The sequence below is a fragment of the Podarcis vaucheri genome, assembly GCF_965113315.1.
Source record: "Podarcis vaucheri genome assembly, chromosome: 10".
NCBI lineage: Eukaryota > Metazoa > Chordata > Lepidosauria > Squamata > Lacertidae > Podarcis > Podarcis vaucheri.
In genome coordinates, this window is record NC_138748.1 from 32,354,006 (window position 1) to 32,426,094 (window position 72,089).

At 43.1% G+C, this 72,089-nt stretch overlaps 1 protein-coding gene across 2 annotated transcripts; it reads right to left on the minus strand.

Annotated features, from left to right (window-relative positions):
* Positions 1-513: 513 nt before the first annotated feature.
* On the minus strand, positions 514-27,474 carry E2F7 (E2F transcription factor 7). 2 transcript variants are annotated; one of them, XM_082240719.1, is made up of 15 exons: positions 27,401-27,474; positions 26,669-26,761; positions 20,431-20,709; positions 17,467-17,635; positions 14,052-14,339; positions 12,897-13,055; positions 12,022-12,159; positions 11,480-11,674; positions 9,924-9,990; positions 8,203-8,677; positions 7,148-7,394; positions 6,113-6,540; positions 3,379-4,918; positions 2,312-2,900; positions 514-1,999 (listed from the first exon to the last, which is right to left on the minus strand). In XM_082240719.1, the coding sequence occupies exons 2-13, from the start codon at positions 26,759-26,761 to the stop codon at positions 4,742-4,744; spliced, it is 2,715 nt and encodes a 904-aa protein (XP_082096845.1). In that variant the 5' UTR covers positions 27,401-27,474; the 3' UTR covers positions 514-1,999; positions 2,312-2,900; positions 3,379-4,741. The 2 variants fall into 2 exon arrangements, with proteins under 2 accessions (XP_082096845.1, XP_082096844.1); XM_082240718.1 differs by having other exon boundaries at positions 2,312-4,918.
* Between the last annotated feature and the right edge of the window lie 44,615 nt (positions 27,475-72,089).

Genomic DNA, 72,089 nt, shown 5'->3' on the forward strand with positions numbered 1-72,089 from the left:
TCGAAAGCATGTCAAAGTGCAAGTAGATAAATAGGTACCGCTCCGGCTGGAAGGTAAATGGTGTTTCCGTGTGCTGCTCTGGTTTTGCCACAAGCGGCTTAGTCATGCTGGCCACATGACCCGGAAGCTGTCTACAGACAAACGCCGGCTCCTTCGGCCTATAGAGTTAGATGAGCACCACAACCCCAGTTGTCTGCGACTGGACTTAACAGTCAGGGGTCCCTTTACCTTTACAATTTAGGCCAATAAAATAGCCTGGGGCTAAATGTCCCTCCTCTACTGCAGCTGCAACCCAAAGTGGATGCCCATGTAAGATGCTTTTAATAAAAAGTGGTTGTGGTGGGGAGAAATGTCAGGAGCCCGTATAATGGACATGTTGAACTGCATCTCATTTGGCTCCATCAGAGGGAAGAGATGCATGGGATTGCTGTGATCAACTGTGTTCAGAGCTGAGGAATTATTAAATACATGGTGGCTGGCGGTTTTGCAAGAAACAAAAAGAAGCAGTCCCTTTTACTTTTGGCTTTATGTTTATTATTTTACAAAGATTAGGAGTTATCTAATTTAAGTATAAAAATATGCCCCCCTCCCCCGTTCAAATAGTGTGTGCTCTTAATAGTTTTGAATGCAGAGTGTAGCAAAGAACCTAAGACAGGCAGAGAGCAATTTCTAACCAGTGAAGACCCACAAGCAATTGGGACGTTAATACGAAGATAAGAAACTAGCAGTGCAATGTTATAAACATGAAGCAGCTTTACATTATCAAAAACAATACAGCTTTTTAAATACAGAAATAGCACCTTTTACAAAAGGAACTGAGATATGTAAACGTGGTATATTATATTATTCAAGTATTAAGTTATACACACACTCTCCCCCCTGCAAATGGGTTAGTGCCATAGTACCAGAGTTAAGGTTTTTCACAAGCCCTGAAATCCTGCACAAGTCAGTGCATGAGCACTTGCATCAGTGCAAATGAATGCTTGCCTCTGCTGAAGCAGTTTTGCCACAGGTTCTGTGAAACAGGAGTCCTAAGACAAAACACCACATTCTGGGTCACCAGACCTGCAAGCTCCTGCTTTCACCACCAAAAGCTGCAGTTTCACACTTGCTTCTGTTTACAACCAGTCTTTTAATAGTAAGAAGGTCGGCCCCAGAAGCAAACCTTGGCCTGTTCACACCACCGCTTTGGCTGCCACCAAATCTGATTCCCCTCTGGCTAGCTATATGCAACAGGTCTCACTTCATACTGGTGCACAGAAAATTTGAATCTAGCCGATTCTCCAGTTCAGGCAACCCGAGTATCTTTAACTTCACTCTCCTCCCCACACCTTGCTTGCAAATACAGCTGACAGAGGTAGCGGCAAGCCTAGCGCAGCTACAGTCTTAAACTTCCAGCCTAGGGATAAAGTGGCAGCAGTTTGCAGATGTTCATGCCCTACAGATAGCTTTTTTGCCCTGGTAGTTCTGTGATGCTGGATGTTCAAACAATCACTTCACCTCTCCCCTCCACTTCCTATGCTGTCACCAACACAGCTAAAATATGCCCAAGAAAGCAAGTACAGTCGTACCTCGGAAGTCGAACGGAATCCGTTCCGGAAGTCCAAAACATTCGGAAACCAAGGCACAGCTTCTGCAACCCAGAAGTTGCAGAACCAATGTTGGACGTTTGGGTTCCAAAGAACGTTCACCAACGGGAACATTCACTTCCAGGTTTGCGGCGCTCGGGAGCCAAAACCTTCAAGTCACATGGTGTTCGACTTCCGAGGTACTACTGTATTGGTTACTGAACGTATAGTTCTATTGATCATGAAAAAACAAGACATACTGTCTTTTAATGTTTTGGAATCAAGAGTTTTTCATCGGCGTTAATTGCTGAGAACCACCCCTTTATTGCCACATGTAATGCATATGGAAGAGGGATTACTAATTAAGAGCAGGCACATCAGCTATCTTTCTGTTAAGAGAAACAGTATCCTTTGAGCAAAAGAGGTACAGACTTGAGTACAGTGGTGCCCCGCAAGACGAATGCCTCGCAAGACGGAAAACCCGCTAGACGAAAGGGTTTTCCGTTTTTGAGCTGCTTCACAAGACGAATTTCCCTATGGGCTTGCTTCGCAAGACGAAAACGTCTTCCGAGTGTTCCGATTTTCCCCCGCTCCCCCCTTTTCTAAGCCGCTAATCCGCTAATAGCCTTTTAGCCGCTAAGCCTTTAATAGCCGCTAATCCGCTAATAGGGTTGCTTCGCAAGACGAAAAAACCGCTAGACGAAGAGACTCGCGGAACGGATTATTACCGTCTTGCAAGGCACCACTGTACACCAGTAAATCAGGCACCTGCCGCAATTATGCTTGGCAACAGTTGTTACTAAACAGATTACACTTCATGTGGGAAAACTTGAATGTGGGGGAATAAAACAATGCACTGGGTAAAAGTCACAAAAACGTGAAAATTCTGTAGTGTAAAAAGTTTTGTTTTAAGGTCCTCTTCCTTCATGTTCTTCAATCTCCTATTGTGATTGAACTAAAGAGATTTAAGAAACATTAAGTTGCACTACACTCCTTGTAAGGCTGTTATTGGTCTATTCTAACATAAAAATACAATATTCCCAAATTACTTTGCAGCTCTAAAATTAATTACTTAATTTTCATAACACATTCATTATTCAAAACTAAATGAACCAAAATATCTTGTCACACAAAACCATTGTTCTTTCTTAAACCTGGTGAAATGAAAGTTCAGAAAACTTTTCTGACCTCAAGAAACGTTCATCATGGCTACAAAGTCATCCCTAGGTTAAAAAAAAAAAAAGCCAGCCACACTATCTGTTTACTTGATTTAAAAATGAAAAATATCATGATGAATTTTCTTTTAAAATCAGCAATGAGTGTCACGTTAGTCTATGAAACTGGTGAAATAAATGCGAAAGTATGCACTGCCCAGTTAATTTGTAAAAAGTTAACCCATTTCCAGCAGCAGACTCTAAACTGACTTGTTTCCTTTCTATAGCGTAAGTAAATGATGAGTGGCCCATAAATTAATGCAACCCTTTCACTGATCACTCCCTAATTTTTCTATTTCCATGCCGGGATACAGATCCTCTATTTCTTTCTGTCATAAATCCAATCTTTCCTCAGCAGCCACCCATGCCATAAATACCGTGCTCAAAGGATTATCTTGATGAAAACTAGACCTGTTATTGTGTAATTCATACAAGTCCACATTATAGGCAAATCTGCCCAACTAACGACAATGTCTTTCAAGCTTTCAGAGCTAGTGGCAGAATTACAGAACATGCTTTGCCATATATTGAACCTTGGCTCAATAAGAAAAACACAATGGTACCTTGGTTGTCGAATGTAATCCGTTCCGGAAGACTGTTCCGACTTCTGAAACGTTAGACAACCGAGGCACAAAGGGCGGTCAGCAAAGCCAATGGAGAAAAAAAGAAAGAAAATGTAGCGGAAGCCATTCGACTTCCAAGGTGCATCAAAAACAGAAGCAATTACTTCTGGGTTTTCGCTGTTCGGCTTCAGAAACATTTGGCTTCCGAGATGCTTGGAAACCGAGGAACCACTGTATATGGGATTGTCACTGCAATCCTTTACACTTACCTGGCAGTAAACCCCATTCTATTCAATGGGGCATATTTCCAAGTAGATAAGTATAGAATTACACTACAGTGGTACCTTGGTTCACAAACAGCTTGGCTCCTGAACAAATTGGCTCCCAAATGCCGCAAACCTGAAAGTAAGTGTTCCGCTTTGCGAACTTTTTTTGGAAGCTGAACGTCCGACGCAGCTTCCGCTTGACTGCCAGAAGCTCCTGCAGCCAATCAGAAGCCGCAGCTTGGTTTTCGAACGGTTTCGTGAGTCGAAGGGACTCCCGGAACGGATTAAGTTCGAGACCCAAGGTACCACTGTATATTTAAACTAGGGATGAATTTCTACCATACACACTTCAGAGACTCCTTATTCTTGAAGCAACCTATTACACCCCCTATCGTGTTGGGGACAGGCCTTTGTGTCAATTGCTAATTAGCTGGTACGTTTTGTGCAGAAAACAAGGACACAGAGAAACTACGAAGTTCACTAATACAAACCCCACTGAAATATTTTAAACTTCACAGTTGTTTTGGTCTTAAAGTATTTCACATGAATACATTCACTCCTACTGTAAGTTATCAGATGTCTCCGCTTTTAACAAGTGCAGGGGAAACTGTACATCAATAACATTCAAGTACTCCACAAAAGTCTGTTTTTCTGAAGTTGCAATACTTCAATGTTGTAGCAAAGAAGCACCGGCTCCTACACTTTTTCTTTTACTCAGAGGTCTCCCTTGGCCTATCCTGCATACTTAAGCAGGATAGCGCGTTTGTAAAAGAGCATCTCCCCTATATAAGTGCTAGCCAGCTTCCCCCAGTTTTGGACTTCGGAACAGACCCTGGTAAACCTGCTCACATAACTGATCACTAATACGATTTCATAAACTTCCCAAAGAGAACCTGATGCTCCCTTGTATCAGCATGCACATAATTCAGATTTTAACGGGTATTAATATTTCCACAGCTGGGGTGATTCACGAGGAAGAACGTCAACAGCGTAGTTGGCAAATGCACAGTGGGCAAGCGTGCCTGTTTTTAAAACCTCTTCTCTCCTTTTTATGTAATAACTGATTATTTCTGTAAAAGAAGTTTAAGGCTCTGCATCCTAAGCTGCCCACACCTCTGCTGTGAGCAGGATTAGTCAGAGCTGTTGCTGGAGATCTCTAATCTTCTTTGAACAGAGCTTGCCGTTCTGCTCTGGTTGCCTTCGCTTTTCCGCCATGCCGCAGGGTCTTCAAGGCTGCCGGGGGTCTTGAAGAACACTTCTTGGGGTGTGGAATGCATGTTCTTAGGAGTCAGCGGGGCTGCAGAAGACTATTTGTAGGGAGAGACAAAAGCAATTCAGTAGCCGTTCTCTTTCAAATCCAATTCATCTAGCTCAGAGGTGGGGGGAACCTGTGGCCCTTTAGATACTGCGAGGTTACAACTCTCATAATCTCTGACCCTTGGCTATTCCGGCTGAGGCTGTAAAGAGTTCAGCATCATTTTGAGGTTCCCTGCCTCTGCAATCACTAAAATGAGTTGCAGGTTGAGGTTGAATGGAGCGAGCAATTTCTAGATGATAGCCATGGTCTTATAACCAGTCTCTTCCCCCATTAAAACTGTTGATTTGTTTTGGTGGGAAAACCATGGGTGTAAGGAAGTTTGTCCCTCAGCCTATTTGAATTTGACCACCACATAGAACAGAAACCATTCAAATCTAGTATGAATGAATGAATGAATGTATGCCACTATGAACGGTTCAGGACAACCCCTGTATTAGCAGCACTTACCCAAATATCTAATTATCCCAGCCTTTAAGAGGCTCCAGTCAAAAAACAAAGCTGGACTCCACTCACAAGAGTTCCAGAGAATGATGGTGTTTAACATTAAAACAAGAGTGCTTAACTTTTAAGCATGCACTCAGTTGTATAGGATTGCATTAATTCGCCCTAGTTGCATGGTTCCTGATTGGGTGACACTCAATATAAGGAATTTCTTTACTGAAATCAACAAGAGAGTTACTGTGGTCTAGGGGTTAGTGTCAGATTAAGACTTGGGAGACCAGAGACCGAATCCACACTCAGCCCTGAAACTCAATGGGTGGCCTCGGGCCAGTCACAGCCTAAGCCACCTTGCAGAGTTGTGGAGATGAAAGAAAGAAGGGGAAAATCTTGAGCAACTTGGAGAAAAAGATGGGATAGAAATACAATAAATACATAAAACCTGCGTAGGTGGTAAGTCCATATATGTGCTGGAGCTTATTATAAAGATGAGTGACTTTGCCGTGTGCAAGTAAGCGGAGGAGAATCCTAAATCCTAGCTTCATTTATAAATAAGCACCTGGCTGATTTCATAAATAGGAACTGCTGTTTACAAAATAATAAAATAAAACGTTTAGCAATTTTATGATCTTCAGCTGCCACAAAAGCGCCAGAGTTTTGAAACATAAGGTGATTTGGTTTAAACAGATGCATTTTACGCGCTCCCAATCTGAGCTTCATTCACACCCTATATTTGCATTCTCACCTGCTGGAATTTCAGGAGGGTGACTGGGTGCCCCATGCAAACCGGAGAGTCTGCTTTAACGGAGCCGCAGGCAGACCCAAGAACAGGGCTCAGGTGTACAGCTGGCTGAATCTGCTGGTGCGGCTCCAGGGTTGGTAGATGTGATGAATTTGGAGTGACGACTGCTGCTGGGGTCCCAATGAAAACAGGTGTTGTAGGTGCCAGGCCAGGCATTCTGAAATTCATGCACGTGACATTTGAGAAGGAGCCGGCAGGAGCGGAAGAAAGTTGGCTTGTGACTGCCGGGGAATAGATGAGAGGGAACGGTGCCAAGGCCGTAGATGGAACCATCATACAGGGAACGTTAAGCGAAGGCAAACGGCTTGAAGACAGGTTGACGGGGCCAGGAGCTTGGTTGGCAGGAAACAGGAAATTAAACCCATTCAGTCCTAAACAGAGGGAAGAACAGAGGCAGACATTTGCAGTTAGATGAGACAGTAACTGGACTGACTCGTGTGTGTGTGTGTGTGTGTGTGTGTGTGTGTGTGTGTGTTGAGAACCTCCAGACCAAAATACTGGGGAAATGAGACATTGAATTCCACCCACTGTATATCCTTTTCTCTTGAGAAAGGGCCAAGGTTTGTTCATGGGCTACAGGTTCTCCAGCTCTGCTGTAGATTACGTTGACAAACTACTGGCCATAGCAGCTGGGGGGGGGATGAGAGTTGGGGGGCACAGCACCTGGGGCACTACCTTGCCCACTACTTTTCTACAGGGCATGAGTGTTAGGCTTGAAAAATAAAAAAATCTGGACAGCTTCTGCTAAGCTTTACGAAGTAGGGATGATCTAGTAGACAGATAGTGTGACTTCTCCATACCATCCCAGACTTGGGGCAAGTTATGCTACAACAAAGGGGATAGGTAACAGTGAAAGGATTTAGATTTGGAAATTCCACCTCCCTACCTAGTAATCGGCCAGCGTTTTGCATGCACCTAGTTTAAAGTATGTTCTGGCTAGATGCTACATCAGTACCTAGTTCCCAAGAGTAGCCTTACCAGCTGCAGGCTGCACATAGAGATACTGTGGCAAGAAGGACTGCTTGCCATTTTCTTGAGAGGCCTGTTCATTTTCCTTTGCATTTTCTTTCGAACACTTATTCCTAAATGGCTTTTCTTGCTCCCAAGTTTCCAAAGATTTAGCAGCTTCTATAGCAGCAGGCACCCCTGCTTCGGACTGAAGTTGGCCAATGGGACTGCAGTTACGATCTGAGGCAGATTCTGCATCTGTTGGCTTGGCGTTCTTCTAAGAAAAACAAAAGCACAGTTCATTTCATTAAAGGAATGCAAAACAAAAGAGGTGCAGCTCTATTATGGGACTAGGACCCCAGCACAAATTATGTCTAGCTTTGAAAGGTTAAAAATAGTTGATCAAGGGATAAATTTATCATAAAATAGCTTTTTTTATTAGGGTCCTCCCCTACCCACCAAACCCAAAAACGAAATGAAGCTTTGATTTCCAATGCAGAACTGGCAGGAGTTAATTCATGCAACTGGCAAAAAAATGACAAAGTAGTAAGAACCAATTATTTGTTTCTGAATGAGATACAGCAAGGACTGCTACAATCTGGAATAGGAAGCTGGGTGGGCAATGACTTAGTGATAGCATTTTGCCCTTGCTCAGTCTGACTGATAACTTGGGAGCGATTTTGCATCCAAATCCACTCATTAAGGAATCCTTCTGCTACAATGTCTGATTTGATTCACTGGAATGACTCATCTAGGCTTATTTTCATGGCATGTGGCACATTGCAGAGGTGATGTTGGACCAGTGCTTCTGAGCAAATGGTGGGGGCCGAATGGCATTTTGACTTCTTCAAACTCTAGGAGACGTTTCGTTTATTTGCTTTCCTTTTCCAATACTAGAGGGATTGCACACAGAATCATGGAGTTGGAAGCGACCCTAAGGAAGAGATTCCTTCAATGCAGGAATACGCAGCTGTCCCATATAGGGACTGAACCTGCAACCTTCGTCTAAGGGTCATTTCAGTACAACCTTCCATTTCTCCTGCTGCAATCAAAACCTGGATATTGGTCCAATGCATTTCTCTTACCTTAGATACCACCAGTGAAATGGGACCATCACTCTGCTCCAGACTCTGCCTTTTTGCCGTCGGTTCCTCTTCAGTGGGAGGAACACGCCATTGGGAACTCCGCTTCTGACCTTTAACTGGAGACTCGGCCCCTTCTGATGGGCAGGGTGAAGCCTGGCCCTTGAGGTCCCAATTTCCCTTTTCTGGAGGACTTCCCCTCGAGAGACTCTCATGAAGACTGCCACACAGCATGTACAGAGAGGGAGATGGCAAGTAAACAAAAGGTTGGTTGGAGAGCACAGTGGTTTTGCCAGCCTCTAACTTGGAAGCCGATAATCCTTGGTCATTTATCCCATTTGGCAGAGACGGCTGTGACGTGTCTGAGCTTGCATTTGAGGAGAGGGGAGGAAAGGTGTTAAGACAATAGTCTGAGTCTCCAGGGAGAACAGAGAACTGGGGAATGATGCCCAGGTTTCCTGCCGCTTCGAGACCTTTGCTATAAAGACAAAAGGAGAGATAAGTTAGTCTAGAACCACAGGACACACTATTCTTGCTCTACTAAGAAAAATCTGATTTATTCTACTGGCTTAGGAAAGAACTAAATCACCAAAAGGTTTGCATGCATGTGTCTATTTATTCCAGTTTAGGATAGGAAAATCCAGTGAACAAGATTAGGCCTGAGGAAGGCTTGTTGCAATTTTCTGACGTGCACTGAAGGCCTTCACACCAGAAGGGCCAGATATAAGTGTTTCAATGAAAAACAAATTAAAATAAACAATCTGCTCTGTCACAAAATGGCAGTGCCGAATAAAAAAACAAAAAACCCTCCTACCGCCATTGCCACCCTTTTTGATGGCTTCACCTAGATTTAGACACTAACTAGAACATTATGTGATAAGTCACCATGTTATTACATGAGCAATTTTCTGTGTAAAAGGGATTTAAAATTTATGCTAAACTTGTAAAAGAATAGGAGAACTGACACTCTATAAAGAGCTGTGTGGCCAAGGTGCTAGCTGATCAGTGTTATTCATGACAACACTCACAATGATGAGTACTCATTTCAGGAATTTTTATTTGCCTTATGAAATGAGCACTGGAGGCCAAACAAGATTCTCAGCAAGCTGTCTCTGCTGTGTTTAAGTTTAAGATGGTGCCATACACATTTTACTCAACTTTAAATTCACATTAAGGACCACATCCTTGGGTTTAATCCATCGCAATATTAGAACACCTGCGTTATTAGGATAAAATGGCCACTGGGTAACACAAGCTTTATTTAAATCCAGCTTCCTCTTTAGATTTGTCATTCAGTCTCTCCATGGTAGCACAGATAATTTTCGGAGGTGCCATTCATTATATTTTAGTGCAACCAAAGCTTCAAATTAGAGAGCTTCAAAATGTCTACCTTTGCTAAAACGTTAGTTATTTACTTCACTTAGTGGGATGCATATTTTCACAACTATCAAGGAAACATCACACCCTTAGTTCACTTTATTCTGTGTGCTGCACCTTGTGCAAAGCCAAAATTTGTTCAAGTCTAATGAGCAATCCAACTGGAGCAGCTGCTGTACCCCATGAAACTCTTCGTGAAACATGCAAAGGCACAAACTGTTACTGAACCGTGGCCTGTTCTCATAACATATGGATGTTGCACAACAGCTAAACTTGGAAGACTGAAGCTCATTTTAATGCAGACCAAAGCTTTTGCAGAGTATCAAGCTTTAAAGTCCACAACATACCTTGCGTCATCTTCCATCTTCTGGCAGCAAACAGATGCTAGATTTATCATTTTGGAGCAGCAGTCATCTGAAGAATGAAGGAAAAGCAGAACGCTGAATTAATTACCAACGGGTGGTTATGTTTGTACCGTATGAGAAACAGCCATGCAAACACCCAATCATGTCTTCTCTTGAGAAACAACTAAAATTCACAGAGAGACATGAACTTAGGAAGACAGGCAACACCGTTGATGAGTACTGTTTCAGGGACCACGTATCTAGGATCTGGTAATTATGCATTTTCTAGGCTCTGTCTCATATGGGGCTGCAATGAAAGTATTGAGAGCATTCTTCGCTACACTCCCAGTTCTTCCTTTGACGTCACAACCTGAAGTTTCAATCACTTGACATCAGATTTCAGATGACTGTCACCCTCAAAGTAATTTGCAGTAGGCTGGACACTGCAGGTCCCTTCTCTAGCCTATATGAAAATACAGGTGTCCACAAATTTTGGCTGGTCATCGTTGACAGCTAAAACATCTGGTTGCCAGGATGCTTCCCCACTCGCTGCTGAGCTTGGGAATGCGTATGACTGTGAGAACGATCATCTTCCCACACACACCATAGCTCTTTAGCACATTCACATTGAGCTCCTCTTCCAAAGTAAGCATGATACATAATCAAAGAATCATAGAATTGTGGAGTTGGAAGGGACCATGAGGGTTATCTCATCCAACCCCCTGCAATGCAGGAATCTTTTGCCCAATGTGGTGTTCAGCCCCATGATCCTGAGGTTAAGAGTCTCATTCTCTACCAACTGAGCTATCCCAGGTCTAGCCCAGCCCTTCTCTTGAGCCCAGAGTTCCCGCAATTGTGCTGCACTTCAGAGATCCTTGAAGAGGCCTTGAAGAACATCACAATATAGATACACATTTCTTTTGAGCTGGGAGGGCCCCCCTGTGTAGGATTGTTCTTGAAGCTGTACCCTCCAAGTGTCTCTGAGGTTCAGTGGAATTGCAGAAACTGTTTCCTCCTTCCTATCCCAGGAATTTATGGACCCCCCAGTGAAAATGGTGGCTTGGAAATCAGATTGATTTTTTAAAAGTATTCTATAGCTCAGCCCCGATACCTCCAACTTACACTCAAGCACAGTTTGTTTGCAGTTGGAGAGAGGCAACTCTACAATTCTATTGTTCCATAGGCCAAGGTAACACAGTGCTTTCTGAGCTGGGCGCCGTGTACCAGGCAGAGATGGGCCAATTGCCATTCTAGTAAAACCTTCAAATCACGTTATAAAGCCTGACAGTGCTGAAGTGTGAAAGTACTATAAACAGGATTGTTCCAGCCAGCTCCATCTTACCAGCAACCATAAAATAATATGTTCTCTTTCCATTTAAAGGGCTTTAATCTGCCTGTGCCAAATTCTAACAAAAGGAGCGCGCTCTAAGTTTAAGCTTGTGGAAAGGGAGCTGCTTTAGCCGAAAAGAGATGCACAGATGCACGGCTGTTAGCTGGGAGCTTGTTAGCAGAGCTGGGGGGGGGGGGGGTTGGAGGAGCACAAGCCCTCCCCAAGTTACCTTGTTTTCCCCTGCGTGGGCTGCTGGGTTCTGAGCTGGCTTTCCTCTTGGCCACTTCGGAAGGCTGAGCAGTGCCAAAAGAAGCATGTCGCGAGAGCCGCTCTTTCCTATTGGAACAGGCTTGGTGGGGGACACGTGCCGCCCCTTTCGCTTTCGTCAAAGCAGCACAGGTCGGAATCTCCATCTTTATGCCACCTAAACAGATGCATTCTTCGTTAAAATCAGCTCGCCAAAGGATGACCCGCAAGCTAAGCTCAACATGAAGAAGCCCGGGAGCATCACTTGGGCAATAACCCAGTTCCATTGACAAAGCAAGACACTTCGCAGGTGAAGTGGAACAGCTATAATCGGAAGATGCCTACTGTGGCCCCTTGAATGGCGCCCTTGCAATGTTAAGGGTTGGGCTTTCTATTCTTCACATTACTCGAGTCTCCTTTACAAAAATACGAGAAACCATTTGAGCCAACCTGAGGCGGTTTGGTGCTGTTAAGGCTGTAAGAAATGCATAAGAAGAGATAATGACATAATATAAAGAATATTACCATTGTCTCCAGTGAACTCCACCGGCCCAATCCATTTGAAGGCTGGCTTGCGACCTCTTTCCTCTGTCACATGCACTTTCTCAATGAGCCCAAGGCTTGTCAGCACATTGGCAATATCGTACAATCGCCGTACCTTTGCTAAAAGAAAACAAGTTTAATTATTGAACAAATGCATTACGTTACATTAAGATGTAACTAACTAGGCTGAAGATCTGCTACCAGAGAACCCAGAAGTAAAATCATGAGGACTGGGTACAAAAAATATAATGTATTTTAGGTATTTGGGGTGGGTGGATGTGGTCTGAACTCTTACTCTTGACTGGTGGATGAATGTCCTAGCAAAATTACTATGCATAAAGATTTATATCTGGAACATGAATATGCCATATTCAATAAGGAAAAAAAACATAAAACTAATTGTTTTATATTATAGTCCTTGAGTTCAAACCCTGGTCCTACATAAATCAATGAATTGATTTTAATCCAGCAGGATTGCAGCCTCTTTAAAATACATTCATAACCCAATCTAGGATAATAAATTTCGTTTCAGAGCTTTGTGTGCTGTTTTCATTTTAGGCAGGACCACAGGGGATCATTTTATCGTTCAGTTTTAAAAATCTGTTTTCAGTGCACAGTGGCCAAGTAATCATTTAATATTCGTGTACAGGCATGCACACACTTTGCATCCTGCACAGGCTAAGGTTTGCACTAGGCTCCTGTATCACCTACATGACATGATGCAGAGCCATCGTGTTCCATATGAAGCCCAACCCCCTAAAAAAATCTGAAAGACCAAGTATGTTCCCTTGTGATGTCAGTATGACTGTTATTCTCTGCAGTGACTAAATGATAATTCATCCCAGAAACAATCTTACTTTTAAACTTGCTGTGATCTGCTGTATCCTGGCTTTCTTCTATCAATATTTTCGCTGCTATGTCGAGAGTAACTATCTTGGTCTTGGAGACGAGGAACAGCATGACAAATTTTTGGCTCATAATCCTCAACGACTTGTCCTTTCTGCTGTTTGCAGACGCTGTATTACAAACACAACCCAAGTCTCAGCATGCTACATCTATCACAGCCAAGAAAGCGTTTTGAAGGCTTCTCAAGTAGAAAAAAAGAAAAACATTTCCTTGTTGGGAAGCAGGTTTTTTTTTAATGAGCAGAAAATAATTGCCTATAGCAGATGGGCAGTTGCACTTTAACTCTCTTAAGGAAAGAAGGAAGGTCATAGCAAAGTATCTTGAAGGAGTGTGTGGAAAGCAGGACATTCTGTGGATTTTATTCTGTGTATAATATAGGAGCAAAGAAGAGTGAAACCAGAAGTTAGAAGCACCAGAAGAAAAAGGATATGTAGGTTGATTTATTTCATCTATTTATAAAAGCATTTACATAGCACCATTTATAACTGGCCTTGGCCTTGTATACCTGAAGGAGCGTCTCCATCTCCATCGTTCTGCCCGGACACTGAGGTCCAGTACTGAGGGCCTTCTGGTGGTTCCCTCACTGTGAGAAGCGAAGTTACAGGGAACCAGGCAGAGGGCCTTCTCGGTAGTGGCACCCACCCTGTAGAATGCCCTCCCACGAGATGTCAAGGAAATAAACAACTATCAGACTTTTAGAAGACACCTGAAGGCATCCCAGTTTAGGGAAGTTTTTAATGTTTGATGTTTTATTGTGTTTTTAATATTCTGTTGGGAGCTGCCCAGAGTGGCTGAGGAGACCCAGCCAGATGGGCGGGGTATGAATATATTATTATTATTATTATTATTATTATTATTATTATTATTATTATTATTATTAACTGCAATATCAGGGCAGCGTTTGGGGCGACAAGAGATGGGAATGACGCAAGAGCTGACCCTGATATAGTTCCACCACTTGGAAGAAAAGAAGTCTTGTCCCCCCAAAAGATACAATCATGTTTCAATGCAGTAATTTACTTCAAAAATAAAAATCGAACACCTGTCACATGTTGATGATGGTAAGGACCTCTCTCTTATTTTGCCAGTAGCCTTTGCTAACTTACCAGACGGACAATCTGTCTCCGAGAAGTCAAGCAACTGCCGGTCTTGGAAATCTAGAAAAGTCTCTTTTTTGTGTTCTCCAAATTTACAGTCAAGGTCTAGCTCTTTATGCTGGAAAGAAGCCATAAGTTCTTCATATTTCTGCAGCTCTCCTATTTCCTGGAGGTTTTTGAGCGTTTGACTCAAGCTGTGACGACCGTGCCAACAGTACTGATTCTTAGCTACTCGGCTAACGAGATCAAGAGACTCCAAGACATTCACTATGTCATAAATTCGTCTACGCTCAACCCCTAGACGTGGAACGAAAAGCAAGACAAAGAGAATAATAGCAAAACATCGCAAAATACACCAAACAAAACAAAACTCCCTTTCCCGGGCACATTACAAGACAAGTCACGCTGGTACAGTATTCTCCTTCCAAAACAAGGAACAAAATTATGGACTCGTGTTCTACTGTTTAGCAACCAGACAAGATATAGACACAACAGCTGTCAAAAGAGCAAAACTTTTCAGTGGCTCGTTAGAGATGTGCTGTAAAGTTACATAACAGGAGAAAACTGGTCTCTTCGGGGCTACTTTCCATATTATACAAGTCATAGAGACTTTCACTTAATTCTAGCTGAAGCATTTGCATCACAGCGATGTCTCATGGTCTGCCTGGCCTGGCCTGGTGTGTGTGTGTGTGTGTGTGTGTGTGTGTGTGTGTTAGGTAACACCAGAGGGTTAATATGGTGTCTCTGGCTTAAAAACAGTTCCCAAGCATATTGTCTCCCCTCAGCCTCAGCAACTTGTTTTTGAGGGAGGCACCCCAGATACCGCTTCTGAGCAGGCCTGCATAGGGCTGTGTGTTCAAAGTAACCTGTCTAGGTCCTTTGGCTCAGAGGTATCCTTTAGGAGGGCTTTTACGGCTTATTCACAATATGGCTAGTAGCCTACATAGCTACTTCTGTTAAAATGATTTATCTTCGTTTGGGTGCCTCAAGGTGGAAGCATTCAGCTTGAGAAGTGCTACATGAATAGTCAATCCCTACATCATCCTTTCATGTCTAGACACTCTCGTTATCATTTGAAAAAGCCAATCCCGGAATGAAAAGCTTTATGTGCGAAGTAACTCATGATTGTCTATACCTAGACATTTAATTTAATTTAAAATATCAATTAGGCAGTTATTAGTTTGTCATGCAGAACAAGAGAGAACAGGTTGCTGACTACCATCCCAGTGTTAAACTAAGCGGCCTTTGCCACTGCTTAAGGGACAAGCAAAAGTACCAGAGTTCCTAATAAGACCGCCTTCTGAGGAATTAGTGTGGCGGTGATAGGAAATCTTCATGTAGTTAGAATCTCTGTCTCTCCCCCACCCCCAATAAAAGAGTAAATAATGTATAGTTACTTAGTCAAAAACAGCATGTGGCTTTGTGGCGCTTGTTACAGCATTAAAATCTACGCAACGATCCTTAAATTTGCATGGCAACATCCATAAATTATCCCCGTTAACAGAAGAAATGCTACTAAACTGTAAACTGCAGTCAAGTCCTCAGAGAGAAAGCAAGTTATTCTGGCGGTAGCCAATGTGGTACCCTCCAGATGTTATGGGCTATAGCATACACCACCCCCAGACAACACAGCCTATGTTCTGGGATGATTGGACTTGTAGTCTGTAAGATCTGATGGGTACTACATTGGCTGCTCTTTAGGGTTATTCAGAGTGGACAGCAGTGCAGCAGTATGCTGATGGGGCAAGAGAAGGCAAAGGTAAAGGGACCCCTGACCATTAGATTGAGTCGTGGCCGAATCTGGGGTTGCGGCGCTCATCTCGCTTTATTGGCCGAGGGAGCCAGTGTACAGCTTCCGGGTCATGTGGCCAGCATGACTAAGCCGCTTCTGGCAAACCAGAGCAGCGCATGGAAACGCCATTTACCTTCCCTCCGGAAGTGCATCTACTTGCACTTTGATGTGCTTTTGAACTGCTAGGTTGTCAGGAGCAGGGACCGAGCAACGGGGAGCTCACCCTGTTGCGGGGATTCGAACTGCCGACTTTTTGATCGGCAAGTCCTAGGCTCTGTCGTTTAACCCACAGCGCCTACTTTGTATTAAAACACAGTTGCCCCCCACCTCCTTCAAGTATTTATTACTACTATTCTAGGATGGACAGGCAGAAGATTTGAAACTGTTGGACTCTGGGTGTAGTTGAGTTGTTGCTGTGATGTAGAGCTCCCTTGAATTACAATGTTAACATCCACTTCCACAAGGCTTGTAATTCACCTGGGAAAGGGCATGGTACCGCAAACTTGTGGTAGAGTCATCCACCCGTTATTCATGCTCCAGGTGAAGATTTACAGCTGGGACCAAGCAGTGTCCCTGCATCATCACTCACAGGCTAAGCCACAGATGACACTATTAATTGGAGTTTAGGGAACTATGAAAATGGTGCTCAAGTGGAAGTGGAGAGGTGCCCCCCCCCCTTTCAGCAGCAGATCTGGGGCAGTGAGCCTATAGTGAAAGTGACTTAATGCCCTGCTCAATATTTCTCGACGCTGTCACATCTCATTACATCTTCCATTAAACTTCCTTTAGCAAAAGGCTACACAAATCTGCCCTAACAACACCATGTCAAAAACTATTTTAAGAAAATATGCTATGCAAATAGAAAGATGAAAAATAACTTTATACATATTTATGTGAAGCTTCCTTCTGTGCCAGATCAGACTATTGAGCTCAATACTGCTTTACTCTTACTGGAACATTTAAAAAGCTGCTTTGCCTTATACATGATATCCCAGTGTTGCCTCTTGTGACTACCAGTGGCTATCCAAGCTCTCCAACAGAGGTCTTCCCTATTATCTGCAACCTGCTCCTTTTAACTCGAAATTACAGGAGTTGAACTGAGCAACTTCTGCCCCCAAAGCAGTTTTCTATTTCAGTCCTGAAACCATTTGCTTAGCAGTTACAATTCTTGGAAGAAATGTGCTCTTCCAAATACTTGTGTGCAGGCCATTTATTAATTAATGTAATTTATAGGCCACAGAATTTTCAGGGCAGCTCACAACAAGAAATGCATAGAATGCTGCAGCCCAAATCTAGTTAAATAAAACATATTTGGGTCCATCTGATTTTGCGCCTCGGGTTTACATCCAATAAGAAACATGGTGCTGTATATATTAAATATCCTGTTTCAGATAATTGATAAGTAGCATCAGGGAATATTTTCAGTTTCAGTCATTGAGTTTTTATGCCAACTGCCCCCCCCCCCGGTACCTTCTCCCATGGAAACACCACTGAAATGCATGGGAAATTTCACGAGAGGATAGTTAATTTAAATGGGGTTTGTAAGGAGAACTGCTTGCCTTAAAGGGGCTACTATCTAGTTCAACCGGAGCATTCATTCCTGCAGTCAGTATTGCTTCCTTGCATACATACCAAGACTAGAAGCCACTTCGTCCAAAGAAATTGTTGTTTTTTCTGCTGATAAAGGATAACTGGGGTAGCGAGCTAAGAACTTTTGGCACAGCAGCCCTAAGCTTTTCTGCTTTCTGCTGGGTCTCTGCTTTTCATATTCATCCACTGTTCCATCATCTACGGTGCCACACTAGAAACAAAAAAAATGGGTTGTAGTTGGCTGGTTTTTTAAATAACACTTTGCTATATGGCACGGCACAAGCAATACATGTTGTATTTTTAATACGTAAGACCTGGCCTTTCAGCTGGAAAATGAAATACATGCATAAGAGCCAGTGTGGTGTAGTGGTTAAGCACGGTGGACTCGTAATCTGGTGAACCGGGTTCGTGTCTCCGCTCCTCCACATGCAGCTGCTGGGTGACCTTGGGCCAGTCACACTTCTTTGAAGTCTCTCAGCCCCACTCACCTCACAGAGTGTTTGTTGTGGGGGAGGAAGGGAAAGGAGAATGTTAGCCGCTTTGAGACTCCTTCGGGTAGTGATAAAGCGGGATATCAAATCCAAACTCTTCTTAAGCAAGTCTAGAAAGTGGAGTTGTAGATGAAGGATAGCCAAGTAACCTCCAGATGTTGCTTGACTACAACTCCCATCTTCCCTGACCATTGGGCCAAGACAGCAGCATGGCGGACAGGTCTTGGACACTGGTAGCTCCTCTGACAAGCAGAACAGTACTGGAAATGTGGTGGTTTGCATGACAACAAGGATAAAACTGGTCTGGTGTTGAACGTAATGAGCAACACTGCATATTAGTTTTGATCGGGAGCCTTTCCACCTATCTCTAGAGGGGTAGAGCATTTAAACTTCACGAAGCACCCCATACCAATTAAAAGCAATTGGCCTAGGGGCATAGGAAGCTGCCTTTTACTGAGCCAAGTAGCTGGTCCATCTAGCTTTTGCCCACACTGACTGGCAGCAGCTCTCCAGTGTTTCAGAAGGGACATTCCCATCCCTACCTGTAGATGCTTCTGTATGCCAAGCAAATGCTCTTCCACTGAGCTGTAGCCCTTCTGCTGCCTGCAGGCTTACAGCTCCAAAGGCACAACACAAGGAAAACTGGATGCAGAAGAAAGAGGGCAATTTTGAGAGAAAGATCTTTAGCAACCCCGAAGGCCAGGTTTCATACCACAAAAGAAAACTTCTGAAGCCTCTTACACTATAGTGAGTTTAATTGGCCTCTGCACCTAAGAGAAATCTTAAAAGATGCTGGAACGGCTCCAGTAAATAACTTTGAGGGCTATTGCAGAGCAACAAGTAGTCCTTAAAAGGAACATTTGTTAAAACAGCCTCAAATGCTGAAAGAAACTGCAGCTTACATTCCCCCACCACCTGAAGTTGTATTTTAAGCAATAATGTATGAAAGCGGTTCTCACTAGATTGGTTCTGGGAGTGACCATTCTCAGGAAGATTTCGGCTGCCTTAGGTAGCACTATATTTTTTGTTGCATGGTGGGGGCAGATTTTGGTCTTTGTATTTTAAAGAATTTGCAGAAAGTGTTCCTAAACAGGAACTGCTGATTTTATCCAAGGGGAGCAAGATTAATATGGCCAGTGAGTACAAGTAATCATGCTTCGAACAGGGAGCAGCCAGCATTATTTGGAGAAGTTCACCAGAGGCACAATACAGCAGCTGGATCGGAGTGTACTTTAAACCACAAATGGGTAGCTTAAGGCTCACTGGACCTCCTTTGCTATTTATTAGAACCCAGCAGCAGCCAGCAGGGTGGGGCCACATTGCTACCCTGACTTCCCAATGCTGCAATTCGCAGGGGCTCACTGAGGGAGATCCAAGGCGCTCAGGGTGGCGTGTGTGCAGCAGCAAGTGTATTGGCTCTGCTACCACCCAGAGCTCCCTGCACCTCGCCCCTCTCATTCTCCGTAAGCAGCAGAAACACACGGCGTGGGCAGGTTGGGGCAGCAGCCAGTGCCCCACCCACACTGCTCCTCTGGCTCCTGCTGCTGGAACCTGAGGATGTACCAAGCAGCATGGTGTAAAAGACACACAGTGAGCCAAGGAATCCCTTTTCAGTACAAAAACCAAGCTCAAACTCATGCTAATGAGCTTTCTTCATTTCGGCAGCCTAATTTCAGAGGGGAAAGTTGTATGGGCTGTCATGTTGATTGTTTTATTATTATGCTGAATGCTGTTATTTATTATTATGCTCCATAAAGTATGTTTAATGTTGCACACCACCCTGGGAGCGTTTGATGAAGGGCGGTATATAAATAAAATAATTTTTTTAAAAAACATTGTTGCTGCTTTTGTAAAACAAGTGGGAGCCAGAAATCACTGCTCTGCTGCAAACTACCTAGAGATTCACCAGTGGATCCCAATCTACTACCTATGCCCCGCCCTTTGAACCAGGGAGGGGTCAACTCGTTGATATGAGGATTTCTGAAAAACAGGAAAAGAGTAGAATTTTTTTCATATATTTTATGTATACAGAATTACATCTTTTAAATTCATGATTCCAGTGACACAACAGCTGGTAGTCATTTATTGTGCAATATATTTGTAACGGCAGTGATATTTTGGGGAGGGGGGAAGGTTTAGAAAATTAAGTATCTTGCTCGTGTCACTTGGAAAGCACAAAGAGTCTGCCTGCTCCCCCATGCATTCTTGTTTCTAAGGAAAGTTCACATTCTCTAAATCTTCCATGCTGGTGGCCCCGTGAAGCAACTGTGCAGAGGAAGTAATATGTGACAGTACAGCTCAAAATGGCAGGTGAAGAGACAGCAAAGGAAGTGGCACTTTGGTTATGTGAGCAGAAATGGCTGCGAAAAGTCAAATCAGAGCAATTTAGGAGAGCTGTCCACAAATCAGATAAACGAAGAAGGTGCCGAGACAGCTACAAATGAAATATTATTTAGTTTAAACAGATAATAAATGACTAATTCAAAACAAATGTGCTGTGGAAAGTCTCTCTTACCTGCAAGGAATCGGGAAAAGCGTCATTAAATTCATTGTTCTCAATTGGCCTGAAGAGCTCCTTCTTCTTTTCTCTGTCCCGCATGTCAGGGCTAGCAGCACTAATAAGCATCTTTAGGTTAGCTGTGGGGGTCCATGGATCTGCCAGGGGCCTATCCGTCAGCTTAACAGGTGTAATTGGACTTCTCTCGGGGGTACAGGTTTTTTGCTTTGACAAATCAATGGGTTCATTTTTCATGGGAGTCTTTGGGGTCATTCTGGGTCGATCAAATATGTTTTCCTATTAGAAAGAAAAGATAGCTTTGGAGATAACTGGAAGGCAGAGAAGCAGCCAATCAATGCTGTGGTCCAATCGTACCAAGAAACAGTGGCCTGCTTAGTTACAAATGGCTCCCATAGAGATCTACAGGGAAAGGTACACAGGCTAAAATTTAGGATGGAGTTGAGAGGGAACCTCATCCCAGACCCTTGTGTCTCAAAGGAAGGAGACAAGTTTATATCCAGTGCATTGCTTTACCTTAGCCATATAGGCAGGGAAATAAAGCAATGCACTTTAGAAGAACTAAAGTTGTACCTCAGTTCTCGAATGCCCCGGAGCTCGTACGTTTCGGCTCCGGAACAATCGAAAACCGGACATGAGTGTTCCAGTTTTTGAACGTTCTTTTAGAAGCCGAACATCCAATGGGGCTTCCATGGCTTCTGATTGGCTGAATGAGCTTCCTGCAGCCAATCAGAAGCTGCATTTTGGAAGTCCAATGTTTCGGAGGTGGAACGGAGTTCCAAAACGGATTCCATTCGACTTCCGAGGTACGACTATATTTTACTTCCTACATGCCCACTCAACTGCTTCAGTCTGGGGAACTGGCACCATTACAGCTGCCACATATTATTATTCCACAACTGAAAGAAAGTGATATTTTAATACCTGCATATTAGAACTCCCTGCCTACTGACAGCAGACAAGAACCTCTGCTGGCTCTTTTCGGGACCTGCTCAAAACAGGTTTTGTTTAGGCAGGTCCATCCCAACATGTAGAAGTTGGGGTGTTTCAGTCTCTTGTACTGTTAATTTTTCTATCATTTTAAAATGTTTTTAATTGTAAATTTTAATATTTCATGTAAGCCACTTAGAGGCTCTATTACACCCAAGCAGTATGTAAATTTTGTTAAATAAAAATAAATGAAATAAATATCTGTGACCCCCCTCACATCCCAGCCCCCACCAACGGACACTACCCTGAGGTGCTAGGATCTTTTAAGAGCAAGTTATCACACAGCCACACAGGCCCTCCCTCTAAACACGCTTCACCCAATACAATGGCAGGCATTTTGTTCAAACATATTGTGCCTGAGCTAAATACCTGTCAGTCCAGTAGCAAAGACCAAAATACAGTTTTATGGTCAGGGAACAATGCTCAAGGTTATCATTGTTCCTAAGATTAGCGATTTAATTTTTGCCATAGGATTAAACGCCCTTCATGTAAATGGATGAAAAGTGGACTGAAACAACCCGGGGGGGGGACACACACACACAACTTTTTGTCCCAGACTGATGACCACAATATGTGGGGAGAGTCCAGTTGTGTCAAATTTAAGCCTATTTACCCTGTTCATAGAACGCTGTGGAAGCCATTCACCAGCATAGGCCCTTGACATTTTCATAAACCTACCCAGGATCATAGCTGTCAACTTTTCCCTTTTCTTGCGAGGAATCCTATTCAGAATAAGGGGATTTCCATTTAAAAAAGGGAAATGTTGACAGCTATGTCCAGGATACTATTTCTTAGTCACAGAAGAACATGACAGAACCTATGGAAATTACTTCTGTACATTCTGAAATCTTATATTGGTTACTGACACTGAAAATGCTGGGGAAAAAACAGTTTTTAAATTGTGCAATGCTTTCACTCTTTTCTGGAAGGGATAACAAAAATACAAAAAAATCTCAATTAAGATCAAATTAACTGGGTTAAAAACAGTTGCTAAGTTGATGAATGCACTTGGAGAAAATTTCACATTGAAACTATACATTTCTATCCGTGGGAATTGCCAAGGTATGATTGTACAAATCTCTGAAGAAAACTGTCTATTGAACAAGTATCTCATCCCTGTTCTGTGTGATACGTCATACTGACTCATGTATTCTTTAACCAGTGATTAAGTTCATTTGGCAGGGATTTAACAGACTCACTAATCTGGTCTATTGCATATTTTGCTTGACTTAAATGCCAGAGACGCAGGCCTCGTTCACACACTGTGGTAAAGGTTCCATGCAAGTGGGCTCCTGGGAAAGCCCGCAAGTCACTTTGCCTGCAAAGTCTGACTTAGCATCGCACACAAATGCAGGTTCATGTTTCAGCTCCCTCTTCACTAACCATGTGCTGTATGGTGTCATTCAAACCCCGGCTTGTAGTTAGGGTCTCTTCTCACTAAACACAAGTTGTAGTGAGGAAGAGCATAACCATGGACCCAGGTATCATGACATGCTAAGCCAACCTTGGCTGAGCTCAGGAGTAAAATAGACTGGGGCTGCAAGGTCCCAATAAACCAGAGTCTGGCTTACTGCGACATGCAAATGAAGCCACAGAATTCCCTCTCAGCTGTGGCCCAAATTTTAGTCTGCTTATGCCATCCTATAGAACTCACTTTGTGAGGGCCAAATTGAGTTTTCTTTCGTACTGCGTTTCTCCTGCAAGACACCTTAGTTTTCTGCTACTTCAGATTTAATACATCTTACCAATATGGTCATGTCAATGCACACTGCTGTACCAGTATCATGTTTCTTACTTAAACCTCCTGCTTTTGGAAACTTTACAAGGCTGAAAAACAATTGTTCTGCTCTCACTAGGACATCTATCTAGCTTTTCTGGTGGGAATATAACCACAGCAGTCAACAGTCATATAGACTTGCATTGCCTGTTTGGTTAGCTAGTGTTAGAGATCTACTGTAGATAACCAACAATGTCAAAAGAGCCAAAAGTGATTGCAGAACTTGAACTGATTAATACCTACAATGGCAGCAAACTGAGACAAGCATTTTTTAAAAAACTATTGAATCAGAGAGCAACAGATTATTTGTATACTTAATTGAGCTTTCTTCTGGCTTCTTCACTTTTACACACACATTGCTTGTAAATTTCCAGGCCTATTGTTCCACTAGTAGCTAGTCATTGCTTTTGCAGATTAAAAAGTGCTATTTTGAGGTGAAGGTTGTGCTTCCCCCCTTAGATAAAATCTATAATGTGAGGTTCCAGTCAGCATAGAATGTAGCATCTCAGGAGAAACAGGAGACTTCCGGGGTTGACGCGATCTGGGAATGGCGGATTCCCTCCGAGCTCCGGAGGGAATCGGCTCAGCAGGGGACGGGTCTTTGCCGTGCCGGCGACACGGGGACCCTTAAAACCGCAGGCGCGGAATGCCTGCGGACTGAAGACTCGGCGGGTGCCTTAAACGCCCCCCCTGATTCGCGAAGAGCCTTTTTAAAGGCTGCGGAGGGGATACGGGGGGTGGCGCGGCACTGAGAGTCCATCGCTACCTCTGCTGAGCGAAGCCGCGAGCCATGACCGGAGAGCGCTGACTTCCTTCCTTGAAATTCGGCTGAAAAAAACAACCCGTGAGTAATTTGGACTTGGTTTTTAAGAAATTTATCCACTGAATTTGAGACGATCGGGGGATGTGCTAAAAGGAAGTCCGCACCCCCTACCTTGCAGAAGATCTAGAGCAACGAAAAAAGAACTAAGCTGGAGTGCCTACCCTGTAAAGGGTGAGTTTTTAAAAAAGACAGTAACTTCCAAGATTTGGAAATTTTGAGCAGGAGAGAGGAGTGTTGGATGTTTTATGTTCTGTTGTAAACAACCCCCCCTCCCGGGCCCGGGAGCGTCCTGCTTTGGAGCTGGTTTAAGAAGTGCAGAGTTTGACAGCTGTCAAAGCTGTCAAACGGACTGTTAATAGTGGAAAATTGCTACCTAAGTTACCTCTGGATTAAAAAGAGTTACAATTGATCTAAAATTGTTGGAAATAAAGAAACAATAACAAGACAGAGGACTGTTGGGGAAAAGAATACTAAGTAACCAGATTCCCTCTAGAGGGAATTCTGTGGAATTACAATGGCTGTGGATGGAAAGATACTGGGAGAAATCGAAAGGATGTTTTATTTGGTTGGAATCTTACAAGAGCAGACTACGGCTATGAGTGAACAATTGATGACCTTGAATCTTGAAACAAGTAGTTCTGTTCAATGTAATGAGAACCTGGCTGAGAAAGAATCCACAGCTGAGCCGGAAATGATAACCAAAGAAGAGGAGAAGACAAAACAAGAAAGAGAAGAACTGAAATGGGAAAATATTGTCCAGAAGCTGACATCTGTGGAATATAAACAAGGAGACTATTGGACTGAACCTACTACAAATCTACGAAAGATCCAGAAGATGAAAGTGGAGGCCCTGGGAATCTATGAAATCAAGGAATTTAAAATAAAGAAATATAATTGGGGCCTCCACATAGACTCTGACTTTGATTATGTTCAAAATTCATGCCTTGTGGAAATTCCTCAGCAGTTGCTTGCAAATATGGGAAGAGATTTTGGACTGACTGTGAAAGAACTCTTTCGAGACGTGAAGACCGACATAAAGGATTGCCAACTAGGCCGGCGGAGAGGGACTGAAAGAGATTTGAGAGCCTCGGACGTAAGGAATCCGGGCTAATAATTGCTATTTTGGACATGTTTTTGGAAGGGACACAAACCGGGGAAGGGAGGGAGGGAAGAATCTAGTTTCAACAACACTTAAGACCATGGGATTTAGCTAACAAGATTATTATTTAAGACAAAATGGGAAATCGTTGGAAGGGAACTGAGGTCCAACTTAGAATAAATTTAATTTTGCTTTTTTTATATATATAAAGGACTAATATTAAGATGGATAAGGAAATGCCAATTTGCTGATACAAATTTGGGAATAGGGATGCAAGGGAGGGGGTGGGGGGAAGTCAATGACCAGGGTTAGAAAATAAGTTTTTTTTGGAAACTATATATGTTTGTTGTTTTATTTTTCTGTTTGTTTGTTTTTATGTTTTTCGTGTTTTTGTCTTTGTCTATATAAAATGTGAAAACCCAATAAAAATTTTATAAAAAAAAAAAAAGAATGTAGCATCTCAGGAGAAACCAATCCATTACATTGACTTGTACGCCTCATTGATACAGGAGATCTCTTGATGTATTCTGTTTTTGCTTTAATGCAACTGCCAAGTGTGTGTGTCCCAGTTTGAATGGAACAGCCCTTTCCTGGAAGGAAAGCTCATCTCTGAAGCTGCGGCGGAGAATATCACTCCTCTCATTTGGTTAACGGCAGCTTCAGAATGGTTGGAAGATAAAGGGTTAAGTACCCCTCCCATAATGCCGCTGCTCCATTCAAATCCAGACCACTGCATTAAAGTAAAAACACTTGACACTGGAGAGATTTTTCTTGCTGTGCTTTCTGTTTAATCAGGAGCACCTCTTCAGGTTTACTGTTTCATATCTGAAACCAGATATTGATCCATTTTGCTCAGTGAGAGCACTAGTAGGATACAGTACTGCATCAGCTTCAACCCTTTCACAGGTATAAGAGTCTGCCACAAACATCCAATCAGGAATGACAGGATTGTCCATAATCCCGTGCCCATATGGCAAATGTCTTGAACGAAATCTCATTAATAGAAAAAATGACTCCTCATTTCCTTTAAAGGGCAGGGTGGAGAAACTGGCTTTCTGCGAAATTAGAACCAAGGGAAAGATCTTTTGCAAGTTTCAGAGAGAAGTGCCCAACTGAAAGAGTGATTAAATATGTATATTGTTACAATTTTATTTTTAAATTTAATGGAGCTAACTATAATCATACTTAAAATGGTTTGGTTTTTTTTGAGTTGGACATTACAGGTAGGTTTTACTACTTTGAAACATTGTAAGTTCCACCATGATTTTAATCAAAATAAAAAAATTCCTTCCAGTAGCACCTTAAAGACCAACTAAGTGTATCTGAAGAAGTGTGCATGCACACGAAAGCTCATACCAAGAACTAACTTAGTTGGTCTTTAAGGTGCTACTGGAAGGAATTTTTTTATTTTGACTATGGCAGACCAACACGGCTACCTATCTGTAACTGGAACCATGATTTTAATAAATGAGAACACAGTTTAGAACAAAGCCTGACTGCCGTGAGCAGATTTGAAAATACTGAACTGGCTGTTTAGGCACCTGCTTACCTTTTGAGCACTTTCCCCATCTTCATCTATAAAATCCCTTTTTCCATGTCTCGAGCTGATCAGATCTTTTAGCGTTAAGCAGTTAACCTCCATCTGTAAAATTGAGAGTTGCACAAGAGGGTCAGCACCTTACATCATCTCCCACCTAAAAATAAAGAAAGTAAGAAAAGCTTTCGGGTCCTCTTCAAACCCCAAAATAATTTGGGCAAAGCTTATTACGTTCACAGTGTTTTCTAAACACTAAATTAAAAAAACAAACAGACCCAAAATAATAGAAGGCTCAGATTGGGGGCCAAGGTGAAGAAACGTATTACAGTATTAAAATATCTTCAGATTCAGTAGACTAGGTAGAAATTGGCCTGGGAGAGGAGGTGGGTGTCCCCGAAAAGTGGGGATCTTCTGAGGGCGAATCTGTCATTTGGGAGCTCAGGGTGTTCGCCCCGGGATCAGTTACTTTTGGCGCAAAGAACCTGGAAGTGAAATCCCAGCTTTGAAACTGAAGCGGGACAGAAACTGCCCACCTCGCAGCCCGAGGCGGTTGAGCGAGACTCGCGCCCTGAGAGCGGGAGAGACCCCGGCCCCCCTCCCCAAAGGTGGTCTCCCGCCCGCCGCCATGAAGCCTCTGGCTCGGCCGCCCCCTCGGTGCAGCCGCAGGGAAGAAGACGGCGGCACAAGCGCGGGAGACCCACCTCCCATTTTTCCCGCCCCGCAAGAAAAGTTCAAGAAACTTACATTTTTTCTCGAGAGTTTCCTTCCTGTCCTCTCAAAGGGAGCCCTTCGCGTCAGCGCCTCCAGGCCCGCCAAAGCCGCAGCCGGGCTTGAGGCTCATGGGGGTGCCTCCGAAGGGGAAGAAAAAGAGCCCCCCGCCCCAATTCGGCGTTGACCTCCCGCGCCCTTCCGCCCTCGCTTGCGCCTGCGACGTGCCTGCACTGGCCGCTTCCCCGCAGCCCCGAGATTCCACTAGGCGCTAAAGCTTCTATTCTGGCGCCCTGCAACATATTTTTACAATCCGGCCAATCAGGCTCTCTCCGACGGGGCGTCCCCCTGGCGTTCCCGCCAATCAGATCGAAGCCCTGGCTCGGCGAGTTTGGCGCGGCATTCGGCGCGCTCTTGTCCCAAGGTCCCGCGCCGACGCGGGGGGGAGCCTTGCGGCTGTTTCCCCGCCGCCTCTGCCGCCCTCCTCCCACCTTGCGCCACCTGGGCCGCCCCGCCGCCGCCGCTGTCGCTAGGCAGGAGGAGCGGGCAGCTCCGGATAATGAGAGGCGGCGCAAGGGAACAGATGGGGAAAGCTGAAGGGGGGGAACCTGATCCTAGGCGACGCTGCGAAGGGTGGCGGGACAGCTCGGCTTTCTCCCTCCCTTGCAAGTCTGCCGTTGGCAGCTCGGGCCCCGCCTGGAATCGCCTAGCGATGACAGGAAGTATAGAGCTTTCCCAGAGGGAAATACAGAATAAAACGAAGCGCCCTTTTGTTTTCCTGGCAGACAAGCGTTTCTGGAAAATAGGCACATTCAGACGTGCAGTTTGATAAATAAATGCGCCCAGTTTGTCTGGCTGGCAGAATTTTCACGTGATTCCCACCTTTTAATGCATCAGGTCAGATTAAAGCCAGGCGCCCTGTGGCTAGAAATGCGGCACAAAAGGAAGCCTGGATGAACCCTGCATTCAGAGTTGCTGCTTCACACGTTAGGGATTTCCTACACGCAAAAAAGTGCTCATCTGTAAGCTGGGGAGACTTGTGAAGAGGTTGCGCCGCTGCGAGTACGTTCTCTACCTGAAAGCTATGACTAGCTGCACACCTGTAGCAAGAAACCTGTTGGATCGTCCCATATTGACATGTGTGCTTATGTAGCAGCTTTGGACCAGAAAGCAATTTTATTAGTCTCCAGATGTCCCTGCCAAGTACAGCAGAATGCCCATATTTAAAAAGAGAGAGAGAAATCAAAGTTATATGAAGTATTCAAAAATGTAATGTTACATCTCTCGGGGGATTTTTTTTTTTTAATGTAGCCCCCTGTCCATGCCCAAATATATGTGTTCCCTAAGCCTTAAACCTTAAAAATCTAAGTGGTAGTGACTTAGTTATAGAGCCTGACTGCCTATTAAAGATTGAGCTGCATAACGAAGTATACTTCTGACACCCAAACGAGTAACTGGAGAACAGCATGACCCATAAGGCAAGCTGGCTGTGCCAGATCTAGAACCAGTTTCACACACTTTGGAAACTAAGGTGCTTTTCAGTGTTGGATAGACAGCAATCTTTTCCATGACTTTGATCCAGATAATGGCAAGGTGATTCAGTATCAAGTTGGGACAAGGCAGTTTCCAAGGTTGACTTAATGCAACTGTGAACATGGAGCGGTCTTGATAAAATATCACATGGGCCCAACTCAGCCTCACTAACATCAGGGACACACAGTGACAACAGGCAGACTCATTTGTCTAAATCTTGGTCTGCCCTAACCATGTATGAAATGACTTTTGAGTAATCTGACATTGAGAGGAAAAGAGGCACCCACAACCAACACTTATATTCCTGTCTCCAAGCATTTCCAGTGGAATTTATTTCCAGTATGGGAGCTTGGTGTAGGAGAAAGATATACAGGATATGGACTCTGAGGAGGTACAGGAAGATGTTAGAATCCTCACCCATGCGCTTGTTTTGCTCTAAATGTAGCTTTATACAGAGCCAGTCCAATACATTTTGCTACCTGAGAATAACAACATGGCACCTACTCATCCCCAAAGCTAACTGCACTGGCAGCTGAATCTTCACTCCTGATGACATGACTAGGCCTAGGTGATATATTGCCCAGGACCGGTATGAGGAGCAAATTGTGATGTCAGTTTCACTCAGTGGTATATTACTGGTGAAACCACCACCGCACCTGAGTCCCTCTGCTAGCAGCGTCCCCTGGAGGGAGTCAAGAGTTCCTTCCTCCAGCGGGTGATGCTAGCATAGGGACTCAGGAGCGGTGGCGGTTTCACCAGCAATGTATCACTGAGTGAAACCTCCATCCCCAGGGCCGGATTATATGAAGAGAGGCCCTAGGCTATTCCACTTGTGAGGCCCCTCCCCCTCCCCTCCCTCACAACTAGAAGAAAGTGGAAGAGTGTTATAAACAAAATTCAGTGAAGCCAAGGGTGATGACGGGTATTTAAAATTCTGCAATTCATAATTTCTCTTTTAAAGAACATAAGATATTATTGTTAAATACCATGTGATTTTTTTAAAAATGCATAAAATTAACACTGAAAAACTTTTGCAATAACTGAACTACCGCAGGCCTGGCTGGGTCTTCCTGTTATATACCTGCTGGGATTGACGAGGCATCTGACCCTCACCTGAATCTCCTAGCTTTCCTGATGAGTGCTTTGGTCCAGGACATAGGTGTCCTGACTGTGACAAAGGTGAGCTGTGTGCTTGCTTGCTTGCTTGCTTGCTTGCTGTTGGGAACTTCAAGGTCCCTGCTCTCCCTTCTAATGACCTTTGTACTGGACCTAGAGACTCCAATCGAGAGCATTCTATGTCAAGAAGGAGGGCAAGTGGGTACCCTATCAAATGACAGGGCAGGAGCTACATGGAGCAGGGCCTTTTCACTGGTGGTGCCCATTGTATGCCTTGCTCTTCCCAGACCTGCTCTCTTTTGGCCTGTATTTTGGAGCTTTATAATTTAACCTTGGAAGAACTGGTTGACAAGTCTTATCAGTCGCTGACGTATGAGCGAATTTTATTTGCTGCTATTCTGGGCTTCTGGTGCACCAGGGTTTACACCAGCGTAATAGAGTTGGCCAGGATGCCAGAAGGGATACATTTTATGAGCTTTCTCCATTATCTGCACAGCAGGGGGTTTTCAATTTTGGGAGAGGAGACTGCAGCACTGGGGAGTGAGCAGGCTGGAGAGGCCCCATAGATTTAGAGGCCCAAGTTGCCCTGCCCTCAGATGAAGTCTTGGGTTTGCAATTTTGGGAGATGGAAGAATGCTCGCTGCGGAGTGGGTGGGCTGGCGAGGCCTCCTAGATTTAGAGGCCCTAGGCTTCAGCCTACTTATCCTATACATAAATCCGGCACTGGCCATCCCACTCTGCCATCATACTATAGAGAGGGAGAAACAAGCTGTATCAGTGAGGCGTCAATACAGCTTGTTTCCCCCTCTGCTCAACTGAGGAGTGTGCAGCTGCCCTTGCCTCAGTCAAGCAGTTAAAGGAGCCCCCAGCCTAGCGCTGGCTCCTGCAAGCTGGCAGTGGGGTGGAGGGTCTGTGAAACTGCTCAGCTGAGGGGAGCGCAGTTGCCTGTCTTGGCTGGGGGCGGGGCGGGGGCGGGGGCGGGGGACAAGCTGCATTGTCCCAGCCTGCAAGGGTGAGAGCTGAGGCAGTTTCACCCGGTGTCTCATGAGCAGAGGCCAATGCATCTTGTTTTTTTCCAGCATTGTGGTATATTGCCAAACTGTGATGTTTGCCTGGTAATGCACCGCGATGTTGAAAGCTGATATTGCCCAGCCCTAGACAAGACAGCATCTTCCACTACACCCAAGGACACCAGGCTGGCTTAGAGGGTGCAGGGCAGGCCACCTGGCACATAACACTTTCCCAGTGCCTCACCACTTGCTCCTGGCTCTAGGCACAGATAGGGCCCTCTGTAAAGGTACAGGTAAAGGGACCCCTGACCATTAGGTCCAGTCGTGACCGACTCTGGGGTTGCGGCACTCATCTTGCTTTATTGGCCGAGGGAGCCGGCGTACAGCTTCCGGGTCATGTGGCCAGCATGACTAAGCCACTTCTGGCGAACCAGAGCAACGCACGGAAACACCATTTACCTTCCCGCCGGAGCAGTACCTATTTATCTACTTGCACTTTGACGTGCTTTCGAACTGCTAGGTTGGCAGGAGCAGGGACCGAGCAACGGGAGCTCACCCTGTCGCAGGGATTCAAACTGCCGACCTTCTGATCGGCAAGCCCTAGGCTCTGTGGTTTAACCCACAGCGCCACCCGCATCCCTAGGGCCCTCTGTGGCACTCGCCAAATCAGACACAAGTTTGCATAAAATTTTCATACACTTAATGTAACATGAAGATATATACCCTTTTTTGCAGGTGACCCAAACATAAAATGGGTCACGCACAAGTAATAAGATGTCCAACAGACAGACTATCAAACAGGCAATTCTTTCCCCATAATTGCAGATCCATACTACAAAAGGCTTACTTTGTTTAACATCTACCTGCCACATATCTATTAAAGACATTAGAGCCCTGCTCTCCTCTAATGCCAGCTCTCAGCCTTGGGAGAACCGGAGTTTCACAAATTGTAAGTGAGTCATGGTAACTGTCAATCTTTCGTCAGCTGATCTTAGGGCGGCAATACTATGTTCAGGACAAGATCAGACCTGGCAGGGGAGCAAAGGTGATTTAAGATTTACACCAATTCAGTTCAGATGCTCATGCTCGGATAAATTAAAGATTTAAATAGTTAAAAAGCAAGCAGCTTATTCATTTGCTGTGGTTATGTATTAATGCCTCATAATAGCAGCAGTATTTTCTTTCTTTTTCATTTCCTGAGCAAAAGGGGTTTGAAATCCCCACTCAGACATAAAGCTCATTTGGTGCCCTTTGGCCATTCACTGTCTCTCAGCACAAAGCTACATCAAAGGGTCACTGTGGGGATAAAATGCCCATTTAAGTGTTTGTACCAGCAGTGCCACCAACCCACCCGCTTCAAGAATCCCAATATCCCTTCATGGGTGAGATAGCCACCCCTCCTTGTATATTGTTGCTAGAAACAACCAGCCGCTCTCCCTGCCCCACCACTGCATTTACATTGATGAGGGGACAACCATGACGGCCCACTATCAGATTGGATAACAACACTCTCTCTCTCTTTCCAGCTCCCAACTTCATACCAGATTAAACAAAGGATAGCTCTTGGACTGTTGTTCTCCTGCCTATAAGATGATGCAGTCTCCAGTCAGGTGAGGTGGGGGATGCCTACCCCAATAACAACAACAACAACAACAACAATTTATTATTTATAGCCCGCCCATAAGAGATGACCAGCCAGTTGTCTCTATGGCAAGATATCTGTACTTTACCAACTCTTTAGGCACATGTGGGTGTCTAACAGACTTGGCCAGGCCCATTATTTTAACAAAGAGGTTGGTTTGACCAGTTCAGGACCCACTTCTACTTCAAACTCCTTTCTTACAGATACAAGATTACAGACCTAGTTGGAAACCAGAGGCATCATCCAAACCAAACCAAACCAAACCAAACCATCCCATCCTATAACAGTACTTCTTTTCTTTTCTTTTCTTTTCTTTTCTTTTCTTTTCTTTTCTTTTCTTTTCTTGAGTGATTAGTATATTCCTATGTAGATTTGATCAGTTAATCTATTAAGACTCACAGTATTGGTCAACTGAATGTCCTTTAATTGGATATGAGATTTACAAGTAATAATAGTACCCATGATTCCATGTAATTGCTTAATATTGACCGTTATTTTCACAACACACATTAAAAAACGCCATAAAGTCATTCAGGGAAGTAAATGCCAGTGCAGCCAAACTGCTGAACTTTGAAATTCTAATGTTAGACCCTTTGGGGGAGGAAAACATCCAAGCGATACTGAACATATAAGCTGTGTTGCTAAGGATATTAGTGTTCTGTGTTTTCCTTTTTGTCGCCTAGATGGAAGTCTGCTGATTCAGCATTCCCTTTTTGTTTGGCTGGTTACTTCTGTTGCCTTCTCAGGTTGCTTGTGACTTCTACTTAAGTCAGTTTCAGGCTGACAAGTCTTAACTAATTGATAAAATATTGATTTCTTTCTTCTTCTTTTAGTTTCAGTTTCAAAGTGATCAAACACATACTTCAAATTTAGCTTAATTGAACAGCTCTGATCACTGGGGGATGGGGAAATTAATAACCACAACAGGAAACTGTTAGGTTTTTTTAAGCGTAGTCAAGAAAGCCAAACATTTCTCCTTTCAAAGTTGCTTACTAAGAAGGTTTCCAGTATGTTGTAACTTGCTAGAAAGACAGTCATTCTTTTTTTAAAAAAACAAAAAACAAAAAACAGTACAGTATTTATGTTTTTAAAATTATTTTAATGGATTTCTAAAATGTTTAATTTAATCTTTTTAAATTATTTGATTAGAAATCTGTAACTATACCAGACATTTTCAGTCACAATAACACCATGTACATTTTTTTTTGGGGGGGACCCTCACAATTGAACAAACAATGATGTATGACTGGTTATAAATAGATTGGACTGTCCCCAACATTTCTGGGAGTTCACCATGCAGAAGTATATCCTTAAATTCCCAATGATGGTGCAGATTATGAAGCATTCTGTCATCCAAGCACCATTTACATCTGCTGCCTTCAGGCTAGCCAACAGAGCAAGCTCGGATCATCTCAAGCTCTTTTTTCTGCATTACTCACCCTGTCCTAATCTGCAATATCACCATTGCCAAAACGCCTACAGAAACCTCATGCTAGTCTATGGTGATCCTCACTTTCTGCCACGCTGGCACAATAGATACACTGGATATTTGCCCTAGCTCTGTGAACTTTCACCATGGCTAATAACATATTGCTGTTAAACGATGGATTTAATTGATCTGTAATTAAACAACCACAATGTGACACTGATTTGACATAGTTTCGATGCTAAAGTAAAATATTGCATGAGCTGTGGTGTGTGTATGTGTGTTCTTAGCAGAGTGTGACTATATATTGATTGCAATTGCAAATCTCTGGTTGGTGAAAGACAGGGAGGCAGAGGTCCAAGCACTTGTCAGCATCCACTAGTGATCATAAATATGATGTATCTTGCTGATTTAAATGCTATTCCATCTCTTTGCTGGACAGCTGGAAAGAGCCCGACGCTGTTTTGAATAACCTGGTGCATTGGCTGGTTTTGCTCTTGGTTAAAAATGCCTCTGAATATAAATTGCTTTTTATCCCCTGAAAATATTTATAGAAGTACTTATTCAAATTAAATTTGGCATTTTTACGTATTTAATGTTTAAACATGAGCTAACCATGATATATATATATATATATATATATATATATATATATATATATATATATTTGCTTTCGTAGATTTTCACGGGTACAGGAATGCAGGTTTTGGTGTCTTCGGGTGTCTTCCCGTGTAAGAGTCGGGGTGTCTGTGCGACGTTTCGACGAGGTCTCACTCGTCATCTTCAGGCTGGTGCTTTCGGCTTCTTGTTACTGGAACAGAGCAGATTCTGCTCTGTTCCAGTAACAAGAAGCCGAAAGCACCAGCCTGAAGATGACGAGTGAGACCTCGTCGAAACGTCGCACAGACACCCCGACTCTTACACGGGAAGACACCCGAAGACACCAAAACCTGCATTCCTGTACCCGTGAAAATCTACGAAAGCATATATATATATATATATATATATATATATATATATATATATAGGCAGTGAACATTTGTGTAGAGATCAGATATCTTCGCATAAAAACTCATTCGCTTCTCATTCGCTTGTCATAGAACACTGTATCAAGAGCTCAGGCGTCCATTAAGCACCCACGCTGAATTTTTGCTAACATCTTGGCAAAAGTTGCAATACAGTCCACAGTTGCTGATACTCTAGCCTTTGCAGGATCGCAGCTGAAATGTTTTTATCCTCTCTCAAGACTTTATAATGGAAGTTGGATAGGTGTAGACAACTTTGCCCGTATCTACAGATTCATGGTTAATTAAAGAAATTTATTGACTGAATATAATTCTAATGTATGCAATGTCTGCAATCCTATACCAACCTACATGAAAGTAGTCCCTGTTGAATTCAATGAGGCTTACTTTTAGGTTTACTAAGGACGCAGGTGGTGCTGTCATCTAAAAACCACTGAGCCTCTTGGGCTTCCGATCAGAAGATGGGTGGTTCGAATCCATGCAACGGGGTGAGCTCCCGTTGCTCTGTCCCAGCTCCTGCCTACCTAGCAGTTAGAAAGCATGCCAGTACAAGTAGATAAATAGGTACTGTTGCGGCAGGAAGGTAAATGGCATTTCCATGTGCTCTGGTTTCCGTCACGGTGTCCCGTTGCGCCAGAAGCAGTTTTGTCATGCTGGCCACATGGCCTGGAAAGCCGTCTGTGGACAAACGCTGGCTCCCTTGGCCTGAAAGTGAGATGAGAGCCGCAACCCCATAGTCGCCTTTGACTGGACTTAACTGTCCGGGGACCTTTACCTTTACCTTTTTTTACTTCTGAGTAGAACAACACTCTCAATGAGGCAATGAAATTGGTGTGGGGCCATTTGTGACACTTAATCTACATGGTTTAACTATATAGGGGGAAAGGGCTGTGTAAAAAGATCATATTGTGAAAATATTGAAATTGTCTATTTTATTGTGATTACCTTTGCCTGGGAGCCATTCTTCCAATAAATACCACAATATAACTTTTTATTTTCCCCCCAGTCCCTTCCAATAGCCAATCTCTGCAGTGGACCAACTGAATGTAGGGCATGGTGGCTTTTAAATAAATTGCAGGGAAGGAATATTTGCTTGGAAATTAATGCAGTAACTACTGTTCCAAACTGTGTGCCTTTTCCCTGAGCATTTTCTGAAAATTAGTAACTCTTTTCTCATTCATGCCTCTAGCTTGAATGCTAATATGTACGATCAGCCAACATCTGACACTCTCCATACCAACAATTCTGGAGTTCATTTACAGAGAAAGTCATAACTCGGTTGTGTGTTTAAATGTGCAGTTCTGTTTTAGAATGTATTTCTGAAGCATTCGAAAATATGATGAAAGGTAATTTGGAGGAACGCAGGAAAGGTGATTTGGACAAACATAAATCCTAAGGATTGGAGCACAAGAAATGGATTTGAACAGTGTAGTTTCTATAAGTGAATATGGGAAGGACATGTCTAGTACGTTCTCAAGACAAAATTTTATTCTTGGCATATCTGCAATGGATTTTGCTCCATGATTCACCTGTCATTAACTGGGTTAAATCTCCGGTAAAGCCTCCTACAAATATAGGTGAAACAAACCTCTGAGTAATGTATTCTTCTTGTTGAAGAACTTCTTCTGCACTTTTCTAAGAAAGATGGTGGCCATAATTTTCCAGGTAGAAATAATTTATTGACATATGTCCAGATTCTACAGTGAGGTACCCTTAATTTCATTCAACAGGTTAAGGTTGGGAGGAATTTCATTTAATAATGGGCAAAACACAGTATTCTAAAACAACATCACTCCATGCTAGGGATATCCTTAACTAAAACGGAAATAGACAGTTGTCAGGCTCCATCTGCTGGTAACGACATGTAAAGTGGGCTCACCTCACCCACTGTCAGCCCTTGGGCCAAATGTGAATTTAAAGTTGTCAAACAAGTTGTGAAAGGCAGGGCGCAGAGGGCTGTTGCAACATAACTTCACTTGCCAGTTATGTTGGAGGGTGGAGCTGTCCCCACATACCTTTTCAAAGTGGTTGCTAGAAGTCACTCCCTCAGGCAGAGTGGCCACACACATGATCTAGGGATAAACGAAGAAGTCCCTGCTCCAAATGCCACCCTTTATGAATTTCTGGGTGTCGTCTAAAAGGAGCAGGGTCTTATCTGTAGTGGCTCCCAATTTATACAAGGCTCTCAATACATCCATTGATCCCCTTCTCTTGTTTTCTTTCAGAAGCAAGTAAAACACTCCCATTCTGCCAAGCTTTCGGAAACTGAATTGTCATTTTCTATTTGTTTCTAATGTTGTTGTCGCTTAAAAAGTTTTATGATGTAACTCACCTTGAAAACTGTGTTGAAAGGTGCTATATAAACGGTTTATAGAAATAAGTGTGGGTCCACCAGCAAAAGTAGTTGCTGAGCAGGGTTGTAAAGCAAGGACTGGCATTCACACTGGGAATCTGTAGCAAATGCAATAAATAAATAAATAAATAAATAAAATAATTCACTTCAGGTATCACTTTCCTCAGGACAGTGATGCCTTCTAGATGCTCCATGTTGGGAATCCCAGTACAGTGGTACCTCGGGTTAAGTACTTAATTCGTTCCGGAGGTTCGTTCTTAACTGTTCTGAAACTGTTCTTAACCTGAAGCACCACTTTAGCTAATGGGGCCTCCTGCTGCTGTTGCGTCGCCGGAGCACAATTTCTGTTCTTATCCTGAAGCATAGTTCTTAACCTGAAGCACTATTTCTGGGTTAGCGGAGTCTGTAACCTGAAGCGTATGTAACCTGAGGTACCACTGTACTAGGTCTTAGTATCTGGCCCTATAGATGGAATCTAACCATATTCAAAAGCTTCACGTGGATCACTCCCTGTGATTTATTAATGTATTATTATTCACACACACCCCAAAGCTTTGGGGCAGGATAAAAACCCACATAAGCACAGACTGCTCATTGTAAAGAGCTTGGGCTATTTGTTTATAAGCCAAATATCAGTGGTACAAAGACTTCATCATTAACCAGAAGAGGCTGCTAGTCAGCCTGATTTAAATGTTGTGCTTCATAGGTTTTCTGGCAAGGGAAGCTTTTTAACTATTGACCCTGTACACAAATCTAAGCCTATTATAAAGTGATAGCTGTCATAAGGACAGCTAGCCAGATTCATTTTAAATGGCTGCTGAGTGTTCATCTTTAATGAAACCTTGAAACATCTGTTTGTGGTCAGCTGTGAAGCATTTCTGTAGCTCACGGTCATTCTGTCTTGTATGTTTTTTGTAGTTAGGTTAAAAAAAAATATTAAGAGCCCATGTCTGGAATCTTGATCTAGGATTTAGCCTCTGGGGTGCTAATGCTACCATTGGCATTGCAGACATAAACTGCGTAATTATGCTGCAGTGATGTTGTCTCTAGCCTGAGTGGATGAGCTGCAGCCTGTGCAATCCGATGCTCCCCATACCTCTGGGAATTCACTCATAGCTTGAAATTAATCTCTTACAGCTGCTTTGGTAAAGCAGGTGAAAAGTGAAAATAATTATCAAAGCTCTGTGACCTCTTATAATTGTGTGAAATCCGCAGAATATGGGCTGACAGAGGTCGCTAACGTAGCTTGCAGTTTGCTGAAATGACATGCTGCTTAAAATAGATAGCACCATGGGTTTTTTTTCTTCTTCTTCCCCTTTTTCTTTTCTTGAAAGGGTAGGTAATCAATTCTGCAGGCTAGGGAACAGTCCCCTCTTTTCAAGCCATCCCGTGAATGAATGGCTCGTGCCGCAAATTCAAAGGCCTAAAAACACACAATCAGTGATCCACAGGGGCGCATGCCCTAGATCTGCATGAACACTGAGGTTTTCTGCTTGTTTTGTCTCTGATCCTGTCAAACCCATAAATTGCTTTTTAAAATTATGCCAGGTTTTAAAGAAAGCTGTTACAGTTCTGCATGGTTAAAGAACAAGTGTGTGTGTGTGTGTGTGTGTGTGTGTGTGTGTGTGTGGATTGAGTGCATGTGTATGAGGATATGCATGCCAACAGATCACCTATGCAAATTATGCTCACGTTCCCTCCCTCCTCCACCTACAGTTTTGTTATTGCAAGCCTTTCTGATTCGTGTGCCCCAACCTCTGTCCAGTATCGGCAATTACAATATATTTCACCATTTCATGTACAGTGGTACCTCAGGTTAAGTACTTAATTCATTCCAGAGGTCTGTTCTTAACCTGAAACTGTTCTTAACCTGAAGCACCACTTTAGCTAATGGGGCCTCCTGCTGCTGCCGCGCCGCCGGAGCACGATTTCTGTTCTCACCCTGAAGCAAAGTTCTTAACCCAAGGTAATATTTCTGGGTTAGCGGAGTCTGTAACCTGAAGCATATGTAACCCGAGGTACCACTGTAATTCATTGTCTTCATCTTGACCAAGCATAGAAGCATGCTTTTATAGACATTATAATGGGCATTGTTTATATCCCCCCCCCCGGATGAAGCTAATTATTTGGATCCCTTTCAATCTAGCTTCCATCCTGGTTTGATACCGAAACTGCCTCAAGCTGTGCACACGCTATGCCATTAAAGCACATTCAAAGCACATTCTTTCCCTCAAAGAATTCTGGGTACTGTAGTTTGTTAGTGGTTGCTAGGAACTGCAACTCCAATAGGGGTAAACTACAACACCCAGAATCCTTTGTGAGGAAGACTGTGCTTGGATACTCTGGATGACTTGCACTGGGAGATTGCTGGGGCAGTTCATCCCTTTGGATTCTCAGTAGCCTTCAGTACCATGCACGATGTATTCTGGGTTATCTCTCGTGAGTGGAGTTGGGGAACACTACAACTAGCGTTGGTCAATTGCGTGTTCAGACCTTTAAACCTCCCCCTTAAATAAATTCAGACAAGACCCAAATTTTGGTTTGGTTTTTGGCAGAATTTAGGCCACAACCTTTTTGAGTACAGCAAGTGAGTGCTTGCATAGGCTCTGGTTCAACTAGCTCCCTGCACCGTTGCAGGTAGCGCTGATCCAGGGCACCAGCATAGGTCAGCCTAGGGTGAACACCTGGATAAGCGGAAAGCCGGGAACAGGCTATCTCTGCCACCCAAATCCCTCCCTGGACTCAGGCACGGGCACAACCCCCTCACAGGGGTTGACCAAATTATCTGAGTCCCTGGGTTCCTTTAACGGAATACCCTTCACATAGGGATTGCGAGAGCGTTCTCCCATCCCTATTGTTATGTATTGAAGTTCTCACCCTGGCCACCAGGTGTATATAGTTTTCACTCAGGTCCACGTCAGTTATTTTAGGCGGGAAACCCTGGGTTGCTGTTGCTACAATGTTGACAGTCGGCTGCCTATAAAAGCAGGCCAGCTGAGCTGTTTGCTGTTCAGTTCTGTTCCAGCTTACAAATAAAGAGCTGTTTGAAGAATCGCTGTCTCGTCTGCTATGTCTACCCACTATTTAACACCTATCACCTGAACCAGAGCCTATCCGCAACCTTAAAAGTTGTGACGATTTGCTACGCAGCAGGCGAAACCCAAATGGCACCAGCCAGTCAGCCAAGTGGGGAAAATTCCTGCCGTGCCCCTGTCCCAACGACAGACGACACACGAGGGCATAGCAAGGTCAAGCTCACAGCCCTAAATATAGGGAGAGGTGGGCTGGTGTTCTGAATGCATGCGCTGAAAGAGGAAGCTGTGGGTCACGTGCGTGGGCATAAATAGGTCCCTTGATCTGTTTAGCATGTGTCCCATTGGCCTGATTAAATCCACCATCAAGGGACCTACCAATTGGGTGTTGTGGCTATCCAATCGTATCCACCCACAAGACAGGGTTTGGTTGCCAGGTCTCACCGCAACACGTTCCCTCTTTAAGCGAGGGCCCGATTTCTAAGAGCCAGGAGCCAAAAAGTGGTTAAGAATTACTGCTGGCCAGCCTCACAGCCATTGCCCTATGGGGTGCTGCAAGAGTCGATCTTGCCCCATGTGCTTTTTAACACCTGCATTAAATTACTGAGTGGGACCAGAGTGTTACCACCAGCATGCTAATGATACTCAGCTCCAGTGCTATTTTTCTAGAAAAAGAGGTGCTGGAACTCACCGTGAATGCCTTGGTGGTTCTCTTAGAATGGCAATGGCGCCCACCTGAGAGGTGATGGAACTGAGTCCCTCCTGAAAAAAAGCCCTGTTCAGCTCTGTCTCTCACTTTTATCAGATCTTAAAGAGATAGTAGGGATGCGGGTGGCGCTGTGGGTTAAACCACATAGCCTAGGACATGCTGATCAGAAGGTCGGCATTTCGAATTCCCACAACGGGGTGAGCTCCCTTTGCTCAGTCCCTGCTCCTGCCAACCTAGCAGTTCAAAAGCACGTCAAAGTGCAAGTAGATAAATAGGTACTGCTCCGGTGGGAAGGTAAACAGTGTTTCCATGTGCTACTCTGGTTCTCCAGAAGCGGCTCAGTCATGCTGGCCACATAACCCAGAAGCTGTACGCCAGCTCCCTCGGCCAATAAAGCGGGATGAGCGCCACAATCCCAGAGTTGATCATGACTGGACCTAATGGTCAGGGGCCCCTTTACCTTTAAGGAGATAGTGGAAATCATAAACTGAAATGTTGAGGCAGTAAAGAAATGGATGAAGGAGGACAAACTGACACTTCATCCAGATAAGGTGGAAGTATTTTCCATAGTATTTTAGTTTAACCAGCAGCAGGAGTAGAATGACCTGCCTTCGATGGCGTCGCACTGATAATAGGTCTGCGCCTTGGGAGTGCTACTTGATTCAGTCCTGCTTTTGAATACTGAAAAGCTAGTAGTGACTAGGGATGCTTTTTTTTAGCAGCCTCGTCTGGCCTGGTGGCTATACCCCTTGCAAGAGAAGAAAGACTTGGACACCGAAATTCAGGTCTTAGCAGTGTTCTGACTATATTGCTTATAAGACACTTTATGTGAGGCTGTCCTTGAAAAGTGTGTGAAAAAAATCAGTGAGTCCAAAATGCTGCCACCTGCCTCTTACCTGGAGACTATTAGACAGTGCAAAAGGCTCCAATATTAATTTATTTTCTTTGTCTACTTGTCACCGTATTTTTCGCTCCATAAGGCGCACCGGACCATAAGGCGCACCTAGTTTTTAGGGGGGGAAATCAAGAAAAAAAATCTTATTACGCCCCAGCCCCAAAGAGCTTCTGGGGCTGTCAGGGGAAGCCCGGGTCCCCCCCCCCCAGCCCCAAAGAGCAAAGAAGCCAAGACAGCGAGTGTGATGGATCCCGCTCGCTGCCTTGGCTTGGTTTTGGCACAGGTCCTCATGTAGCTCTTTTAATAATCAGAAGGGGTGATTATAAGGCTGTTCCCTTTCTCATACCAATGTCCAGCATTCAAAACTTTTTCTGCTCCTGCCCCCCCCCACTTTGATGGAGGTGTGTTTTTCCCTGCCAGCAATCCCATTGCCTGTTTGTTTATTTGGGGGAAGAGGTACATTTCTCCCACTGAAGGGCTAGCTCCCTGCAGAAAGATTCTCCTCCTCCATTATGTTTGAACAGTTTTCATGCTGTCCCTGGAGAATCAGGGATAATACAAGCATAGTGTAGTGCAGGAAGCTGGTGTCTGTGCTGCTAAAAAAAAAAGTAAATAAATCAGCCCTTATACAAGCTCTTGGTCTCAAGCAACAATCAGCTCATAGCGGGTAGAAAATCTTTGCTTTCTGTGTCATGTTTGCAATGCAGGTTTTGCACTGATAGCAGCCAATTTGTGATAAAAAAACACCCCACCACTCAACACTTTGTTTCAGAAAATTAGCCCAGATCTTCTGACTCCATGATTCCAATGTCTTTTACTTGCCTGAAGTGTGAACCATGATAGCTGCAATCAACAAGGGGATAACAAGTTGGCAGGCAGGAGATGGTTGAATTTCTTACCTGATTGAAAAAATCTGCAGTGCTTTGGAAATTCACAAAGCATTGGAGGTGTACAGTAACTTTGAGAAATATTTAAAGATTATCTTACTACCTCAGATTTTTTTTTTTAAAAAAGAAATATTGCTCTACAGCATCTGGTAGAGTCATTGCTGGAAAGAGGATAATGAGCTAAATGTTTCATTTACTATGGCAATTCCTTCCTTTCTCTCAAAGAGAAATTTATTCATTCATTGGGTGTATCCATCTAGAATTCTCAAGATAGTACATTTTTTTGTAGCTTATATGTATGCAGTACACTAATTTGACTTGATCCTAGAATTTGATTAGAGTCTAAAAAACCTTGCAGTTGGATATAGAATCTAGGAACTTCTTCAAAAGCGTGACATTATAAAAAGCTACACTTATATTCTACCTTTGTCTCCTTTGTGCCTTTCAGGTCATTTTTACTGAGAGAAGATCTGTTGCTGGTGGTTCTGAAAAAACAGTGGACGTTCCTATAAAGGCAACAGTAGATGCATAGGAAATGGAAAGATGTCTAGGCTATAAAATCCAGTAGCTCTTGGGTGCCAAGCTATTTCAACAGGAGCGCATTCATGCTTTCACATGAAGGGGGAAAGTGGCAGGTATCAATCAAGAAGAGATCATCAAGATGCCAAGCAAGCAATATGGAAGAACAACAGTGTTAAGTTGTGGGTGAACATATCAGACGACACAGTGATTCTTCAAACAGCTCTTGTTTATTCACAGGCCAGAACAGAACTGAACTGAAGGGTTCAGCCAGCCTGCTTATACAGAGCTCCACTAGAACGCAACAGTAACCATTTTCTGTAACTATCCAATCACTGAATGTCACTTTCAATCCCTTATTTGCATATGTGAACCTGAACTATCTACAGTATCCCCCTGCTGGCCCAGGGTGAGAACTTCAGTACATAACAAACAGGACAACAGCAGCGATGGTTCCGAAATTTCAGTTGCTGTCTGATGGAGCTGTAGGCAAAAGTAGCATAATGTAGGGGTCATGGGTGCAGGTGTGCATCTGAATGCATAGGCCATTTCCATCTGAATGGATAGGCCATTTCCACATTTGGATCCATGTTCAGATCCACATGCATATTTAGCATCTGTACACATCAAAGGTAAATGTATAGTTCTTGATTTAGCAAGGGATACACATGTATGCATCTCCTTATCAGGACTGGAGTGATAATCCCAGTTTCCTAAGGTAATAAGCATGATCCAGTTCACTCGAACTCATATGTGCATCTTGCATTGAACTGGGCTACTATAGCATGATGTTCAATATCTCTAAGCTATAGTTAAGAAATCAGAGACTGCTCCCTCACTCTGGACCCTCTTCCATCTGCAGTGAATTCTCCCTTCCTTCATCCTTAACAAGGAGCAATGTCCTGTGGTATATTCAGTAAGTATTGGGATAACTGATCTTTGGGAAACAGTACAAATTCCGTAGGTATGTGGGAATTCCTCAGTTAACAATAAATTAAATTTATTGTAAACTGGGCGGGGGAAGGGGCTTTTGTGCAAACTTAACTGAGAGTAAATGAAAGCTGCACAGTGACTCGGCCTGTTGGATTGCACCTTATGCTATCAAATTTCACCATCCACTTTGTGCTGAGCAAAATAAAAGGAAGGCATGAGAAACCATTTCAGCCTCTTGAAGTGGTCTCAACAGAACTGCCAAGGACTTGTACAAGGGAGGTCTTTAACGTAACCCTGAAAATTAAATACAAGAGTCCATTGTGAGGAGAAGAAACATATTTTTTTATTTTTGGGGATCAAATTTTGATCCAAACATAATTGCATCCTACAATTCCAACCCCACCCCAACACACACACACACACACACACACACACACACACACACACACGACTTAAAGGCAGAACTTTGACTGAAGAGCCATTAACTTCTTCCTGTTTGCCTAAATGCCTTTGTGTCTTGAAGGAGGAGAAAGAGGTTCTCTTTTCCATGTAATGAAATAATGTATTTATACTCCAGCTATTAGTTTTGATTTGTTTACTCCTTCAGTCTAGTTGTAGACACACAACAGCGGTTTAAAAGGCAGAGAAGAACCTGTATCCAACTTGCTTTAAGATCAGTGGAGGAAACTTTCAAAAAAGAGAGAGGAGGGAGAGGCTAATACCCATATTGGCTGCAATCGCTCACAAAGCTTACCTAATTTGGCCTCATAGAATTTTAATAGTAGGCTTAGCAAAATTCCCCACTTCTTCATTTCTCTTGAACAACACCATTCTCTATCATTAAAACCCCACCTGAGGCCTTTAAAAAGAAACGTATTAAAACTACAGGGGCAGTTATGGAAAGATCTAACCTGTAATTTACTCCCTATATTTAACACTGAGGGGTTTAGGGTCACCTTGAGCAGGAAAGTATATCTCTAAACTATCCCACTTAATAGATGCCCTATTGAGACTCACTATCCTCCCACTTAATCTCGTTTTGTAATGCATTCCTAACCATAAGAATCACTCTCAGGTGCCTCATAAATAGCCTTTTGGGAAGTATTGATGAGTTTGCTGAACACAACTGAGGATTTGAAATAATCTTCACACTAATGAAGCAGAGGAAGTGGGGAGGACAAGGCCCAATGGACCAGCTGTAGAGGAAAATGCTTATTTATATTTAAACTTGTGTGGAATCTTCATTAGGCAGGGATGACCTATTTCATCATCATCATCATCATCACTATCATTTTATTATTTATATCCCACCCATCTGACTGGGTTGCCCCAGCCACTCTGGGTGGCTTCCAGCATATATAAAAGCATAATAAATCATCTAACACTTAATAAAAATCTTCCCTACACAAGGCTGCCTTCAGATGTCTTCTAAAGGTTGTGTCTCCTCGGCTTGTGGGTCACAAAACTCCATACCCTCCAATATTTCTCCATTTAAAATAGGGACATCCTAAGGAAAAGTGGAACATTCCAGGATTATATCCATAGCTGTCAACCTTCCCTTTTTTTGTGGGAAATTCCCTTATTCCAGCGCCATTTCCCGCTGCTATCCCGGATTGTTAGATATCCTGTAAACTGTCCCCGGGACAGGTGAGACTGCTGATCCCTTATTTTCAAATCTGAAAGTTGACAGCTATGATCAAATCAGAAACCAGGACTGCTTCTGTAAATCCAGGACTGTCCCTGAAAAATATGGACACTTGGAGGGTCTGGCTCAATGCAAGATGGCAGCAGGCCTCTCCTTGTTGGTAGTTGCCAACAACTGGTCTTCTGAGTCAAGTGTTGGGGATGAGCAGCTAGAAGTCACTCAGCCCATGATAGAAGCAACAGGCCTCTTCTGCTTCAGATCATGGATGATTAGAAGCCATTGACAAACATTTATTCTATGAATTTGTCTAATCCAGTTTAATCCACACTGTGGCAGTGAATTTCATAACAGAATGTAATCCTTTCCCTTTCCTGCTGCTGCTGAGTAATTTGAACCATAGCCCATACATCTGGGAATAAATGAAATAATTTCCAGACCAAAGGGCTTTACTTATAAGTGGGCTTGAGATCTGGCTCCTCATCTCTAAGAAATTAAGCACCATTTCTATAGTAAATCTTTATGGTGTAGACATGCTGCACTGTAAAGCTGAATTCTCTACATCACTTATTTCTCACATTTTTTTTCTAAGTACATCTTTCTGACCCAATGAAATTATTCAGCGCCAGAACATCTCATCTCATTGTTTTCTTATGTGGCTGTAAAATCAGCAAGGAAATGGTTTGATGTAGCCAATTTAATTTTACATCTTATCTTAGGTAGGGCATAGGGAGAGGGCAGCCTTTCTTTTTGTACTTTGCGATGTTCTTTTTTATCCTTACAGCTTTGATGAAACTGTGAAAGAGGCTGGCTGTAAATTGAAGGATGATGTAAATACCATCCTTCAGACCAAAGTGCTGGACTAGGGAATAATGCCATTCATTTCATCTCACCTGTTTCAGTTGTATTTCACTCACTGATTTGTCGTACATCTATAAATTTATATTCACAGGGCATAACAAATGGTTCACAGAATTGGGGGTGAGCTGCAGAGCCTCTACTCTCCAGTCACCAGCCCGAAGCTCACTTGGACTCTCGTAGTTAGCAAAACTACCGTAATTGAAGTTTGAGGAATGTTTAACCAACGTAACATTGAAGGGGTCAGTGTAATTGCCATGCTTGATGGTTGCTTCAGCAAGATCCAAGAATTTAAACGAGGGTGACTTTTCAAAGATGGTGCCTCCAAATGAATTAAAAATACAGTATTATTGGGATTTTTTTGTTCTTTAGCGATAATAACTTTACTCCCACTGTCACCCTCTATCCTCCCAATTTTATATTTCGGTTTGATTTTGACAGTAACATTTTTAGTATATGTTACTATTGTAATAGCTTATTTTTAATATGAGTGATAATTTCAAACCCATTATTGTGTTTTATCTCCACAACAACCCTGCGAAGTAAGGTCAGGGTTATTTCACTTCCACTCAAGAGAGTGCAGGGCTGTGAAATAAATCAGCCAAAACAGCCATATCCATTCATTACTGAAGTGGGATTTGAACCCATTTCCAAATCTGGTTTTCTATCCAACAAGATCAGAGGTAGTGCTCAATGACTCTCAGATCTTGCAGAGGTCAATATGCCTGTCTAAATACAAGACTTCTCCTTCTCCTTCCATATATTTATATCAAGGTGATGTAAGATCAAATATACTCAGAGTTGAGAGTGGATTTCATGCTCTTTATTCAGCTCATAGTGGTGAGGAGGGAATGAATGTCCCCTCAAAGTATCTGCTTTATATACATTATTTACACAATGGGCTGCACGTGATTTGCTAATTCCGGAATTCTCCTGTAGGCCAATCAGGTTGTGGATTCACTTCTATCTGGAGCTGGATTGGGTGGCTCCTGCCAACCAATCATACTGTTGCATTGTTCTAGGACCAATCAGGCTGCTGCATTCTGAATCCTATTGTTCTAGGACCAATCAGACTGCTGCAATTTGGATCCTATTCAACTCAGTACATAACATAAGAAATTTAAGAAAAGCAATTAAAAGCAGTTTAAAACAACACAAAAATAAAGATGGATCTTTTACAATAATACAAAATGGACATCCACAGCAGATACCTAGTTATCCAGCTGGGAAACCTTGTTTGAACAAAAATGTTTTCTATTGTTTCCAGAAAGCGCAGAGAGCAAGTTCCTGTCATATCTCAACAGGAGTCTTGTTCCACAGAACAGGGGCAACCACACGGAAAGCCCTGCTCCAAGTTACTGTGGCGCTTCCATCCATACAGTACCAGGTATATGCACTTCATTGCTAATATTATCAATAATAATGAGATCCTGTGATGTCTACGAAGGACGGTTGCTACACCAGCAATTACACTGATGCAAACTAATCAGCATCCTGTTCCTAGACAATAGTTTGTGACCTGCATTTTCTCTGGAGGTCATTATTTAGCGTGCTTCCTAGTCACTGTCCCTTTCCCTTTGTGAGATTGTGACTGATGAACATTCCCTGTATGTGCCTGTGGCATGCTCCCACATGTAGGTTGTGTGGGCAGTGTGTGGCATGTCATTTTGTGTCTACCTGTGCTCATGTGGGAGGAGTTTGATTTCGTTTCCTTTGAAAAGAGGCCTTAGGAAGATTGTGGTATTTTGTATTTATGCACAAATACAAGGTTGCGCATAGGTGAAGGCATAGTTTAAGCCAGTGGCCCTCCAAATGATATTGGGCTACAACTCCCACCATCCCTCATTAAGGCTGACTAGAGTTGGTGTTCAACAACAGCTGGACGGCTACACTCCATATGTGGGTTAAACATTCAAACAGACACTCAAAGACCACTTCTTCCAGGGAGACAGCTAGTAGCCCAAAATGTTGTTAGCTTTTCATAGCCCAGCGCTTGGTTCTTGGACTCTGAAATATACTCAGAGTCGCAAAGTGATTTCATGCTCTTTATTCAGCTCATAGTGGTGAGGAGGAATGAATGAAAGTCCCCTCACAGTATCTGCTTTATATACATTATTTACACAATGGGCTGCACATGATTGGCTAATTCCAGAATTCTACTGTAAGCCAATCAGGTTGTGGATTCACTTCTATCTGGAGCAGGATTGGGTGGTTCCTGCCAACCAATCATACTGCTGCATTGTTCTAGGACCAATCAGACTGTTGCATTCTGAATTCTATTGTTCTAGGACCAATCAGACTGCTGCAGTTTGGATCCTATTCAACTCAGTACATAACAGACTCTTTACAGATCCACACCATACATTCAAAGCACATCCACTGCACATTTAAAGCACATGGCTTCCCCCCAAGAATCCTGGATAATGCAGCTTCCCCCTCACAGAGCTACAGTTCCCTGTCCCCTTAACAAGTCACAATACCCAGGTGTTGTTTTTTTTTTTTGGGGGGGGAAGCTTTAAATGTATGGTTTTGTAACAGATCTATTCTCAGGCTGCCTCAAAATTTTGCTTTTGTTTCCTTCTTGAGGCTCAGAAAACTTGATGACAGCCAAGGGATGGAGGAAGGTGAGCTTCCTTCTCCAAAATGGCTCTCCTACTTCGGAAGAGTCTCTGGCTATTTCTTAATCTTTCAGAAAGATGGTGTAACAGTTAGTTCCCATGGCAACATATCACCCTATTTCACTAACAAAAGAACATGCCAGGCTAGGTCTGGCTTACTGGTTTTACCACTTTAGCAATCTTCCTTTTGTTCAGATTCCAGTATCAGAACAACAGAATCATAGTGTGAAAAGGCACTTTTGAAATGATCTGTTCCAACCCCCAATTTCATAACAATGCTCATCTTTTATGGTCTACAGCTTACAGTTTTTGCCATGCAGCTAGCTTCTATTTTCTGTTGAGAATTTGGGTGTTGTCATGGGGCCACCATCCTCTCTGATCTATTCCCATTATGCCTGTTCCCCCAATTCCTGCAAACTTTGCAGGCATCAGCATATAAATTCTAAGGCAAAGTTCACAAGCCAAAACACCTACTTCCGGGTTTGCAGCGTTCTTAATCCAAGTTGTCCATAAATTAAGCTGTTCTTAAACCAAGGTACCACTGTACTTTGAGATTTTGCTTAGTATTATTCATACAGGGTTCACAGTGATGAATAATAGTTATTTATACATCATCTTTAGAGTGTTCAAAGCATTGCATATACAAATATAATGTATATGTGAATAATAGTCCTCACAATAAAATCCTATGATGTACGGTAAGTGTCATGGAAGGCAGCAACACAAACCCCCAGACTCTACCCAGATACAACTAGGTCCAGTGCTTTCTTGTGGCTAAACTATATACAGTCATACCTTGGCTCCTGAAACGCCTTGGGAGTCGAATATTCTGGCTCCCGAATGATAAAAAACTGGAGGTGAGTGTTCCGGTATTAAAACTTTTTTTGGAAGCCGAACGTCTGGCGCGGCTTCCGCTATTGTTTCCAACACGCCTGAGCAATTGGAAGCCGCACCTTGGTTTCCGAACGTTTTGGAAGTCAAACGTACTTCTGGAACGGATTCCGTTCGACTTCCAAGGTATGACTGTAATGATGCTATCCACAGAGTCCTTATTAGGATGCCTATACTGCAGTTGCACTATTGTGGCAAGGCTAGGATATAGTGTCTTGCCTATAGGCACCTTATCAGGTGAAATTCAATCCAGAGACTCCCTGCTTCATAGTTCAGTCTCTTAATCCCATTTTGCACACTTTTCTGACCCCGTTGTCTGAACACATACACAAACACTGAACACAAACACCATGTTGTCTGAACAGGGAGCAAGGTCCTGTTAGTGGTCCATCCCTGATCTCTGCAGATTTCTTGGTGCCTGTATATATTATGTCAAGCAGCAGAACTGTGAGTTAAGTCCAAGCAAGATGTGGTTTTTATAAGCAGAACCTGCACAACTGCTACAGCATTCAGTAAGGAATTCAAGAAGCAGGCCAAATCTCTCCCCATATCTTCCCTTGTCTCCAGGATTCTTAGGCTGCAGAATAATTCAGACAAATGCTTTTAAGTATTAAAAGCACTTGCAAGGGAGCAGTAGGGCTGTATGGATTAGTCCCACCCCGTTATCACTCCCTTTGATGATACCCTGCCCCTTGACAGTTGGGTATATCAGAGGTGGAGGGACAGGGCCAATGTATTGTCCTAGATCTAGGGTAGCAGAGTCATTAAGGTTGCCCCACATTGGGTGAAAGATTGGTGTTAAGTTGTGGGTGAACGTATCAGATGACACAGCGATTCTTCAAACAGCTCTTGTTTATACACAGACCAGGACAGAACTGAACTGAAGGGTTCAGTCAGCCTGCTTATATAGAGCTCCAGTACAATGTAACTGTAATAATTTTCTAAAACTATCCAATCACTGAACGTCACTTTCGATCCCTTATTTGCATAACTATCTACAGTATCCCCCTGCTGGCCCAGGGTGAGAACTTCAGTACATAACAATTGGTGTGTTCCTTCCAACTCTACAGCTCTGATTCTATGATTCTAGAAACAATGGTGAGCCAAGTACTGAGCCCTTAGGGGTCACTGGCAATGGAGAAGAACTGTCCCCATCCCCCTCTGAGGAGTGTACTACTTTATTTTGCCAAACCTTTATTAGGCATTACAAATAAAAGCAATCATAAAAGTTCATATACAAAATTTTGAAATACAGTGGTAAGTACTTAATTCGTTCCGGAGGTCCGTTCTTAACCTAAAACTGTTCTTAACCTGAAGCACCACTTTAGCTAATGGGGCCTCCTGCTGCCGCCGCGCCGCCAGAGCACGATTTCTGTTCTCAACCTGAAGCAAAGTTATTAACCTGAGGTACTATTTCTGGGTTAGCAGAGTCTGTAACCTGAAGTGTATGTAACCTGATATGTATGTAACCTGAGGTACCACTGTATATACAAAAACAATCACGTAAAATATGTAATAATGAGGATTTTCATTGGAGTTTCTTCCTGCTAAATAGTGCTAAATAGTGACAAAAGCTCAGCCACCTTTGCAGTTACTTCCGGGTTAATGTCAGGCAGATAGAATCTGATATTTTCATTGTGACGTGATGTTAGACTACCCAAAAAAGGGGATAATGCGCTTTTGTACAATGGACAGTAGAAAAGAATATGTTCTACAGAGTCCGGCACATTCAAAGAACATCCACAATGTCTATTGCTTCTGGAGATGTTTAAATATCTGCCCTTGACAAAAGCTGAGGGGGAAAACGTTCAGTCGGGTTAACATAAAGGCCCTGCATTGGACTGGAACTATTGATTTTGAAATACAAGTGACCCTGTTATCTGTTGTATTTAAACCATTGAACTTGGGGGAGCACATTTTATTTACAGCTGACTCAATGTTTTGTTTTTCAATGTCCCTTAATCTGGTTTGAACGTTGCGATAAATATATTGCTCACTTGAATTATACAAGAGTTCCAAGTCGATACCAATAGATCTAATTTTGCTATGTAAGAGTTGGAACCACCTGGATTTATACGAGTCTTTAAGTAAGCCAGAAAGCAGACTCGAAGGTTAGCAATGAAAATGGCAATGCATCCAGCATTTTATAGCGCTAGCCCACATCCAATATTCCATTGTGTGTATACCTAGTTCTGCACACACCGTCTCATACTTGATTGAACTTGGGAGCTTGAGGAGTGGACATAGACAGGAGATTGCCAGGATGACAGGGGGTGTGATGTCATGGGGAAATGTGTTCTTTTTGAAATCTAATGGGGTTCTGGGAACAAGAAGGAGGAAGTAGGCGGAAGCATCGTGGCACCGGCTGGAGGAGGCTGCACTGCAGAACCAGGATGTTATGTACTGAAGTTCTCACCCTGGGCCAGCAGGGGGATACTGTAGATAGTTCGGGTCGACATATGCAAATAAGGGATCGAAAGTGACGTTCAGTGATTGGGTAGTTACAGAAAATGGTTACTGTTGCGTTCTAGTGGAGCTCTATATAAGCAGGCTGGCTGAACCCTTCAGTTCTGTTCTGTTCTGGCCTGTGAATAAACAAGAGCTGTTTGAAGAATCGCTGTGTCGTCTGATATGTTCACCCACAACTTAACACAGGAGCCATGACTGACTGCTGCTTTGGACCCACACTTGCTGAAGCTATGAGAGGGGCAATGAGAGATATTCTTGGGTTGGACTTGTAAAAGGGTAAAAGAGTATTGGGAGATGATCCACAATGAATTGAAAAAAATGTTCAAAAGTACCTTCCCCCCAAAAACCATAATCCTTTTTGTTGGGGATAATTCAGACGGAAATTCCCAGGTCTCAAAAAAGGTTATTTATGTATGCCACTACTGCAACCCATGTTTTGTTAGCCCCCAAATGGAAAATGAGCGAGGTCCCAACTAAAGAATGCCAACTTAAGCTGATGGAATATGCACAGCTTGAAGACCTGACATATAGAATAAGAGAACAAGAAGAACATACCTTTAAAGAAGACTGGAAAATGTTTATTGAATATATGGGGGGGGGGGAATTGTGTACACTTGAAAACGCTGGCAGCATTAAGATAAATTCAACAGTGTTAGTAAATTTTGATGGATGTAATAATGGAATGGTTTAGTTCAGAGGTCAGCAAACTTTTTCAGCAGGGGGCTGGTCCACTATGCCTCAGACCTTGTGAGGGGCCAGACTATATTTTTTTTTTTTGGGGGGGGGAATGAACAAATTCCTATGCCCCACAAATTACCCAGAGATGCATTAAGTAAAAGCACACATTCTACTCATGTAAAAACACCAGGCAGGCCCCACAAATAACCCAGAGATACATTTTAAATAAAAGAAAACATTCTACTCATGTAAAAACACGCTGATTCCTGCACCGTCCACGGACCGGATTGAGAAGGTGATTGGGCCAGATCTGGCCCCCGGGGCCTTAGTTTGGCTACCCATGGTTTAGTTCATGCAGGGATTTATGGTATGCATAATGAACCATGGAAAGAGAAGAAGGGAAGTCATTGATATTGTAAGGATGTTTAAATGAGTATTTAACAGAAAATCTATCTATCATCTATGACACTCTTGGGGTATAATGTTCTGCACCTTCTCTGCTGAAGACTCCAGGTCTCTTACACACCCTTTTACACACTTGAACACACCAGGTGTGTACAATAAACCATGTTTCTTAAAAACACTAGTCTCTGCTGTGCCTCAATTTTTCGCAACAGAAACACAACCCTGGGTGAGAGCCTGGAGGCCCCTTGGAGTCTTGCTCCTGCTTGGTGGAGATTGCGGGTGCTGCACCGCCTTCGTAACAGGTACGCAGCCCTACAATCCTCGTGTATGCTTTGTCTGAACCACCCTTACATATCCTCCCAGCAAGTGGTGCTTTGTTGTTTACAGGCACTACTGTATGTAAGAACGCAGCAGGGTTCACAAAACCTACACACTTGCCAGTTGTATACATATAAGCTGCCTCCACACAGCTTTTTTGCATGCATCAGAACACACAGAGGCTTAGCACATACTGAGCCAATGAATGTGTCTAGAGCTGGGTGTAGGAACAGTGGCAGAATCTTGCTTCTCTGTATTCATTCAGCCTCCACAGTTGGAAAGAGTCACACCAGTTGCTATGGCATCTCTAAGGAGATGCTCAAGTGGGGTAGCGGGTTGTGTGTGTGTGTGTGGAACAGGAGTGGGGGAGAGAAATTACTTTTCACCAGTAGAACAGGAAAGAAAATGTACCACTTACCACTACTGTACTTTGAAACGCTCCAGTAGGAAAAGGATATATCGCATACCAAATCTGCATCAATTCTCTCTTCACGTCTTTTCAAATCAGGTGCATAATCAAAATGTATGTCAGTGAAAACAGCATAGTGATGTTAAGCTGGAAAAAGGAGGAAAGATCAGTGTAGAAGTGGAGTTATCCAAAATCCATATCTACGCATTGATGTGTGTGTGTAAGAGAGAGAATTAAATTAACTGCGCAGTGTAGAGGACGCATGATAAGAAGCGAAAAACCAGTGAATATGAATGAATCTGCTGCTGTAAGGAGAATAATAAATCACCAAAGTTATGCTAATTTGTAGGTTCACCATTTAATTCTATTTTTTCCTTTGTTAATCTTTTTTTAAAAAACAAATTAACTTGTTAGGTTGCTAAATATGGATGAGGTGAAAATGTTGGGTATGCATTCATGATACTCTGCCTAAAACCATTCATTACATTTGCATTCTCGGCACTACTCTGTGACAAGCGTCATTAAACAGCTAGACAAGTCAGTTTATAGTGACTTCTGAAAGTTTTTCGTCCTTAACATTTCTAGAGAAGTCAGTAGCCTAAACAGGAGATGACACAGAGCCACCTTTACTGCACTTTCTTGAAGTGCCTGAGTGGCACATGGTTGCAAAATATGGACCAGTCCAGCTAAAGGTGTCACAGGATGTTGGACATCACTTCGTAGCAAATGTTCTTTTCACTGATGTTGTAGTAGAAGAGCAGTGAATGTTTAATAACAACGGCAGTATCTTGCATCACTCCAAATTTAAGGGAAAGCACTGCATGAAGTATTTTAAATTATTTGTGCTTGTGGTCTTCAATTGCTTTCCACAGGGCTGTCACTTGATTAAATAATACTGATTTAGTATATTATTTTAGTTTATTAAAACATCAATAAATGCAGATTAATTCATACGTTAATATAAATTCATTGTGCTGACTCTGTGCACCTTCATATCTACCGTATTTTTTGCCCCATAGGACGCACTGGCCCATAGGACGCACCAAGTTTTTTTTTTGGGGGGGGGAAATGAATTCCCCCCCCAGGCGCTTGTGGGGCCGGCTGCGGGGAGAAGCGCTCTTCTCCCCACCACCCGCCTGCAGACCAGGTCCGGGGACAGCGGGAAGATGCGCTGCGCCTCCCAGCTGTCCCCAGAGCTTGCGGGGCTGGCGGCAGGGAGAAGCACACGTCTCCCCGCCGTCAGCCTCCAAACCACATCGGGAGACAGCGGGATGGCGGCGTTCCGCCTCCCCACTGTCCCCCGACATTGTGGGACTGGCGCTGCGGCTCTCCTGAAGCCTGGAGAGCGAGAGGGGTCAGTGCGCATCGACCCCTCTCGCTCTCCAGGCTTCAGCGAAAGCCTGCGTTCGCCCCATAAGGACGCACACACATTTCCCCTTCATTTTTGGAGGGGAAAAAGCGCGTCCTATAGGGCGAAAAATACGGTAAATAAAACACTTCTGAAGAACAAAGCATTCTTCCTTTTTAATAGGCACATGTCATGTGAGACAACACTGAAGAAGAGGCATTTTCTTCAAATTAGCACAAAGCAAAAATTGGTCAAAGGGGGAGGAACCCAACACATTTTCCTCCTTTGGTATGTTTGCTCATTTATTTGTGTGAATTAAGCATAGATTTAATTCTCTTACATTGGTAGTAATAATTGCTTCCCCAAATGGTTTTAGATACGTGCATTATACCTCCAGGCACGCTTCTTATCCAGCACAGGGCATCTTTAAGAATAAACAAATTGCAGGGGTTTGCAAACATTTTGACAGTAATAACAAGACACCACATCGTTATAGCAACACTGAAATAGTAAACAAGAATTAGCATAGAACACAATAGTAAACATAATGAGATTCAATCATTGTTGAGTCATTTGTTTCCTCCCTATGGAGTCCAGTCCAAGACTGGCAGATACAAGCATCAGCTCGCCTGAGTTTTCCCAATTGGTTCAAGGCCTTCAGTAGCTGCGGAAATTAGATGCACCCACATAGCAATATGGTATTGTATTCAGGTCTGCTCAAACCCAATATTACAAAGTGTTTGCGTACAAGATGGACAAGTTAGGATGGAAGAATCCATGGGACATAACCAAGTTGTAGCCGTGGCATGAAAGCCATTCTCCCATGGTGATGCTGTAACATTTGACGGTCCAGGAGAATGTGACCAATGCCAAGCAGATGGATCCTTCCCATGCAATCATTGCTCAGGGGCAAGCAGGTAAAAGGACCCATAAGATTGTCCCTGTGGATTGCAGCCCCATGTGAAGTAGCTCCTACTTCACAACTGTAATATAGTCAACAGCTTACTTCCCGAATGTTTTGGCTCCCAAACGTCACAAACCTGGAAGTGACTGTTCCGGTTTGTGAACTATTTTTGGAAGCCGAATGTCCGATAGGGCTTCCGCTGCTTCCGATTGGCTGCAGGAGCTTCTTGCAGCCAATCAGAAGCCGCGCTTTGGCTTTCAAATGTTTTGGAAGTCGAATGGACTTCTGGAACGGATTCTGTTCAACTTCCAAGGTATGACTATAGAAAATTCCTCCCATTCTTCTTATTCTGTGTCAGTGGTGTACTCCCCAGCTGGATCAATTTCTTGCATCAGGACACAGACTGAGACTACCTGACAAACTTTATTAGCTCCCAGTCACATCAAAAAAGGAGTAGATTATTAAGGGAACCAGACTTTGGGGAGTAAATGAATTCAAGAGAGCATGAACCAATGAAGCTATAGCAGACATTCCTTGGCTGTAATAGGTCTTGTTCAAATAGTTCTCTAAGCCTTGCTGATTATAAGGGGACACATTCACTCCATTTGACATACTGGGAAAAGCCAAGACCACGTCACCATTTCGACCTGCAAGAGGAAACTGTTTACCTAATCAGAGGAAACTTCCATGGACAGAAATCAAGAGGATTTCTTTTTATGATGTCATGCCTATGCCATGTGTCCAGTTCAATGGCAGGAGTAGATGTCCATAGGTATATATTTATTTGGGAATGCATCATAGTACTGTAGAAGCACATTTAACTGTTCAATCCTATACATATCTAATTAGAAGTACAGGTAATCCACAGCTTACACACATCTAATGTGTGCACATTCAGGTTTCTGCACTTGGCAAAAATGAAATAAAAAGGGGGCAGAAAGGGGGTGTGTGCCCAAGAGAAAAGGCTTTGGCAATCCCACTCACCATTGAACCCATTGGACTATTCTTAGTTTTGGCTTTACGGACTATCCCTGGAATGTTCCCCCGCCCCTTAAGTTAAGAGTCACCTGTAAATCCCACTGAATTCAATGGTGCTTATTCCCTATAAATGTAAATTGGTTTCAGCTCAAATCATTTCAGCACCTGATATTTCGTTGTGCATTTTATTTCACCAGTTTTATAACATTGTTCTTCTAAGTGCTGCTACCCTCTCTTCTGAACACCCAAGATGAAGCTGGCTAGTGTGGAATTACGCATTGCATAGAACTCTTGCATAGGAATGCATTTGGGGGTTTGTGATTTTTATTTATGTAGTGCAAATGCATCTGTTGGGGCTATAATATAAACAACATTTCAGTGAAATAATATGGCAACATAGTGCCCTCCAAATGTTGGACTACAACTCCCATCATCCCTGACTACTTTTCATGGCAGTTTTGGGACTCCATGTTGGCTACCCCAGCCTATTTTTGCTGGAAATAACATACTCCCCAAGCTCACCATCTCCCCACTGATTAAAATTTATCTAAATGCTTTTTCAATGGGATGAAACGGAAGAGGTGATTTTCTGTAAGGAAGTGGTGCAAGGAGAAAGGGTTAAGAAGCCTCTCCCTCCCTGCACTTCAAATTTCAGTCACACTAGAACAATAAACAATGGTTAGTTCTGACTTAGTAACTAAAACTAAATTCAAATGAATCTATTTTCTTAGAGGAGATAATTTAATGCAAGAAACCAGCACCAACTGACTTCACAAAATTAAAGCAAGGCAGCTGTCTACTGCATACTGTACACAGTTTGTGGATGTGACAATAGAAGACTGAACATTGTTTAAGAAAAAGTAACATTTCAAGCAGCCCTTAGATGACGGTAGTTGGGGTGCTTACGGTACTAAACTGGCTAAAGTGATTACTATTACTTACTGGCTCACAATGATCAAACAGTCGTAGAATCCATATGAGGAGTCTGACTGAGAGAACTAAGTCCAACAGACTTATTTGCTTTCTTCTTCCACTCTGTCTTGGCCCAGGATCTGGACTCTGACATTTCCATCTCAGACCTTTCCAAGCAACAGTCATTTCTCAGACAAAAAAAGAGAGATTTCCTTCCAGATTGCATTTTGCTTTGATCAGAGCAGGCGCCAATGGGGGATTCCTCCCACCACTAGCAAATACTAGCTTCCCCTGTTTAGGGACGTTTTTAAGGATTGATGTTTTTATTATGTTGTAAGATATGTTGTAAGCCATCCAGAGTGGCTGGGGAAACCCAACCAGGTGGATGGGGTATAATTGTTGTTGTTGTTGTCACATGTAGTTTGACCCACAGAATATTCACTGTCTTCCTACCCACTTCTGGGCAGCGGCTCCTCTGTGAGCTTCAGTCATAAGCAAGAGACATTTCTGTTAACTTGCATATCACTTTATGGCATCTGGCTGTCTAGCTAACAGCATAACTTTCCAAGTACGACTGGTTTATGGTTCCTTCCTGCACAAGCAGCACTGTGTGATAAGTAAATATTGCTTAGGAGGATATTCCTTTTTCACCAACAAATGTCAGAACTAAATCGCCATTTCAAGCTGATGTTTACAGCAGCAGACGTACAATAACAAGTTAATTTGTCCAGAACTATAAATGGACTTTGGTATATGGAAAAAGGGAGATGGAAACGAAAAAAAACCCCTACTATCTTTCAGGTGCTGTGAAATTTGTTGTAACTCAGCAGAAGAAAACAACACATTGTAGAAAAATTTGCTCTGTACCTGAGGTAGCTAACCTGTGGCCTCCTAGATGTTGTTTGACTGCAACTCTCATCAGTCTAGGCCAGCATGGCCGATGGTCAGGAATGAGGGACATTTTAGCCCAGCAACATCTTTAGGGCCACATGTTCTTCATCCCAGCTCCATAGGAAGTAGATGTGCTGTCAGACTTTAAATCCAGCACTTTGCCAAAGTGATATACAGTGGAACTTCGGGTTACAGACACTTCAGGTTACAGACTCTGCTAACCCAGAAATAGTACCTCAGGTTGAGAACTTTGCTTCAGGATGAGAATAGAAATCACGTAGTGGATGCAGCGCGGCAGCAGCGGGAGGTTCCATTAGCTAAAGCGGTACCTCAGGTTAAGAACAGTTTCAGGTGAAGAATGGACCTCCAGAACGAATTAAGTTCTTAACCCGAGGTACCACTGTATATTTGTTTTAATCTAACGGGAATTAGTTGATAGATTTTTTTTTATGGATTGGGACCCGGTATCTATGGCAGGTGAAATCCACAACTTTGGCTTTCTCAGATTTTCAGCATGGTAGTTCAACAGCATTTCTTTTTATGTTGTCAGATTTGCAAAACTAGCTGTAAACAGAATTTTTTAAAAAAGATGTTGGAATAGTAAAGATAATGCTAGCTATTTCTGTTTTGTCGTGTTTTGTTTGGGTCTTGTATACTGTTCCTTTCTCCCTTGTTTCGCTTGCTTGTTCTGTCATTGTGACACTTCGTGAAACTAACAAGAAATGATCTGATCTTCAAGCAACGCTGCCCAACCAGGAGGCAATGTTATCAAGTGACGAATCCCATTCTGTTTGCAGCACTTCTTAAAGTCTTTTTGGGTTGTGTATTGATGGGGGAGAGAAAAACAGTATAAAAGGCTGGAGGGCTTGTCTGCAGAGCTGAAGAACAACTGACCCACATCTGGAAATTGGTGTTGGCATTTCAGGTTACACCATTTGGAGAAGGGCAGATGTTCCTGATAAAGCTTGAGCAAGTTACAAAAAAAATTGTGTGGAGATGGATATGAGAGATAATCTCCTGGTTGCCATGGGTTACTCAAGTTGATCTGTCCCTTTGCTACCTTTGCCCATTATGGTTGGCCTAAAAAAGCATAGGAGAATTGCAAGCTGCTTGGGAGTAATTGCTGTGGCGGCGGAAGAAGTATGAATGTACCTGAAGAGAGGAAGTTACCAAGGCAATTAAGGAACTTACTAGTGTAAATGCATCCTCAGAAATGAAAAATGAATGTCTGTTCACTGCAGAAGCAATTGGGGAGTTGAATAGGTTACTCAAGAAAGCTGTGGATTTTTCTAACTGGAGCTCTTTCTCTCTCTCTGTGTGTGTGTCTCTGTCTCCGTCTCTCTGAACCGAAATAAGTATTTGGCAAGCAGGAGTTCCAGAAATCATACCTATAAATGGCAGGTGCCTCCAGACTGCCAGTACTTTGCAGGAGGGATTCAATTAAAGGTCATCTAAAGCACAGCAAGTTCACTTTTTTAAAAAAATGACTTTTTGCAGTTTGGAAAGTGATGGGGAAATCCATTGAAAAATGTGTAATGGGAAGATGCCTAAACTCAGAATGAGTGCTGATTGTCGTATAACTGCCCTGTGCGCAAATCAGAACAAATGCTCCATAAAAACAGGACATAGTTTTACTGTACATTTTGTGCAAGCAAATCAGGATGAATACAGTGGTACCTCAGGTTAAGAACTTAATTCGTTCTGGAGGTCCATTCTTAACTTGAAACTGTTCTTAACCTGAGGTACCACTTTAGCTAATGGGGCCTCCCACTGCCGCCGTGCGATTTCTGTTCTCATCCTGAAGCAAAGTTCTTAACCTGAGGTACTATTTCAGGGTTAGCAGAGTCTGTAACCTGAAGTGTATGTAACCTGAGGTACAATGTACTGCATAGAAAGGTCATCTGGAGCAGCCCACCATAGAAGCATTGGCACTAAGGTACTATTAAAGCAAGCAAGCAAAATAGACTCATAGACTTGTAGAAGGGACCCCAAGAATCATCTAGTCCAACCCCCTGCAGTGCAGGAATATGCAGATTTCCCATATAGGGATTGAACCTACAACCTTGGTGTTATCAGCACCATGCTCTAACCAACTGAGCTATCCTAAAAATAGCTTGGCAGCAAAATTCTAGAGACAATGTGGCACATTCAGGGGCCTCCATGCAAGCAATATGGCAGATAAACAGAATCTGGGCCTGGCTTATTTTGTTTCGTGCTGAAGAGCCTTTGGCTGTTTGAACATCACTCTTACTGCAGATAAATTAACCAAAAAAATTCCTCTGGTCTCACATGAAAAGAGCCGGGAGGAATGGTATTATGTAGAACTGAGGCCAGCAAGGGAGAGATTCAGTCCTGGATCCCAGATGTTTACATATATTCCATGCAACAAGATAGTTATATTCAAATGTAGCTTAATGTCAACCAGAATTGTATTAGGCAAAAAGAGGTGCATATCTAAGTAACATTCCTGTCCCCTCTCTGCTGTTGTTTAAAATATATGTTAAATCCATGGGAGATATTTTTTTCTCTGTCGCGGGAGGCATTCCTTTGGCGTTAATCTGTCAGGTGGCATGCCAGCAGTGGCCAGAGGTGGGTGGGACTCAAGCTAAAAATGGGAGGCATATCCCTCTTTCTTTCTCTCTGGCATCCTTCCCCCAATTTTGCCTCCTTGCCACCCACATGGAATTATGCTGAGGGCTGCATTGAGCTCTTGGGCCACAGGTTTCACAGGCTGCAGTGTCTATCAGGAGAAGTGCTTGCAATAGCACCCTCCCACCCCATGCAGATAGCTAAGAAACGCACTCAGGGGAAACAATATCTTGGAAACAAAGCTTATTATGTATTTTTAACTTTGTGAAACTCATGACAGGTTTTGCACATTCCATGAATAGAAGAGGGGGGAAAAGGTCTCTTGCTTAGTATTGAAACAAGGGTGTTTTTTTGGCACTACACCGCTGAACAGCTTGCACCACCAATCAATTTGACAAAAGGCTCTTCTCTCTAAATGCAGATAAGTGCATCATGTTTGCAAGGCCCATCTATTCCCTGGCTTAATAAATGAGTCAGTCTCTGTTAATGCACAATATTCTTAAGTTTCAATCTGATTTTTTTTCTCCAAGAGAGAAGTCTAACCATTTAAATAGGTTAGCATTTGGGGCTGAGAACACAGCTTGTTTTCCTTTGACAATACCCCTAATAGGATACTAGTCTGCTAGAATAGCAATTCAAAAGTTTCAGCTTAAGAAACTTTCAGTAAGCTCTTGGAGTATTCCCATTATTTCCCCAGATAGATTTCAGGTGGAATTTCTCCCACCTGCCATCTACATGACTGGTTTTTCTGTTTTTTGTTTTATACTATCAATATGGCTTATGACTTCAAAAAACCATTTAGAAGCCTGGAACTCAGACTCTTCAGTACATAATTCTTTTACACTGCAGCTGTATATCCAAGAAGCTGAGTTGATTCCCAGTGTTTCAGTCCAATATATTTATAATCTTGCCATGTGCTAAAGGAATACAGATGCCGCGATGCATCCATTAACTTGATCATAAATCATCCCATGATAGCCCAACACTGCGCTGTCTGCTTCCACACTAGCATGAAAACGTCCTTATAATAAAAAATATCTCCAGAAATGTTTAAGTTCATGCAAATGGGATATGAGTAATGGATTGTTTACTCTGCATCTTACCAAGTGATAGGAGACCATGAACTCGATTATATACATAACCCCAGGATGTCCTGAGGCTGTGGCAATTTGAGACTGCAATATGGGAGCAGACACCATTGAACTAAACATATATGTAGACATTCGTAAGATTGGCCTGTGAAAAGATTGACTCAGAAGCAAGTAAGATATCTCGACGACTCAAGATGAGCAAGTGTTTTAAGTTTTACTAGCTCTAGCGGATATAAATTCACGATTCTCCCTCTTTTTGTAAACTGCTTTGAGGTTTCTTATGATCAAGCGGCATACAGTTTTTTTATGAAAAATATATATAAAGAAATGGGGCAAGCTGTGTGTGATCTAAGAAACCTAGCGGGGAACGGCCTTGGTCCAGTATACCTGAAGGAGTGTCTCCACCTCCATCGTTCTGCCCGGACACTGAGGTCCAGTGCTGAGGGCCTTCTGGCGGTTCCCCCACTGTGAGAAGCCAAGTTACAGGGAACCAGGCAGAGGGACTTCTCAGTAGTGGCACCCGCCCTGTGGAACACTCTCCCACCAGATGTCAAAGAGAAAAACAACTACCAGACTTTTAGAAGACATCTGAAGGCAGCCCTGTTTAGGGAAGCTTTTAATGTTTAATAGATTATTGTATTTTAATATTCTGTTGGAAGCTGCCCATAGTGGTTGGGGAAACCCAGCCAGATGGGTGGACTATAAATAATAAATTATTATTATTATTATTATTATTATTATTATTATTATTATTATTATTATTATTGCAAAAACATTATGCAACTACATAGACAGAGGGGTTTGTTACATCACGCTAGCACTACAAAGGCAACAGCCTCTGATTCTTGATGGCGTGAAAAAAGCCTCCGATCTAGTCCAAATATCAAATCTCTCCCCCGATATAAATTTTGCAGTCTGACATCTAGGCTGGTTCAACGCCACAAATGAAAGTGTCACAACTAGACATATTGCCAGTTGTCTCCTTTCCGCAGCATTTCAGTGGCAACCGTTTCCTAGCTAAAGGGTAAGGCAGAAGGGTAAATCAGGCTGCTTTAACAAGAGCTTTAAGCATCAGCACGATTCAGATTGCTTTGAAGGAAAGCGCAAAATTAATCTTCTTGTAGCTCTGTAAGCGACGCACCGGCATGCAAGGCTATGCTCAAAAGCTTTGTCTTGACAGACTATAGATGTTGTGTCACATAAAACACACAAGATTTGGTGGCTGTTGTGGCAGAGAGCGCAGAAGCTCCCTCTCTGGGGAGCAGTAAGCTGGACAATGCCCTTTCTGGCATCCGGCCATGGCAGGAGACATGCAACAATGTAGGAATGTAAATTGGCTCTTCTTAGGCAGTGTCTGAAATGCCAGGGCTGGTACTGAGCTTGTACATAACAAAAAAAGGGGATGACAATCCTCTTACACTCTCAGTATTATTATTTGTCTTTCCCTCCCTTTCCCCACAGGATGTCTATTGTGATGCTTTCATTACACATGTATACTCGCTAGGCCATTCCTTCATGCAACGTAGTATGAAAGCAAAAATCTAAGCATTTGAGACTATTGTAAAATTGGTATTTGTCGCAATACTTTATCCCTGCTAAGAAGGTGTACATTGAGTGTCTCATTGTGTTATTCTTTCATTTAAAAAACAAACTGTTTTGAAAGTAGGGCAGATATAAAAGCACAAATAAAATAAAAGTGCAAAAATAACAGTGATGCACAGATTTATTTGCTAATTGTTTGGAGAAAGAATCAAAATATGATTAGTATTTTGTGGTGTTATTCAGAGAGAGAATGTTAAGGGATAATTTGCAAGGGATTTTTTTTTAATTGGGCTGATCTGTGGTGTGGAACGATGTCACACTTCTACAGATAAGTTTTTTCTTAATTAAAGAAAAAATGCTTTCTGGTGTTTATATACGCAAACATGGAGCACAATCTACTATTGTTTAGGGTGTTCTTAGTTCTCCCACTGAAAACAGTGAATCATGAGGTGTTCTGCCTATTCTCTTCTCTTATCTTGCTTAAAAAGATCACACAGCCTGTTCCACTGAGGCAGTTCCTATCCTGCTCCCATTTCCACCATCCATCCTTGGTTTCTTATTTCCAACATCCTTTACGGGTCCACTAAATCCATGCTCTGTGTTTGAATTTACCTGATTCATTTGGATACTGAATAGGGACAGGAAAATCTGCCAGTTTTGATTTCTCTTATATTCTTGTTTTTAAATCTTCAGTTCTCCACATTTCCACATCCATTTGCATTATTTTATATTAAAAAGTCATTATGAAAATTCACCAACATTTTAGTGATGATTTTTACTCTGCTTGGATAGCTTTACCAAATATACACATTCTTGCAAAGCAATGCTCCTTTGTATAATGCACATGTGTGCTAGTTTCCTTGTTATATGCATTTCCATGCACACCTCACCCTAGCATAGGCATTTTTGCATGTATTACTCCGCCAGAGAACTGCAAAGCAAAATTCGGCCATGTGTAGATTTTGAAAGGTGGCTGTGATTCAGTTTGCATATTGCTTTATAGACTGCAAATTAGATAAATTCCCCTTTACATGCAAACTGGATCAAATTTCTCCTCCATTCCTGATACCAACCTGAGGCAACATTCTACCATCACCATCCTATAAGTGTCAATTTGTTCCAAGGGACCTGCTGTGCTTTCAAATGCTGCTCAACCATATTCTCAGAAATGGTAGTTCCTGTGGAATAGTTAATATTAATTTTTCTATTTCAAGGTGCCTCTAGAAAAATAATAATGCTGTAGGAGAATGGTAACGCACACACAATTCATGAACCAATAGGATGACAAGGTGGACATGCACTGTAGGCCTTCATTTTGGTGAGAAGAGAGATGGATGGAGCGTTGGAGCATGGGATTAAAACTTAAGTAAGCACAACTCCACAATATATCTGGATTTAAAATGGGATTCATCAGAAAGTAAAAAAAGAAGAAGTTATGTAGCATTTTAAGAGCTGATTATGCGTTGTGAATCAGCCCTGATTGATACAAACAGTAGCATGTTATAGAAGTTGATTTATAAGAGGAGTGAGGTCAGAGTACTTATGGGAGAAACAGTGGATACTTTGGATACTTTCTGGGTAATAGGCTGCAGTTCTCTGTTCCCTTGCATATGGGGCAGTTGCTCCCATGAATCTGGGTCATTTCATAAAATAGGAACTAGCTCTATGAGTCGGCATAGAGGGGAAAAAAATCAGGGTTCTTTTCTACAGACTTAACTTGATAATAATGAAGGTTAGTATTCCTGTTTGCACTGATGGAGGAAGAAGGGGGTGGGGGGAGTGCACCGCCCCCGGCACCACGACCCCAGTGGGGTGCCATCGCGGCTGCCCCCCCCCACTGGGCGCCACGCCCCCGCAGACGGCACGTTACGCCCCAGGACACGCACCACGCCCCTGTGGGCAGTGCACCACACCCCTGGGACATGCCATGCCCCTGCGGATGGTGTGCCATGCCCCTGCGATGCGTGCCACACCCCCGCCTGCTCTCCGCCCCTCCGTGCCAGAGCATGAAGCTCTGCCACTGCGTTTGGAAAATATATACTTGACAACTGCTTTCTAAGGTACTGTGTATCTCTTTAAAAGACAAGGCATTTCTTATACGCTTTAGGAGGAAAGGGCAGCCAGAAGAGCTTGAGAAAAATTATGAAAGGAATACACTTAACATTAACTGTAGGATTTTGGCAATACATTCATCTTTATAGCTGCGATTCGACCCAACAAGGAAAGTTTCAATCTTGACCAAGTTTCTAGATCCTTTTTAATTTCTAACCAACATTTTTCATAGTTGTCCTTAAATAAGTTCAAATTTTTAGCAGTCAAATTTACCCCTAGGTATTTCACCTTCTTTACCACTTTTAAGTCTGTCTCTTTCTGAAACCTTTCTGATTCCTCAGTTGTCAATTTTTTTTCCAAAACCTTAGTTTTTTGCTTGTTCAGTTTAAACCCCGCCACCCATTAACTGTAGGATTTTGAATGGAAAAAAAGGAACCAGACTAGGATTTTTTCAAGGTGATAGAAGAGCATGAGACTCTTAATCTTAGGTCCATGGATTAGAGCCCCATGTTGGGCAAAAAATTCCTGCATTGCAGGGGATTGGACCAGATGACACTTCCAACTCTACAATTCTATGATTCTAAGACTTTCCTCGTTTAGGGGAAAAAGGATAAAAATCTAGACAAAAGTCACTTATCCCTCCCCTCCCCCCCGAATACATGGCTGTACAGTCGTACCTTGGTTTTTGAACAGCTTAGTTCTTGAACATTTTGGCTCCTGAACGCCGCAAACCCGGAAGTGACTGTTCCAGTTTGCAAACTATTTTGGGAAGCTGAACGTCTGATTGGGCTTCCAAGGCTTCTGATTGGCTGCAGGAGCTTCCTGCAGCCAATCAGAAGCCACACTTTGGTTTCCAAACGTTTTGGATGTTGAAAAGACTTCCAGAATGGATTTTGTTCAACTTCCAAGATACAAGGCTGGTTGCACCACACTGGGCGCTGAGCTTAGGGAGTGCTGGAGGGTGCCACAACTATGACAGAGAAAATTGAGGAGAACAGAAGGCAAGAGGCAGGGGGAGGTGGTCCCAAATTTTGGCTTTGCACAGGAGACACTGCTGAAATGTGAAAGTATTCCATATTTCTCTGTTAATTATGGAGCAGCCCATTCTGACAGGGCAGGGTGGGGGTACTCTAGGGGAGGGACTGCAGAGAGTCCTGCTGGCTGCATGGATGAAACACTAAACTTGACATTTGATTGATTTCTAGAGTATCACACGTTTTCTTCATGGATTCCTAGGTCATCGAACAGCGCACACAACAAACGATGTCTGATGATGGATGCTGCATACATTGAGGCAGGGCTTTTTTCAGCTGGAACTCACTGGAACACAGTTTTGGCACCTCTCAGGTGGGCGCCATTACCATTATAAGAGAACAAGACACAGGCACCTCTTTCCCTCAAAAAATAGCACTGCATCCAGGTGCTTATTGTGTGTTCTCAACATGCTGAGCCTGAGAACCACTACAGCTATACAATTATTCTTAGATTAGTCACTGTAAGTTGTTTTTCAAGAGCATGATTCCAGCCTAACATCCCCATCTTAAGAACAGATGAGCCACAGTTGTTCCGAAGCACACCACTTCATTGCAAAAACGTAAAACTAGATGGCTTTTGCAATGATGCTGCACTGTTGCATTGTATCAGTCCTTGCTGCAAAGCAGGGCTATTTATTTGCCATCGCAGATCAATTTACACAATCCAGACATTGTGCCAGATGAGCAAGGTAAAAAGCACTTTAGAAAGCAAAGCAGGTCAAGCTACAATAAACTGAAGGGGACAGCAAAATATGTAGCCAGATGTACTGTTGCAAATGTTTAGGATAATGATGCCATTCTTTAAACTCTTCAGATGCTTTAAAAGTAAGTAACAGCTCTATTACGCCCAATTTGGATACATTGGAACTATTAAGAAACATCAGCATTTCTTTGTACGTGCTGCTTTGCAGCTGAAATAGTGAACTTCGTTTTCCACTGTAAAATCTGTCCACTGAAATATAGCTTAATGGAACTCAGATTTTGTTACACTCCAGGAAACTTAATTTAGATTATCTTCAGATATTACGAGTACAATATGGTTGCCACTGAAAACCTGCTTCTTTATGGTAGGAGCTAAAGCCATAATACAGTGGTACCTCAGGTTACATACGCTTCAGGTTACATACGCTTCAGGTTACATACGCTTCAGGTTACATACGCTTCAGGTTACAGACTCCGCTAACCCAGAAATAGTGCTTCAGGTTAAGAACTTTGCTTCAAGATGAAAACAGAAATCGTGCTCTGGCGGCGCGGCGGCAGCAGGAGGCCCCATTAGCTATAGTTGTGCTTCAGGTTAAGAACAGTTTCAGGTTAAGTACGGACCTCTGGAACAAATTAAGTACTTAACCCGAGGTACCACTGTATGTGTAATGATGTTGTTAGCCATTCCTATGTGGCTAACAGTGTGGTGTAGTGGTTAAGAGCGGTAGACCCGGAATCTGGGGAACCGGGTTCGCATCTCCGCTCCTCCACATGCAGCTGCTGGGTGACCTTGGGCCAGTCACACTTCTCTGAAGTCTCTCAGCCCCACTCACCTCACAGAGTGTTTGTTGTGGGGGAGGAAGGGAAAGGAGAATGTTAGCCGCTTTGAGACTCCTTCGGGTAGTGATAAAGCGGGATATCAAATCCAAACTCTTCTTCTTCTTCTTCTATGCCTCGTGGACACCTGGTTGGCATAATGACTTAACTTGAATCTGGTGGCAACCATTCCACATTCATAATATCTAGAGTCAAACACAGTGTTTCAAAATGCAGTTTTTCCATCCTTATCGTTCAAGCAGGGTGTCAGTATTCACACCTTTTTCTTTTAAGATTTATTGCCTTGGACACAGTGCATTCTCCCACCATACTTTTTCAGTATACTTTGGCTTCTTGTAGTTGACCTCTCGCTTGAGTTCAAGGGTGGATGCCAAAACATCTTCGATAATGACATCAACGGCAAGACGAGTTGATAGCTTTTGCATAATTTGATTACTTCATATGCAAGAAAGTATGGTTACTGCACTGTAAGCATGATTTTGCAAGCTTCTGAACAGTTTTTTTTTTACCAAATTGAAAGACATAGTCACAACAGGGCTCTTTGGTTTTTATGTTTTTAGATCAGCTTGGGTGGTGTATGCCACAACTCCCTATGTCAAAGGGTTTCAACCTTTTTGAATTCATGGCTCCCTCGACCAACTACATTCTTTCTGCGGCGCCCCTGTGGGGCTCAGGAGCCCAGTTACATCACCCCTTGACTACAGAGCTGGTGGCCTCTCAACCCTTTCTTGAACAGCCTCCCTTGTGGAGTGTTCTCTCAGCCTCCTCTCCTCTCCCCTCTCCTTGGGAGTCCTCTGGGCAGCAGCTGCTGCTACTCCTGATCTCTGAGCTTCCTCCCACCCCACCCCACCCCAAAGAGAGGTTCCTCCTCACACTGCCTCACTGCCTCACAGGGGCCTGGGACTTGTCTGTCCATTCCCAACAGCAAGGGCTGGCAGAGTGTCTGGCTAGGCTCCCTTGCTTGCTTACTTACTCTGAGGCCACTTCAGCTCCTGGCAACCAGCACTCCCTGACCAGCCCAGAGGCACCATTCACCTGGGGAGCTTGTAGCCAGGGCTGCTGCAACAAACAGCTGTGCAAGCCTTTGGGAGGCAGAGATGCTAGAAGGCATAAAAGGACGGAGGGAAGGAAAGAAGGACAGAAGCCAGTGTTGCCCGCAGCACCCCTGACCATCATTCAAGGCACCCCAGGGTGCCATGGCACACTGGTTGAAAAACAGTGCCCTATGTATTCCCTCCTTCTGCCACCTGAGACAATTCAGTTTAACAGTTGCCCTTTACTTCCTATATCACAATCAGATGACAAAATTATTTGTGTTGTCATTACCCCAAAGCTTAAACATATTTACTCTGCATGGTTAGAATTTATAACGGAATATGTTTAGGATCACCCAAAAGAAAGGATTATTGCCATTTGGTGCAAGACAATAAAGAAGTAAAATACAAGCACACTATTGCTGGCATTAAATACCAAATATAATTGCAACTGGGGTTGTGTGGAGTGTTTAAGGGCCGTGCTGGAAATATTGATTGAATTGAATGTGCTTAAAACATGACTTGTTCAAAACAGATTCCCCTTTTTTCTGTGAACTTCTCTGAAATGAACAGTGTGTATACAGTACTCTAGTTCAACATCCATTCATTTCAGTGGGACCTCCATAAGACCAATTCCCAATGGATTTTGCCCAAGAAAGAAAACCGAGTTGTTTATATATTCCAGAGCGCAGCAGTGAACAAAAGAGGCATCCTGCGAGAATCCTCCAGTGGCACCTAAGACCCAGAATGTCTGGAAGGATTACAAACAGATTAATAGTTCCAATTATTTACCCATCCAGAAAGATCCTATTTGTCCTTACAAATGAAGTATGAAGAGAGGCTGATAATTTGCAAATGCTGCATATTAGGGCACATGTGAATAGCCTACAGAATAAGTTAAGATATAAATCTGAGCGATAGAGAAAACCACAAATACAAAACGCCACGCAGCAGCCTATCTGAAGAAGAAGCAGTAACATCTATGAAAAACAATTATTCTCATGTAAGAAGCAGCTTATCTTCCTAAGATCTGCTATGTCAGCAGATAGGCAATCAGAAGGGATATATACGCTGATGTTTTAACTCAGTCTCACAACACACACCATTCACTAGCTTTTCAGGCAGCTGTACTTTGGACTGGGGTTTGATACTGCAGCTAAAAAAAAAGTTGAAGCTGCTGAAGAGCCCAGAGACCATCTTGCCTGTGAGTCCTAGAAGACCTGCTTCCTGTTCCAGACCAGGCCCAGGGGCAGACCCACAAAGATTGCATTGCAGTAATCTAGTTTAGAGTGCATGAGCTGCAGATGTGGGCAGGGCATTTGAAGTTCTCTTTTAGAAGAGCTTATTTTACTCAGACCCCAGAAAAAAATCTGATGTGAATGCAGGGTTAAAACCATGCTATCAGAGATGTATGAGAAGCATACCCGAAGAACTGAAGCTATG

Coding starts and splice junctions, on each gene's coding strand:
- E2F7 (XM_082240719.1), bottom strand. CDS start 26,761: ATGGAGGTTAACTGCTTAACGCTAAAAGATCTGATCAGCTCGAGACAT. Junction 14,340..17,466: donor CGAAGTGGCTTCTAGTCTTG/GTATGTATGCAA, acceptor TTCCACGTCTAG/GGGTTGAGCGTAGACGAATT. Junction 4,919..6,112: donor CCCTCCTGAAATTCCAGCAG/GTGAGAATGCAA, acceptor CCCTACAAATAG/TCTTCTGCAGCCCCGCTGAC.